The 72,089-nt window shown below is 32.1% G+C and overlaps 2 protein-coding genes, 1 long non-coding RNA gene and 1 other non-coding gene across 4 annotated transcripts; 3 read left to right on the top strand and 1 right to left on the bottom strand.

Annotated features, from left to right (window-relative positions):
- Positions 1-1,423: 1,423 nt before the first annotated feature.
- On the top strand, positions 1,424-1,530 carry LOC121210734 (small nucleolar RNA R71). The gene has a single exon (XR_005905847.1). It is a non-coding gene; the product is annotated as a small nucleolar RNA R71 (small nucleolar RNA).
- Positions 1,531-17,659: 16,129 nt separating this feature from the next.
- On the bottom strand, positions 17,660-22,811 carry LOC107935203 (glutathione synthetase, chloroplastic). The gene is made up of 12 exons (XM_016867770.2): positions 22,446-22,811; positions 21,769-21,938; positions 21,535-21,610; positions 20,933-21,063; positions 20,270-20,392; positions 20,093-20,173; positions 19,858-19,938; positions 19,684-19,753; positions 19,320-19,441; positions 18,809-18,948; positions 18,525-18,717; positions 17,660-18,113 (listed from the first exon to the last, which is right to left on the bottom strand). The coding sequence occupies exons 1-12, from the start codon at positions 22,782-22,784 to the stop codon at positions 17,990-17,992; spliced, it is 1,650 nt and encodes a 549-aa protein (XP_016723259.1). The 5' UTR covers positions 22,785-22,811; the 3' UTR covers positions 17,660-17,989.
- Positions 22,812-23,245: 434 nt separating this feature from the next.
- Positions 23,246-51,095, top strand: LOC107956632 (cold-responsive protein kinase 1-like). Its single transcript, XM_041082094.1, has 9 exons — positions 23,246-23,349; positions 37,998-38,393; positions 42,888-42,895; positions 46,628-46,753; positions 46,877-47,004; positions 47,267-47,480; positions 47,565-47,796; positions 47,888-48,017; positions 50,745-51,095. Exons 1-9 carry the CDS (start codon positions 23,246-23,248, stop codon positions 51,060-51,062), a joined length of 1,656 nt encoding a protein of 551 aa, XP_040938028.1. The 3' UTR covers positions 51,063-51,095.
- A 1,847-nt stretch (positions 51,096-52,942) lies between these two features.
- LOC107890728 (uncharacterized) lies at positions 52,943-55,499 on the top strand. Its single transcript, XR_001682026.2, has 3 exons — positions 52,943-53,443; positions 54,805-54,876; positions 55,193-55,499. It is a non-coding gene; the product is annotated as an uncharacterized lncRNA (long non-coding RNA).
- The last annotated feature ends 16,590 nt before the right edge of the window (positions 55,500-72,089 follow it).

Genomic DNA, 72,089 nt, shown 5'->3' on the forward strand with positions numbered 1-72,089 from the left:
GATCCGCTAGCTAAAGCGTCACAATTGTAGGTCTTACTTCTCCTATCCCTAGTACCTTGAAAATAAACTTAGGCATCAAGTTGATCCTTGCTCCTAAGTCACACAAAGCTTTACCACAGTAAGATTCACCAATGTTACAGGGTATCGTAAAGCTTCATCGATCCTTCAATTTCGGTGGCAGCTTGTTCTGCAGGAACTCACTGCACTCCTTTGTCAATGTGACAGTCTCATACTCACTCAGTCGTTTCGTCTTGGATAGTACATCCTTCATAAACTTCACATAATTTAGCATTTGTTTAAAAGCCTCCACCAATGGAATATTGATGTGTAATTGCTTCAAAAAATCCAAAAACTTCTTGAATTGCACCTTCTAATTATGCTTGTGTTGCTACAATCTTTGTGGAATGGAGGTGATGGAACTTTCGGTTGAACTGGACAACTCTTCTGAGTAGGTAAATCTGCATCCAAAGAAGATGTTAAAGTATCTGAATTCACTAAGTTAGGATTTACCTTGTCAGTCTTTGCAATTTCTGATTATTTTGGTGTAGGAATTTCAACAGCTGGTTGACTATCCTCCTTTTCAACAAGCTCGTCTTCGACCTCAATCAATCGGGGTTCTTGAATTTTACCACTTCGCAATGCCACTGCCTTGATATGTTCTTTACCCAAGTTTCTTGGATTCTCAGTATCACTCGGTAAGGTTCCTTGCGGTCTATTACGAAGCTTCGTAGCTAACTGACCCATTTGGTTTTCCAAATTTTTCAGTGTTGCTACTTGGCTCTGGATCAAAGCGTCATTCTTTGCCATGTACACTTTCAACAAGTTCTCCAAACTGTTTGATGCCTCAACTTAAGGTGGTTTTGGAGCTTGCTAATTAAACCCTTGAGATTGGTTGGGTCTATGCTGCATAAAGTTGTAGTTTGGTCCATTTTCTTAGTTTCTCCAAGAAAAGTTAGAATGATTAAGCCATGAAGGATTATAGTAGTTGGACTGGGGTCCTTGTCCACTCCAATTTTGATATTGGTTCCCCACATAGTACACTGACTTGGGATTCAGTGGGTAATTCTCGAAAGAATGACCTTCCCCACAGTACACACAGGAAACTACTTCAAACGGACTTGGTGGCTGAGCTGTAAAATTAGTAGCACTATTAGTGGTAAATTGCTTTAACATAGAGGAAATAGGTGATACTTGAGCTGACAATGAAGTGAGAGCATCAACTTCATGAACTCCAGCTACACATCTTCTTGAAGCTGTTCGATTTGTTAGCCATTGATAGTTATTGCTTGCTATTCTCTCGATGATCTCATAAGCCTCATTATAAGACTTAGACAAAATTGCACCATTCACAGAAGCATATACCATCAATCTTGTTTGTTCATTGAGACCATTATAGAATGTCTCCAACTGGATACAATGAGGAATCCCATGATGAGGACACTTACAAAGTAACTCCTTGAATCCCTCCCAAGCCTCATACAAAGACCCGTCGTCCAATTGTTGGAAAGTCTTGATCTCGTTCCTCAACTTAGCTTTCTTACTAAGTGGGAAATACTTAACCAAAAATCTCTCTAATAATTCTTGCCATGTAGATATGGAACTTGGTGGCAATCAATTGAGCCATGCTTGTGCTAGATCTCACAACGAGTACGGAAACAACTTCAACCTTAGTGCGTCTTCAGTCACAAGGGCTATCTTCAATGAATCATTCACCTCCATAAACAATCGAAGATGGAGATATGGATCTTCCATGGACATAACACTAAATTGCCCCACCATTTGTAGTATTTGAAACATCACTGGTTTCAATTCGAATTGGGTTGCCTCAATATCTGCCCTTCTAATTCCTGGATTTAACTCATTGAAAAGCAACACAGCATATTGTCTAATGCATCGATCCCTATCATCGGCAATAATTATGGGATTTCGTACATGATCGGCTTCATTACCTTGGTCTTGATTCTGATTTCCAAAGCCCATCTCGACTTATCTTTGAGTTGTTCGTCCACATCTTCTTTGTCTGAAAGTTCGCTTAATTTCAGGGTCTACTCGGAATAAATCAATAATCCAATCTATGCTCATAAACCCCTAAAAAAATCACAAAATTAAAAAGAACAAGTTAGTAATGTTAGAAGTAACCAAATTGAAAATAAATAATTTCACAAAAAATGACTATGGCAACAGTTGACAATCGCCGACAACGGCGCCAAAAACTTGTAACGCTCGGGTTTGTGCAAGTGTACACAATCGTTATCAAGTAATAAGTAAGTATCAAGTTATCATCTCCACAGAGATTGTATTTGTGCTAATCCAATTAATTTGTAAAATTATATTAACAATTTGATAAATAAAAAAGAATATAATTGAGACGTGATGAAAAATTAAGTATATGAAACTAAATGCAATGATCTCTAATGAAATTTATCCTAAGTAGGCAAACTATATGAATGAAATAGATTTTAGAAGAATTAACATAATAAGCAACAATTATAACATAAATAAGCTAGGACAATTACTTTAATTAAACTTAAATTATTATCAACATGCTTTTTAATATTCGGAAAAACATTTCATTGCAACTCGATCTTTCATGAGTTTGGAAACCACATTAGGTCCTTTCGGAATCCTTTACTTAGTAAATACGCATTTTACTGATCCTTATTTACTAAGGGTTTCTTAGTATTCGTGTGAGGTAATAGGGACGTGTTAGGTTTGAAACAGTTTAATCACACAAATCTAAAAACTATGCAGATAACATAGCCTGGTTAGGGTTGTTATGCAACTTGCAATTTAATCGGGTTAGGATCTAAATTGAGCATGCACATTTCAATTATGTGTCCATTAGCTGTCATCTGGTTAGGATCACTCAGCTAATTTAGGTGCATTTCAATCACGTACGAACGAAATACAGACTTGATTTTAATTGAAAACATGATCGACTGAGGCACAAATATTATAAGCATGAATCAAATAAATATTATTCAATCAAAATAATCATCCTAGACTTGCAATTTAATCGGGTTAAGATCTAAATTGAGCATGCACATTTCAATTATGTGTTCATTAGCCGTCGTTTGGTTAGGATCGCTCAGCTAATTCAGGTGCATTTCAATCACATACGAACGAAATACAGACTTGATTTTAATTGAAAACATGATCGACTAAGGCACAAATATTATAAGCATGAATCAAATAAATATTATTCAATCAAAATAATCATCCTAGCTTAAATAAAACTAAGCTATCATTGTTGTAAACAAGAACAGTAAATACATAGCAAACATTCTTGAATTAAGTTAAAGAAAAGAAAGATTAAACCCAAATCAAAGTGGTTGTCACCCAAAACTTTGACTGACGAAGGCTTTGCTTCGCTCCTTTGCTGATGGCTCTCCAAGGTGGCCGACCAAGGGCTCTTTAAGAGGCTAACTTGCTAAAAATATTTATGCAAAGATGATGATAGGTGTGAGGGATAAGAGAGTTGAGCGATGAGAGAACGATGAATGAGTGAGGGATGATTAGAAAAATGAGAAATGGGGTCTTATTTATAGGTGAGGCAAGAGAGCTAGTTTGCTAAAAATAGAAGTGTCCATCTTTTGAGAATTCCTCCAAGGGTGGTCGGCCATGATTTGTGGAAATGTGGCTGATTTTTGCTTGATTTAAGTGCCACACATCATCAGGATCAGGACTCGGTCAATTGCAAATCTCCGGGTAAATCTCCAATTTTTTCAACTCTTCAAGGGCCTTGTGCAATTAACCAAAATTTGATTTATGAACATCCACATGCAGCCGAATTTTGGGTTGACTTGGTCCTCCATTTGGATGGTTTTGCAATCAAAATAAAGCTCTCAGACCTATCCAAAAATAATAGATAATTTAGAAGACTAAAGAAAATAATTTAACCACTTTAATTTACTTAATTAATTAAAACCCAATTTATTAATAAAATATATTAAAATAAATTATTAAATATAACTTTATATTTTATTATTTAATTTAATCATGCATGGCCCACTTTATAGCTTGAAAATCTAATATACTCAAATTAATGTAAAAGAAGCCATTTTCTACATGAAAACTATATAATAAAGCATAAAATCACATTTTAATAATTTCTTTGTCCTAATGTCCTAATTTCATATTTTCATATATTTCATTAATTTATTAAGAAATTACTTGGTTTTAACAACAAATTTAAGTAAAAAGGTGATGAATTATATAGGAAAAATCCTATATATTTTTCTGTTTACAATTGGTTGATGACTTTTGGCTGCATATTTGTGTCTTAATATGGTACCAATTGATCTTGTATAGGTATGTGCAAAATGGGTGGAAAAATGGCTTGGTAAATGGCCTATTTTTGTCCACATGGGTAGAGACACGGGCGTGTGTCTCAGCCGTGTGTGACACACAGTCATGTTGCACGGCCGTGTGTCCACTGGTGTTGAAATTGAATTGAAATCAGTATGCTCCACACAATCTCACACACGGGCGTGTGACTAGCCATGTGGTACAAGTTAGTATACCCCCCTTAATTGGCACACGGTCTAGCACACGAGCGTGTGACTTGGCCGTGTTGCATAAGTCTGTATACCCTCCAGTTTTCTCACAGCCTAGCACACGGGCGTATCCTCGGCTGTGTGATACAAGTCAGTATGTATGCCCTATTTCCATACGGACTGAGACACGGGCGTGTCTGGAGCCGTGTGAGAGACACGACCTGTTCACAATGGCGTGTGACCCCTATATGACTGAAATTTTTCTAAGTTTCTAAAAATTTCGTATGTTACGGTTTAGTCCTGAACCACTTCTAAAGCATGTTTAAGGCCTTGTAGGCCCTTATAAGGGACAATGTGATTGTGTTGAATGATTTATAAGAATGAATGTTTTATGTTTGATGAATATATGCTATATGTTGTGAATTGATCGGTAATACCTCGTAACCCTTCTCCGGCGACGGATACAGGTTTGTGGTGTTACATTTCCATTGATTTCATGTGCAAACATTTAAGCAGAAATAAACATGAGATTCTTTGTTTTATATATACCCAACAATATCCAATCCTTACCTTATGTTGTGCCTTGTTCACATTGATCTCTTATGATCTCGTACATTATTACTAGGCTTGTAACACCTCCTTACCTGAGACCGTTGCCGGAGTCGAGCACGAGGCGTTAACAGACTTAAATTATCATTTAAATAATTTCAAACAATTTCTTTCACCTTTCGTAATAAACTGCCCATCTACATCACAGTCGCTAAAAAAAATCATAACTCGAGTTACGAAACATAAAATTAAAATCCATAAATTTTCCATGAAACTAGACTCATATATATATTTACTAATTTTTTTCCAGATTTTTTGGTCGGGCCAATTAGTACAGTTTATTAGTTAAAGTTTCCCATGTTTCAGTGTTCGACAGCTCTGACCTCTGTTCACTAAAAATAATTTTTATCTATATAAAGAATTCATATGACTATTATGTTTATTTATCTTAAAAATAGACTCAGTAAGGAATCTATACATATAAAGTATGACTCCTAATTATTTTTTTACAATTTTTAGTGAATTTCTAAAGTCAGAACAGGGGATTTAGAAATCGCTCTGACCCTATTCCACCAAAACTCACATTTCTCATAAAATAAAACTCATTTAACTATTTTGTTTCTTCCACATGAAAATAGACTCAATAAGATTAAATTTCATATTTTATTCATCATCTAATTCTATCTCTACTATTTTTAGTGATTTTTCAAACTCATGTCATTGTTGTTGTATGATACTGTTTTATAGCAAATTTCACCTTTTAATGAATTTCCATGGATTAGATAGCACATTAAGTATACATAACACCAAATATGATCTTGATTAGCCATTCCAATGGCTAATCATTACCAAACATTTCCTTACCACCCAATAGTCATATCATAAGATCATATACACAAAATGATTATAATCCTTACTCAAAATATACAAGCCACTATACCAAAATGGTCCACGGATAGTGTAAGCGAGCCTCCGACCATTCCCGATTTCCGAGCTGGCTTGTCAAAACTACAAAGAATGGAAAGGAGGGAGTAAGCATAAATGCTTAGCAAGTTCACATGTAAATAGCAAGTAACATAATCATGCAATCCAACATAAAACATCATTTGTATAAATATCACCAAGACATTCATGTTACATTTGCATTTACTATCTTACCATGATTTCATCATACCAAGTTCTCAACCCGAGGGTTTAAGCGCATATCTATCCAATTTTCTCATTCACCACACTTACCAATGTGTCGCCTTCATCTTAAGTATTCTCCTTATTCACTTAAGATTCACCCGTTGAACATATCGGAATATAATTTGGATACATGGATTGCATGCACATAAGTGCCATACCCGCAGCTAGACAAACTCAATAGCCTGCGAAAATTATGTAGCCAAGCTACCATGTAACCCACCCATAAGCGAACTCGGACTCAACTGAACGAGCTCAGGCGTTCGCATCCATAAGTGAACTCAGACTCAACTCAACGAGTTCGGATGCCTAGTTACATCTCACGAACTCAGACTCAACTCAACGAGCTTTGAACTCAAATATCCTAGTGACATGTCACTTTTATCCTAATCTATTCCCAAGGTTCAAATGGGATTTTCCTCAATCACACATCTTTGTTGTCTTCCACGGAATGTCGGAACCGATACTTGGTAGCATTTCATATTTATCAAGTAGCTCACATAATTTGCATATTAGTAAATAATAATCTACAAAGCATAATATTTCATGATAATAATCATCATATCATATAAATAACATTAAATTACTTAAAATGACAATTATGTTACTACATTTACACCTAAACTTACCTCGGTACAAAATGTTAGAAATCGAGCTTGTTCCTCGTAAACTTTATTTTTCCTTCGATCACGACTCGAATCTTGTTTCTCTTGATCTAAAATAAAAAATTTAGCTTATTTAATACTCACATTTATTAAAACAGTCCTTGACTCAAACTTTGGTAAAATTACATTTTTGCCCCTAAACTTTTACATATTTATACTTTTTCCCAAAGGCTCGGAAATTAAACTTCATCCTATTTTCTTATGTTTTATGACATTCTGATCATTTTTCCCTTCTATGACAACATCAAATTCTCACTCTAACATGTACTTATGAACATTAGGTATTTTTAACGATTATGTCGTTTTACTCATTTTCACGTAAAATCAATTAGTAAAAGTTGTTTAACACAATTTCAAGCTTCATATTCCACCATAAAACATCAAAATAAACACATTTCACCTATGGGTATTTTTCAAAATATAAACCCTAGGCTAAATTATTGCTACTCTAAAAACGTAAAGAACATTAAAAACAGGGCTAAAATGGACTTACAATCGAGCTTGAAAGCTTGAAAAACTCTGGCTATGTCTTCCTCATGTGAAATTCAGCCAAGGGGTTGAAGATGGACAAAAATTAGCTTTTAATTTTGTTTTTAATTCATTTTAATAACTAAATAACCAAAATGCCCTTAATTAAAAACTATGGTGTTTTATCTTCCTTTAGGTATTTTTGTCCAAACTAGTATAATGGTCTAATTACTATCCAAGGACCTCCAATTTAAAAACCTATTACTCACAAGTACTTAGTACCTTTGTGAACTAGAAAACACATTTTACAACTTTTACAATTTAGTCCTAAATATCAAATTGGACCCTCTATCGATAAAATTTCTAAACGAAATTTTCACACAATTATGAAATCATGCCATAGACCTTAAAATGATAATAAAATAATTATTTATATCTCATATTTGTGGACCCGAAACCACTATTTCGATTAGGCCATAATTCGGGATATTACAAGACTTCATCGGAATTTTTATACCATTTTGATGCAAATCCATTGCCAAGTCAACAAAAGCACTTAAGATGAATTTGTAACATTTCTTGCCATTCAAATTCAAGTAACAAAACACAAGCTCTCCCATGAAACCCCAATCGATATTTGAATTATGTTTCAGCATCATTTCTACCATATTTTGCATTGAATGTCGAAAATTATTATGCAGGTCTGGAGGATACGTTAACACCGTGATGCACTCATTCACAATATTGCTTAGTGACTTGACAGTGGCCCCATCACCCTCGATGATGCCATTGCCATCCCAATCAATATTTGAATTATGTTTCAGCATCATTTCTACCATATTTTGCATTGAACGTCAAAAATTATTATGCAGGTCTGGAGGATACGGTAACACCACGATGCACTCATTCACAATATTGCTCAGTGACTTGACAGTGGCCCCATCACCCTCGATGATGCCATTGCTGTTGGCAATGATAGTTTTATTGATCGGAGTTTACTGCTTTGAGGTTAAATCATGTCCTTCGACATCAACATGGTGGTGGTGGTGGTAGTCTGAATGTTGGACAAAACACGTTAGCGAAAAAAATATAAATATAAATAAACAAATAAAATATAAATTGAATAATACTAGATATTGATGCCTATTTTAGACAGTTTCCTTATGTAACACCCCGAACCCGAAACCGACACCGGAGTCGAACACGAGGTGTTAACTGACTTTAACCCCTTATAAAATTTATTTTCCAGACACTGCCCAATCTGTGTACTAGTCGTTTTAAAAATCATATCTTGAGTTTCGTAACTCGAAAATCAGTTTCGTAATTTTTCCCAGAAACTAGACTCATGTGCCCATCTATGTATTTTTTTCTAGAATTTTTGGTCGGGCCAATTAGTACAGTTTATTAGTCAAAGTCTCCCATGTTGCAGGGGTCGACTACACTGACCTTTGCCCATTACGACTTGGATATCTCCCTGCACGGGGCTTCAATACTGATGCCGTTTGTTTCTATGAAAACTAGACTCAGAGAGGAATCTATACATATATGGTACGACCCCTAATTATCTCTGGTTAATTTATAATGAATTTCCAAAGTCGGAGCAGGGAATCCAGAAACCGTTCTGGCCCTGTCCCACAAAAATCTGATTATCTCTTAATATACTGCCCATATGATCTTTTCGTTACTTCCTCATGAAAACAGACTCATCGAGCTTCGATTACATAATTTATTCATTAATTAATTCCACTCCTACTATTTTTAGTGATTTTTGAATCTCATAACACTGCTGCTGCCAGCATCTGTTACGAAAGTAACTAGGTCCATTTCATGCCTACCCTTGATCCAACTCAATCGAACATTCGTGCCATTTTCGCATGGCTTAAAGTTTACATGCCAAAGTTCAAACACAACGTAATAGCTTATACATGCCAAAATGTTCTTCTAAGCCAACTAAGAAGAAAGTACCAAAACTTGCTATCGGGTGTGATGACTTCGATGACGGCCCGATCACGCAAAAAGAGATGTGTCCAAGAAACCTAGAATAGGTGACAAGGAAACACCGAGTGAGTTTATAACTCAGTAAGTCATAAGCTATGCACTACCATCCATCAATAACATTATCACAAGAGAAAACAAAATGGAACGAGGCTAATTACTCCATCCATTCCGAACCATACCATAGTTCCTCCAACCTATCGATTCAATTTCATATCAATTCATGCATTCACATTCCATATACTCATCAATAGGACATTGAAGCATTTTCATAAATCAATTTATTTTCGTTACAATCAAACGACTAAACGGCCTTTCACCCATCCTACGATAAATTTTATGTACGTGACTTCAAGTATAGTTGTCACATAGGTTCAAACTTACCGAGCTCAACACCAAGTATAAGCATATCACCTATTAGCCATGTACTCAAGACACTTACCCGATCCGCTGTCCGCGATCGACTCAATAGTGTCGCACACATAGTGTCCATAATGATTCACAAATGTATATTGAGTCCGCACACTCAGTGCTATATAATCAACTCGCACACTTAGTGCTACGTAATCAAATCGCACACTTAGTGCTACATAGTCAAACTCGCACACTTAGTGCCGCATGGTCAATTCGCACACTTAGTGCATCATATTCATTTCGCACACTTAGTGCAACATAGTCAAATCGCACACTTAGTGCTGTACAATTTAATCCCGCGCACTTAGCGCCAATCTCATGGTCATAAATGGTTATACCCGCACGTTTAGTGCCGAGATCAACAACTCAGTACATCTTACCTCTTTTCTTTTCATTCAACAATTTCATCATCACATACGTACATGCATATATATATGTATATTTATTCATTCCATTCAGCATCAATACATAAACATTATGACCATTTGAAATAATACCAACTACATGCTTAATGACTTACCTTGTGTTGGGTAAGACGGTTCCAACTCGACTACTCAGTGATCTTTTCTTTGCCTTTATCGGATCTAGTTCCCTTTTGCTCTTGAGCTTAAGTTCAACAAAATTTAAAATAGTCATTAATTGACTATTCAAGTATTACTTTCAGAATAATATATATATTGATTTGACCTTCACACACATAGATTATAGTAAGCTTTATAATAGTCAATAAATAACTCATTGGCAAATTTTCATTAATGTTTACAACAAAATCACATATTCACTACGAGCTGTTTTCCTGAGCAGTAGTCGCTAAATTGTTTATAACTGGAGCTACAAAACTCCAAATCACTAGCCGTTAATTTTCCCTGAATATAGACTCGTATATCTTCCATCCATAAAATTTTCAGAATTTTTGGCTTGGCCAATCAATACCAGATTTTTCTTAAAGTTTCCCCTGTTTCACTGTTTGACTATTCTGACCACTCTTCACTACGAATCAAATTTCTCATTTTACAGAATTCAAAATGTGTTGTATTTGATCTCATTTGAAACTAGACTCGTTAAGGAGTCTAAGCATATAAATTTTATCTTATAATCATTTTTGTACAATTTATAATGATTTCCTAAAAACAGAACAGGGAATCTAGTAGTCATTTTGACTCAGCCCCACAATACTTCAAATATCTCAAGATCGGTAACTCTTTTGTTTTTATAGTTTCTTTTGTAAGAAAATAGACTCTTCAAGCTTTAATGGCATAATTCACTCAGCTTCTAATTCAACTCCTACAAATTATGGCGATTTTCCAAAATCACCTTACTGCTGCTGTCCCCAAACAGATTATTACCAAATCAAATACTAACATTAGCATTTCACCTTAATAGCTAGCTTACCAAGCCTTAATTTAACATATTAATCTTTAACATATCTTTCACTTTTCATCAACAACTATCAAAAAGCTCAAGCACTCATCAATGGCAAAACACAAAATCATCATCAATCCACAAAATTGAACCATGGGTTTTTAGAACTCAAGTCAACTACTAAAACATGCATGCATCTCAAGAACAACATCAAACATACCTTAGTCTAGCAAACCACCATAGCCGATTTTCTCAAGCTTTTTCCCCTTCCTTTCTTTCCTCTATTCGGCCAAGGATGTTCAAGAATGAACACTTTTTTTTTCTTTCTTCAATTCACGGCAACAAGGGGTGAGACCATGTTATTTTTTTTTTCCATCACCCTTCCTTTCATTATTTAATCACCATGCTCATTATTTTATTTTTCTTAACATACATCACTAGCATAACATGTTGGAGACATGTTTCCACCCATAGCATGGCCGGCCACTACATATTAGGGAGGGGGAATTTGACATGCAAGTCCCCTTTTTCTTCCACATGCACTAGTAGGTCCTCATGCATTGACCTATCACATTTTAAAATTTTCTCATATAAGTCCTATTGACTAAATTCACATGCAATCGACTAAATCGAAGCATGAAATTTTCACACATTCATGATTACATATTCTAGACAATAAACATCACATTCAAACCTTTCAGTGACTCGGTTTAGCGGTCCCGAAACCACTTCCCGACTAGGGTCGAATTAGGGTTGTCACACCTTAAGACAGATTCAGCCACTCCTACGGTACTTGCACACAAGGTGGAGTTTCAAGCTTGTCATCCAATCACCTTTCAAGTGGGTTCTCATATATATACTCATCTCACACTTGGTATTTAACCAATGTGGGATCTAAGCTTTTCTTTTCCTCAACAAATATGATATACCATTGTAAATGTCTCATGGACTGTAATATAAAACCATAATTTTATGATTCAACTCTCCACCTTTACCAATCGAGAATATGCCTCAAAGTTTCCAAAAATTACAATTTTTCCAACACCGAACACTACTGTATGCCTCCTCAACAAGTGAACTCGGCAACCTTGTCGTCACAAAGAATTTGTTAGAGCCACAAAGATCAAAGGAAAGATTAATAAACCTTGGGGAATCAAGTAAGATGCTACTGGTGCCTTTTACTTCATAATCTTTTGATCTAACATCACTTCTCTTTTCGTTAATCTCGCCATTTTCTTACATATACAGTGAGTTGAAATTCTCAAAGAGGAAACGATCAACATTAGCAAGTATCCCATATCATTTATGTTTCCTTGATGACCATGATTTTTGACAAAGTTTACTGCAAAAGATAGGGTTTTCAATTTTTGTTTTAATTCTATCTCCGTTTTGCTTTCGATTCTAAGTTTGAAAATCCTTACTGCTTTTTCTTTCCTTTCTCGTGTGTCGACTAAGTGCCATGTGAGATCTTGGGGGCTAGTATCGGAGAAGAAGATGATGATGGTGGCGATAGTGGTGGTTGAAGAGATGATAAAGGATGGTGATGATGAACAAATGATAATGAAACAAAGAAAACAAAATTATTAGAATAATTATAAAATAATTCGTTTTTAGTAATATCGAAAATTGTGGTTTGGAAATTTTGATTTTTGATAATCGATTTATTAAAATTTATTAATTAATATTTATGAGTCTATTTTAGTATTATATTAAATTTTGGTCTGACAAATTTATTAATTAAATAGTAGTTAATGTACAAGTGTTTTAACGTTAAAATTAGTGTTCTGAAAAATGAGGTGTCGAGACTTCATTTCTGTAAACCGAATTTATAAATTTTTTTATTAAATATTTATGAAATTATTATATAGATTAATTAAATTTTGGATAGCTAATTTTATCAAATTAGTGATTAATTGAAGTATAAGAATTAAATCGTAAAAGTGATAAAAGTTTGATTGCTATGAATTTTTAAATTGTTCAAGGATCAATTGAGTAATTGTATGAGTAGTTGACAATGATGTAGGATTCCACCTATAATTGCTTAATGAAGATTAAGTTAAACTAATTGGATTTAATTAAGTTAAATTATGATTAATTAATAGTTAATTAAAATATATAAGGAAAATTTAAAAGAAATGAAAGTGGTATTATAAAGGCGAGCAAAATTCGAATCAATTAGAAAAAATAAAAAAAATGAATTTCGAGATAATCAAATAGATTTATTCGAATTATTCAATTCAACTCGAATAAATAATTCGAGTTTCAAGTTTGAATCGAATTGAATTTTACAATTCGAACAACTTGAATAATTCGAATAACAAATTGGTATAAATACCATTTTGGCCCCTATTAAGCTTGAAAATAAATAATTTGGTCTCTCTCAACAAAAATTAAAAAAATCAAAATAATTTTCAAAAATTCAAAATATTTATAAAAATTCCAAAATTTATATTTTAAAAAAATTAAAAATTTTAAAAGAATATAAAGAAAGTTAAAATTTTCTAGAATAATAATTTTGGAGAATTAAATAAGTTAATTAATGATTCAAGTTTATCATACTAAATATATATATGGTTTCAAATTTATGTGCTTTAAAATAGAATTAGTTATATTATAACATGATTTTAATTTGACATGTTTAATTTTTTAATTTAACTCGAACAAATCCACTCGATTCGACTCAACTCGAATTTCATTTCACTTGAATCAATTCGAAAAAATTTCAAATTGAATTAGGATGATAAAATAGGACTTATTAACTCAATTAACTTGTAATTTTTCATTCGATTTGATCAAAGACTCACCTATGAATAAGGGAAAATAGGGTTTCAAAGTTTTAAGCTTTCATCCCTCGTTTTGGTAAGCTATTCAATTAATTTTCTTATAATTTTTTATGATTTTGACATCTTAGAAGCTTAATTTAGTTAGCCCAGAGACTATTTTGGAAAACTGTTAAAGTTTATAAAAGTTCCATTATTGAATCTTGAAGCTTTTGGTACTAAATTGATAGATTTTAAGTCTAGATATAAAAAATGATTAATTTGTAAAGTGAAATTTGATAGTTTTGACTGTAGGGATTGAAGTGTAAATATTTTGAAATTTAGATTAATTTTTTATAATTTTAAATATTAGAGGGATGTATAAGGATGAAATTGAGATCAGTTTCAAAATCAAAACTCAAATTTAAAAGTTATGGAAAATTCAATTTTAAAGACTAAATTGAATAAAATACAAAATTTTAGTGAATATCCGGTAAATAGAATTGAACTAATATATATTTATAGTATGCTATTAATTATTGTTTGGAATTGATAATTAAATTAAATTATCATTTAAATTGAGATTTAAACTAATAGGAAGATACTTGCAGAAATGGAAAAATTAGATTAGTCACTGACTGACATGTTGTTGATTAAAAGCTTGTACGGATTTTATTATATTAATTTTCAGTTATTAAAGTGTTTTAGTATCTTGTTTGTTACCGAATTGTTAAGCATAGTATCAATATTCTTCTTCCTCTCGATTTCGTCTCTTTTTTCTTCTTTCTATTCTGTCATTCCTCTCTCAAATCTTTTCTAGTTGCATGAGTAACTTCCACTGAAAACTGTTGGTGGTAGTGTGGAAGAAGACCAAGAAAAAGAGAGTGAAACAAAAAAGAAGAAAATTTAGAATCCATCTTTCTCATTTCACCACTTTTTTTAACAAGATTCTTGTACTTTATAACAGCTGAGTTGAATGGCAATTAAGCACTTACTTTTTTTTTATTTCATGCCATAACCCTTTAGGTACTATTAGTTTGTAGCTAACGACGATGGGGATACAATCTTCGGAAAGCAGAAGGATGAGGAGGCTGTTTTTCTTGTGGTTTTCTTTATAGAGATGGTATCCACTAGTACTAGTACCCAAATCAGCAAGTTCAAACCCAGTTGAAGCTCTTGAACAAGCCTGCTGTTAAATCCGTCAAATTCAGTTTCTTGTATTAGTATTTCATTTTCTCTCTCTCCCTTGCAAAACGCAAGCAGAGTATAAGTTTAAGGCAGACTTTAGCAATGTGGTTTTCTATGCACGATTTTTTATGTTTTCATGGTTTAGCTTGTTGAAGCATTTTGAGACTTTGTTGTGAACTTATTGGTTGGAACTCTCAATAAAGATCGGAGATAAAATCACAGTAAAAAACCAATAGTGGACGTGTTGAGGGCCGGACCCCTCAACAGTAGTGTTATTAATTGGACAAATGCGTAGGGATTTAATTTCAAAAGTTTTAAGAATATAAGGATTGGGAGTAGAATTAGACCTTACAGTTACAGATATGATATAAAATGAAAAGCAGGGGAGTATTATATGTAGAGGAAAGGGAAAAGAAAAAGGAAGAGTGTTATGGACAATGATGGTTTACTCAGGGGAAATGGAGGCTTCACTTCGTTTCGAAGGCAAAGCAGCGGTTTGTGAGTGCACCAGTATTGACCACAACACTTGAGAACTTCCTCGCATGGGCATGACTTCACATCCTTGTACAGGATGTATATACCTCTTCCTGCACCTCAAACGAGTTTCGATTGAAGGCGATTCCAGAGCCTCTTGAATGGGGAGAAGAGGGAACGAAACACTCCATTTGGAGAAGTGAGTCTGGCACTCTTTAACTCATTGGTAGGTGAGGAGTTGGAAGGAAATTAAATACAAAAGAGGGGACTTAAAAAAAGACAATGTAGGTTTGCTGAGAGAGGTTAGTTGTGCGCTTCAAATTCTCCATGTTTCCTAATTTCCACAGCAATTATGCAATTAAATTTCAACATGTTATAATATCTGGGTGGTGTGTCTTTGTCACGCAAGTTCTATTATTTGATTTAACCCCAAATTGTAGTAACCTCCTTGTAGGGTCATAGTTTCACACTTGGATATATATATATACATATATATTTATGAACAAAATATGAATGAGTCATAAAATAAATGTGAGAAAGTTGAAACCTAAACAATTTGAATAAGCCAATGCCTCCTCTACCGTGAAATGGGTATGGGCTAAAAAGCTAAATAACTACAACATTATATATATTGAAGGTAAAATGAAAATAGAAGATATGTCTGCCTAATTTGTCAAATAGCATTTGGTTAATTACCTCAAGAAAGGATTTCAATTGAAAAGTGAAGTTGAAGGTTTTGAGCAACCTTATATAATTTTTTCATCTTAATTATTTAGCACTGATGTTTATTTAATAGATTTGGGACAAAATGTCATTTATAGTTAACATCAACTAAATTGGAACCCAAACATACATACATACATACATATATATATATATAACTGCTGTTGAGCCATCATTGAGTGCCCGAATCCAGCCTTTCTTGTCCATCTTCCATGTAATAACAATCTTTGGTCCTCCCACACCCATCTTTATTTCGCATATTTTTTTAGCTAAGAATGAGGTAAATTATGAACATGAAGACAACTCTATTGCAAATTATGAACCCATGCGAAAATAAATGGTTTAAATCTTCATATTTTCTTTTAAAATTTTATTTAAATTTCTTCATTGTTGATTTAGCATTTTTTTTAAATGCAAAATAACTTTTTTAATTAATTTTATCAATTTAGTTCTACATGAAAATTTTAAATTTTAGTTTTCCAACTAAAAATCCTATTTCAAAAATTATGAAAATATAAAAATTTCTATAAAATTTAAATTTTTTTTGAAAATATGAAAATATTTTACTTTTTAATTTTAAAGAATTCCTATTTTTTTTAAAAGGTTAACCATGACAGTGGCAAAATTTCGAGATAAAAATATTTAAATAATAAATTTAACACTTAAAGTTTATATATTTTTATTAATATGGCCCTATTCTTTTCGTTAAATTTGATAATTAACTTATTAAAAAATGTTAAATCATTTTTCTTTAACAAAAATACTAACTAGAACATTATTTTTCCAATGAAGTTGATATAAGTAAATTTAACACCCCAGACTCAACCTGGTTGCCAAATCTAAATGCATGACTCCGTTACATTGCCGAAGCAACTCAAACTATCTAATGAAATCAATTACGAAGTTAAGATTTGGATCCGAACTCAATGTGTCAAATTCAACAATGTATATTAAGACATTGAAGTTCATGCCTCAAGACTTGATCCCGAGACATAGCTCTCCTATTTCATACCCCTAGCTTTGATGTTTAAGTCTTAAGGCAAGAAACAAGCCACCTAACAATTCACGTATACTTTATGCTAATATTACATCATTTGTCTTATGTGGACACTTATAAATATCTAAAAAATATAAAAATTAATCAAAATTAAAAAATATATATAAAAGGTTCATAAATATTCAAAAATATTAGCATAAAAATACACATAAATTGCGATGCAAACTATTATGTAAAAAAAACATTTTAGCCCGTATCTCCATTAAACAAAATTAATTTTACTCTTTTTAAAAAAAGTTAAGGGTCAAAATCAGCTTTTCTTTAAAAATTGAATGCCGAATTTAGCTCAAAAGAAACAATAAAGTTCAAATTGACAAAAATAAATAAATAAATAAATAAAATAAAATAAAAGATATATCCTTTAAAGCGAAATTTGTACAAGATCTAAACTTTTAATTTAAAAAAAAGTATAAAAACCTTTTACACATTAAACCAAAACCAAAATAACAATGACATTAAACCAAACCAAACCAAAATAACAATGATACAATTTTGATACTATTTCAATTTTTTCCAATATTAGTACGCAACAGTTAATATCAAGACAGTACCTGAAGAGCTCTTCTCGATGTTTCAAGATAACGAGGACCATTATTTGCCAGACTGTGTCCCCTGTAAATAACTCCATGAGTGGTAACCACAAAACTTGGTTCATCAAGTCAAATATATACTATCTAAGACTGCAAATCCAGCTGCAACCCCTCCTTCGTTCGATGATGATACCTTGGTCCTCATCAAGTAGCCACATTGGTCATTCATGATGACACTCTCCTTGTTCCTGCAAGTGCAAACTGGTGACTCTCCGGTGCATCCAAAATGAGATGTTGAGAGTAAAAGGGTAAAGCTTTAAAGATGTGAAATCCATTTCAAATGACGTTACCAGACTCTTCATTTTCCTGAAGTATCATTTTAGATATTTGTGTTCGACACATAACACATGGATATATAAATATGACCTTCCAAAGATCCTATAAATATAAGGAAAAACTTTGGGCATATTAAACCTACCCATGTTGGTTATATACTCACATCCAACACTTGCACCTGAATCCGAGTAACATAATTTTTGAATATTTTCTTTTCCTTTTATTCCCATTCGGGATTGATAAGTAAAGGGAGAATTTAATACAATTTGTATGTAAACGACACAAACTGCAGTGAAGGGGTGAAACTTACTACTAAGATATACCTTAAGTAAGCACTGTATACCCCAAGCTCTGATATGGCATGATCTTTATGACAAATGCCATCACGAATCAAAAATGTGGGAGAAACAGCTGGGAAAATCCTCTGCATAAGTATATAAGCAGCATCTTCTTCAGACCCTTCCTTTTGCAATCGTAGAAGGGTTTCTTTCACATCATCACCATAGATATTGTTCCCTGAAGTGGAACCGAAGACTCAATTCTCAACTAAAAGAATAACAACAATGAAGAACAATATTTATATTCTAAAGTTTTTAAGATATAGAACCTCCTCCTTCTCTTTGGGGCTTCATGACAAATAACTCAGGTTTTTCTATTGCTTTCTTGGTGATGTCTGAGTCAACCAAACTCCACAGTCCAGCAAAGCACTTCCGCAGTTTGGCGGTATCCTCTTTGCTCTCAAGGAACCTACATGCATGGAGAAGAGAAAAATAAAAGACATACAACTCGAGGTAATTGCTCACTAAAAATTTAGACTAATATTATTGCACTATGAAGAAAAAAGCACGCTATAATCTTCCAATAGCCTAGCTCCAAAAATTTTGGAGTTGCCACTTTTTCCGTTGAATAAACAGTAAATGCAATGAAGTTTTGAGATTTCGTGTGAAAGGGAAAAAAGTTTACTACATAATTATAAAGCTAAGCAACCTCTAGTCACTGGCAATAAATCTTTCAAGAGGATGTTTCTAAGTCTAACTCAGTTAAGTGATAAATCCATTGATAACTTGGGTATAATATTGCTAAAACATTATTTGTAGAGAAACTATAGAATTATTTACCTCTCAAGCACATTAGGTTTTGCAAGTTCTTGTTGAATCTTCTTAGTTCCTGCTAAATGATATGATATTGATGGGCACTTGATAGCTGAAGATTGCTCCATTAGCAGTCGAGCTCTCCACTCCTAAAAATTGTAAATGTAACAAACACATCAGAAGCACAAACAGGAAAAAAATAAGTCTAATGATGCTGTAATTGGCAAAGGTGAACACTTCACAGTGTATAAAGTCTGAAAATGACAAAAAAAAAAAACGAATCCATCAAAGTCATACTAGTGATAGTGGCTATTTTAGAATAACATGAAAAGCAAACCATCAAAATCGTGTGTGTGACAAGGAGCAAAAAGAAAAAGGTTGAATTGCTTACTGATTCTGAAGGATAGTCAGTAGGTGCATACCCTGCTCTAAAATAGACAACTGCAACTGCTTGGCCACCTCTACAGGTGCAAGAATTTCAGACATTAACACAGGAGGCTGGGCATGCTAATTCTAGAATCTAATAAGAAAAATCAACACTATGCAGTAGAATGAAGATACATACACAAGAAATGTGCCATCAGGCAGAAGTTGGCCTTCGCTATCAATTTCAGCCAGTGTTTTCCTGATAGTTCTCACATTATATGTGATACCAAGCTAAGGAATGCAATGCCAAGTGAGCTTGGGATCAAAGCTTTCTAACTTATAATAATAATAATAATAACGATCTAAACATGTTTACTACAAAAAGGTTTTACCATATTTGTTCAACCAATAGACATAAAGGTTAAAGAGGATATCTTTCCTTCAACACTGTACAAAGCCAATGCTGGTCATACATATTGCGTTCTTCAGTCTGAACAACAATCATAGCTACAGCCCTGTACACCTCAAAAAAAAGATATTATAAGCAGCAACATGACTTCAATGGTTGCAGGAAGACAAGAATCATCAGGGTATATTCTTTGAAAGTTAACCTGGGGTTATTATATTCAGTCCAAGCTTTAGCCAATGCCTCAGCAAACTGCCCAGTTGCAGTGTTTCCTGGGATCCTTTTAGAATCTAAACCAAGGTCTTCTCCATAGTAATTAAGTAGGGTCCTGCAAAATGACTAGCAATGGTTGAGAAAAAACTTGTTGATAATTTAGTTTGCTGAACAATGCATAAGCAATTCAGAATATCTTTCAAGCTTTTGCATCAGTACACCAACAAATATTTCTATTACTCCTTTATGCTGCTATAATTCAAATATTAGGGGCATAATGAAAGTGCAACATTGATATTAAGTTTCACACCTACAATGATTATGTTTTTTTCAATTAGGGTTAGCAGTAAACATAGGCTAATGAAACTTTCTCTAGTAATTGATCACTACCAGAGTAAAAACCCTAACAAAGAACCTTGACTATAATTATAAGACATCTATGCCTCAGATTTTTCTTTGCATGGTAAAAGAACACTGTACCTAATTCCCCAAAATTAAACTCATTTGAAGTGACAAGAACAAACACGCACCATTTGAATGCCTTTCTCAATAAGGTTCCTTCAATATGGAAATTACAGCACATAATATTCAAACTTAGGCAAACAAAAATGAAGTTATGATGGAGATACTTAGGTAAAATGTTTATTGGCTCAACCTGTGAAGGTCAGTCACAAGACAACCAAGACCAGCAAACGAAGATGAAATTGTGTTAAACTCTATTTGGAGGAGTAATTTAGTTTTCTCATCAAGCATGTAATCTGATCGATGCAAACCCAAGCGAATTTCCTGTTTCAAAAACTGAATATGATTAGAATCTTACGTGTAATAAAAACAAGGCATTGATTTCCACATTTAGAGCAAATCATTTGGAAAATATACGAAAACAATTTAATATGTACCGATGATTGACCCTATAGTACTTGTTTCATCTTACAAAAAACATAATATCACTAAATCTTTCAAAAAGAATTCCATTCTTATAAACAAGTTTTACCAATCTTTAACACACCAGGGAAAGATAAGAGCTTATTAAGTAGCTTCTTGTTCTTAATAGGACCTAGTTTACAGCTTATTGCAGAAAGGAAAATTGAAACACTAGTTGAAAAAGTGACAAAAGGTGAGATGAACGAAAGGGAGGTGCACAGAGATACTAGGAGTACATCTCAGTCTGGACATTAAAACACTCCACTGCCTAAATCAAAATGAATCCTTCCCACATTATTAAAAACCAAATATCCATAAATGTTACCCACTTACCTCTTTCTTGTTCATTTCTAGTATCTTGGAATGAATGTCTAAAAGTCTAGAGGTAAAAGCATCCACTTTTTTTGTCCTGCAATGTTAAGCATTGACAATATCAACTTCAAGCAAACAGTATTCCCACAGGACAAGTTGAATTATGATTCAGAAACTTGCACATCAATTAGTTGCAGTTATAAGAACAAAGCCTGTGCATAACAACAAAACCATTGAGGGAGAGTGAGAGCATACCTAGCTAGGGAGTCTTGCAGAAACTTTCCATCTAAACTTACACGATCGATTAGTTCATTGAAAATTGGAGCTAGTTCACATGCTTGTTTCCAGTAAGATTCTGGAAATGACGTGGGCAACAAAGCAATTGGAGCGTGCACCATGCCAACACCAGGTAGTTTCCCAGACCTCTGCAATTAGACCCAGCCCATCGAATTCAAGCACACAAAAACAAATATAACTCCCTAACTCCCTAAATTCAAATTATGATGTCAACCAGATGTAAAAAAAATAATAATAATAACATCAAAAGATGGTGACAGAATTGCAAACGAAATTCATTTCAATGAGAAGAATCCTAGCAGAGTAGTGGGGATGAAAATGAACCAACAATTACAAAATAATAGGGCACAATGATGATTTTAGGACGATCATATTTACTACAGTTAACAGTTGATGGACTAAAAAGTTCCCTAAAATCAAAACGCAAACAAATTGTGCAATTTAAGTTCAAATTTTGGCTTCTCGTTCACCGAAAAACGAACATCAAGAATGAAATTGCTTCAACCATATTCTTCCTGTAGTTTTTTTTTCTCAGTTTAACATACAATTATCAACATGAACGCTGAATATGAGGGTAAATACAGAAATTAAAAGAAAAAAAAAAAGAAGTAATAAAAAACTAATGTATGGTAAACCTGATCATTTCTGTCACCAACAAGAAGGCCATGAAGAGAACTCCAAACAAGAGCATCATATACAATCTTTTGAATCAAGCCGTCATCAATAACATGACGATCAACAATGGGTTTTCCTGCTGCAGCAATACCCTTTTTGATTTCCATCTCCCCAGCCACTCTTGCGCAGTTTAAAGTCCCAATTTTTAGAACAGCAAAAGGCGATTGTTTTTTTGTGGGAAAGAGAGGCTTTTGCCGGTTGGAATTGGAAAAAGAGGTTGTTTTTGGTTGTGCTATAAAAGCAGTAATACAAAGTGAGTCAACCGAACAAGAAGAAAGGGAGGAATGGCCAACACCCATTTGGACGCTTTTCCTGGTGTCATTCGGAAATACTAATAAGGAACCGTATCTGAAAAAGTACGCTAGTTATGGGAATAATGGTAAATGTGTAAATACTTTGATTATAGGTATATTAAATAATTAAACGTTATCTTTAAAATTAATAATTAACAACATAAACCTACAAGTTAAATTAAAATTCATTTTCAAAATAAAATATTTTTCTCACCAAATTTATATATATATACACTATTAGAAATCATACCACATGCGTATATATATAAAAACCACAAATTTAGAATACAAGTGCTTGTTTTAAAATAACATACAAAAAAGATTTTAATGTTTGTATTGAGAAAATATTTTTTCTTTTGTTTGTCGCTTGACACGGGTTTTCGTTTGTCGCTTCACACGAGTCTATTAAAGTTCTAGGATTTTATTTTCTTGTGAGTTTTTGTGAGGGTTTCTTGTATTCATGTGCTATGGAGAAGAAACTGGCTAATCTGAATTTGCTTGATGAGGAGGAAGATGTGTTTAGGGAGGAGGCCCCAGTGGTGGATAATGAGTACCAGTTCTGTTTGGTGAGGCAATGTTTAACAAATAGTGCGGTACATTTGTAACACCCCCTACCCGTATCTATTGCCGGAATAGGTACGAGGCATTACCGGAGTTTATTGAACATTTTCAGATAATTCTGAGTCATTTATTATTCATATTTTGAAAATAATCATAACGTCTCTTTATTGGGCCCTCGAAGCCCCAAACATACATTAAAAACCAACCGGAATTAAATCGGGATCATAAAAAAATTCGCAAAATCTTAAATTTTATTTTCATCTAAGTACTTACTATTTCAATGCTTCTTATAATTAAACATGTTACCATTCAATCAATAGCTTGACACTTGTCTAAGCGTCAAGCCACATCATTGTTAGTATACTTGCACATATTTCATATAAATTCAACATTGATATACTTATTTTCTCGACAAGTCACACTTGAGTTTAATAATTGTCTTTACTTACATAATTTCCTTGTATCAACATATCAAAGATAATCATATATGTACATGTCATGAAACATATCATTCTCTTACCGTTTCTTCATAAGTATATATCAATCATTTCATTATATCAATATTTCATGCTCCATTATTTCCATATATTTTATGTATATTTATTCCGGTAAAGTTTATATCAAACTTAACATAAATTATATTCCATGTACTTATTCTTATTTCGTTTATCTATCTTCATAATTATTTCATATAACTATTTTGTACATATATTTCCATATGACCAGTTCTTGTAAACATTTCACACAACCATTTTATATAACCATTCGTCATCTGATGCATATTACCTGAGTATCAATTGTTCAATAGATGTCATCGAGTCTCCCATCCACTGTCTTATTTATCTTTGACATGATGCCATAATGTCTTTCAACTATGGTCTTACTCATTTTCTGTCATGTTGCCATGGTATCTTTCAACCATGGTCTTATTCATTTCTTATCACGTTGCCATGGTATCTTTCAACCATGGTCTTATTCATTTCCCGTCATGTTGCCATGGTATCTTTCAACCATGGTCTTATTCATTTCATATCAGGTTGCCATGGTATCTTTCAACCATGGTCTTACACATTTCATATCAGATTGCCATGGTATCTTTCAACCATGGTTTTACACATTTCATATCAGAGAGCACACTCCCGCGAACCTCATCCTTGCAGCCGGATTACCAGACCAGGCTAAATCCCCTGCAATATAAACTCATAGAGTATTGTCGGTATTACCAGTCCAGGCTAAATCCCCTGCACCGACAATTACTCTAATGAGCTTGGATCTGAATTACCAGTCCAGGCTAAATTTAGACCCTAATTCGGATTACCCGTCTGGGCTAAATCCATTTTCCACATATTCTTCGGGAGGGCTATATCAGGGTAGGATCACTCGTCTGGGCTAGATCCTTTTTATCGTCAATTCCTTCTTAGAGATCCATCGAAATTTCCTTTCATTCAACCGGGATTTCTTCCCCTTTTCATCAAATATATCAATGTTTCATAAATTTTCATACAATGAACTTTCAAATCATATTCACATCAATAACATACATTTCAAGCATTTAAGAATATAATTCAAGTTATACGAACTTACCTAGCGAAATTGCAAAAATATCAAGATTCAGGGACATTTTGGTAATTTACCATTTTCCCAATTTTCACTCGATCTTAAATTGACAATTTCATTCAATTTATTAATTTGGATAATAAAACAATTCATTCCCTTCAATTTGGTCATTTTGACATTTTTATAAAATTGCCCCCTGAAGTTTTACTTTTATTCAATTTAGTCCTTAAGCCTAAAACATGCAAATTAGCCATGCTAGCTGAATATTCATATATATTTTCCTCCTCCTCCTCCTCCTCCTCCTCTCCATTCCACATCCTTAATGTATATAACACAATTGGAAGTAACATCATCTATAATTTTTATTATTTACTTTATGAATATTCAAACTGTCCATCTGTGTCATAGTCACTAAATTATTTATATCTAGAGATATAGAGCTCCAAATTAAGATCCACTAAATTTCCCTGAAACTAGACTCATATATCTTCTTTCCATAAAAGTTTCAGAATTTTTGGTTTATCCAATAAGTACAATTTATTCTTTAAATTTACCCCTATTCTGTTGTCTGATAGTTCTGACCCTTCTTCACTAAAAATTAATTATCTCCTCTTACAGAATTAAAATGATATTCCTGTTTATTTTTATTGAAAATAGACTCATTAAAGATTCTAAAAATATAAATTTAAGCCCCTAATTATTTCTATCCAATTTTTTATGATTTTCAAAAGTCAGAACAAGGGAACCCGAATTCATTCTGACCTTGTCTCAAAAAATTCATTATATCTCATGATTTACAAATCCATTACTTACACCGTTTCTTCTATAAGAAACTAGACTCAATAAGATTTAATCTCATATTTTATTCATCCTATAATTCGATTTCTAAAATTTTTGGTGATTTTTCAAAGTTAGACTACTACTACTATCTAGAACTGTTTTAGTGCAAGATATTAATTACCATGTTATAACACCCTTATTTTCTTTTTCTACACCATTTCTCATCACTTTCTCTTATTTTCTCTTCACTAACATATCAAGAACATAGGACCTTATGTAAGAAAACTCTACTATAACATTATTTCCATGATTTGTTAATAATAACAAACTTAAAAACATATTGAAATCTTGATGTACTTTCCTTTTCTTATTGACTTCAATCTTTAACTTGATTTTTCTCTCTCCTCCAGCTTCTATTTCTTGAATCCAACTTGATATTCTTGCTCCCCATCATCTCCTTGCTATCTTTATCTCTTGATGGCTATGGAATTTTTTTCAATTTTTAGGTGAAAATAATAAATTTTTGGAGGAATGACTAAATTGTAAGAAAAGGAAAACTTTCTTTCTTCTTCTTCTTCTCACGTTAGTTGCATGAGAAAGGTGATCATATCATCCTCCCCTTTCTTTCCTTTCATATATATATATTAAATAAAATAATAATAAAATAATAAAATATCATTTAAAAATTAATTTTTATTTAATTTATCTAAAATATCTCCAACATCATCATTGTCTCTAGATTTCTCTCTCTTCCAATTGACCATTTTGCCCTTTGTGATCTTTTAAAATTCCATTCTTGAGTCATCACTTAATTTGGTAAAATTGCAATTTAGTCCCTCATAATTCTTCACCTATTCAATTTGGTCCTAATTCATCAATTTTCCTTGGTTTCTAGATCATTCCACCCTTAAAATATTTGCACTATTAGTCCTTCAACTTTTCATATTTACACTTTAATCCTTCAAATTTTGAGTATTTACTTTTGGACCACAAAACTTTTCTCACTTTTACAATTTAATCCTTTTTTGAATCAATATGTCATAATATACTTCTCAATATTGACATAACTCAAAATTTCCTTTTTTGTCACTTTATTTCCTTATTTTACTATATCACGGATAATATTTTACTATAAAAATTTTCGGGATATTACAACATTTCCTTTCCTTGCATAATATTATGGCTAATTTGTGGTATCCCATTTGGGGATTTGTATTTCTAATCTAGGTGAAAGAAGGTATCTTTTTCAATTCTTTCATGTTGTAGATATGAATAGAATGCTTTCTGGAACCCCATGGTTTTTCAACAATCATTTTTTGATTTTGCACAAGATTTAGTCGGGGGAAAACCCACTGTTAGTTCTGTTATCTTCAATTGAGTTTTAGGTTAAGATACATGATTTGCCTCTAGCTTTAATGTTCGAATCAATGGCTAAACAGTTTAGGAATTTCTTAAGGTTGTTTCTTGAATATGATACATCAATACAAGTGTTGGGCATTCAAAAATTTATGCATATCAGAATTAAGTTGGATTTGAACCTGTCGTTGAAAAGAAAAAAAAGGTTCTGGCTGGTAAGGACTGTGTCTTTTATGCCCGATTTTAGTATGAGAAATTGAGTTTATTTTGTTTCAGTTGTGGCAAACTCGGTCATGGGGAAATTTTTTGCCCAATCAGAATCAGAGTTGAACCTTTTAAGGTAGTTTTTGGGTGGGGTATTTCTCTCTGTACAGCGACAAGAAGAAGAACCTCAACCGTGAGTCAATGGTTGTGAGAGGTGGATGGGTTGTTTTGCAAAATAATGGATAAGGAAAGTGGTATTGTTGGCCAAAATTTAATGGAGGATAAGGATTCTCAGCGTACTTGGAGGGGTGAGTTGGAGCAATGTTTTCCAAATCCTAATTTTATTCCTTTAGGGTTTGGAAAGGAAGCATCAATTATGGGAATTGATCATCGATAAAGTATGGATAGTAGTGATATTAGTTGGGCTGAGAATGAGAATGGGCCTATGGATTTGGTTTTGGATGGTGAGAATGATCTACTTTATATTTTGGAATGTAAGAAATGCCAACGTTTGTAGGAGATGTAGTAGTTTTATCAGAAAATGATATCGAGAGAGGTATCAATGAGAAATTGGCTAGCTTTGTAGGGCAGAGCAACTAAAAGCAATGAAACTTCTAAGTTGGAATGTTTGTAGTCTAGGGAAACTACAAAATGTTAATCGACTTAGGAACAAATTGAGAGCCATTAATCCTCAAATTTTGTTTCTTATGGAAACAAAGCCCAATTCAAAAAAGATAGGAGCGATCAGAAGGAAATGTGGATTTGGGAATGGCATTGATATAAGGGCTATAGGTTTAAGGATTGTATTTGGAATGGAGAGGTAACTCTTTAGTCACTATGAGGAGCTTTTCTCAATACCATATTGATGTTGATATCCAAGACAATGAAAATGAAGAAACTTAGAGATTAACGGGGTTTTATGGAAATCCCGATGAATGTAATAAATGGTTGTCGTAGGAGTTCTCAAACAATTAAGTCTCAAATAGTCTACCCCTCAGGTCAGAATGACAGATGTTTGAGTTTCGAACGACTTTGGAAGATTGTGGGTTGAGTGATTTAGGATTCAACGGTAGGTGGTACACATGGGAGAGAGGAAGGTTTTCTTCAACCAATATACGGGATAGGCTTGATTGAGAAGTTACGAATTTGGAATGGTAGAGTCTATTTCTAGGCTATTTGGTGGAGCATTTGAGCCACTAATTTCAAACCACTACTTGATTCTAGTGGACACAAGGGGAAGAATCCAGGACGTTCTTGATTGTGACTTTATTAAACTATCGATAATCAATACACAAATGCATCAATCCATCTTTTTTCTTAACAAATAACATAGGTGCGCCTAGAGAGAAACAGTAGGTCGAACGAAACCTCTATCTATCAATTTTTACAACTGTGCTTTTAATTCTTTTAACTCAGCCAGTGCCGTTCTGTATGGAGAAATCGATATTGGAGAAGTTCCCGAAACTAATTCAATAGTAAATTATACTTCTCTGACTGGCGGTAACCCTAGCAACTCCTCTAGAATTACATCCACTAAATCACAAATAGTCAAAACTAATTCCAACTTTGATTTTTAAGATTCGGTATATAATATATATGTTAAATACGTATCATACCCTTTTTGAACAAATTTCTGAGCTGCCAAAGTAGAGATAATATTGGTGAATCTGTCTAATCTATCTAATTTAACTCTGACTATTTCACCATTTTGACATTTCAAAATAATTTACTTTCATCTACAATTCACAATTGCATCATGCATAGTCAACCAATCCATGTCGAAAATCACATCAAACTTATCGAACAACAATAACATCAAATCAGCCAGAAAGTTGCAATCCCGAATTTTCAGTGGGTAATTTTTACAAACTTTATCAACTAACATAAATTGACCTATCGGATTAGATACTTTAACTACAAATTCAGTTGACTCTACTGGTATTTTTTTATATGTTACTAATGTAGCGCATATATACAAGTGTGTTGATCTTGGGACAATCAAAGCATAAATAGTAACATTGAAAAGAGAAAATTGTACCAATAATCATATCAGGTGTTGTGGCATCTTCTCGAGCTTGAATCGTATAAGCCCTAGCTGGTGCTCGTGCCTCCAATCGAACTATAATGTCCTTCGCACTGCTTCACTAACTCCTCATTTCCATTATTCTTCGATGGCCTACCTTTAAAAGGTGTACTCCCTGATCGAACCTTTTTGGGAAATCTTGGAGAAAATGGTTGAACGAACCATATTTAAAACATGACCCTTTCTTTACCAAGCACTCTCCAAAATGTTTCTTACCACAATATTGACAATCTGGCTTGTTTATGTTACTGACATTGCCAACACTAGCTGTTGGGGTAGCCTGAGGTCTCGAGCTACCTTGGTTCCCTCAATCTCTCCCAAAAAATCCGGATAAAGCTGACATACGACTACGAAATTCTTTTATCTTTTTTAAAAAAGAGGAGAACAATTTTCCAAGTTGTCTTTTACTCGATTCTCGAATTTTTTAATCTATCTTTTTCTTTGATTTGTTAAGATCATTCCCTTTTTGCACCCTATCTACTAACACAACAAACTCTTTCAACTCTAGTATCTCAACCAACAATTGAAGGTCTTCATTCAAGCCCTCTTCGAATCGGGTACACATAACAACTTTTGATAGGATACATTCCCAAGCATACTTATTGAGCCGAACAAACTCTTTCTCGTATTCAGTTACAGTTCTATAACCTTGTTTCAATTCAAGGAACTCTTTCTACTTTTTATCGAGATATGTTGACTAACATATTTCTTCCTGAACTTAGTTTGGGAAAAGTGACAACTTACACAAACTTTCGGTACCACCACTATCAAAGTATTCCACTATTGATATGCTTCATCTTTTAACAAAGAAATTGCACACTTCAGAAAATTGTTGGGAAAACACGACAACTCATCAAAAACTCTGGTAGTATTTTCTAACCATAAGTCAACCTTTTCTGGATCGTCCTTAACCTTACTGCGAAATTTTTCAACCTCGTATTTGCGAATTTTATCAACAGAAAGCTTGTTGACACGTATCTGTTTCAAACCCTAAGAATAGGGGCAGTTGGTTTGGTTATGGAGTATTACAGAACAATTTGAAACATTTAACAACAAAATGAACAATTAATCAATTTAAAATATTGACATTCAATTCCAGTATTCATTCATATCATAAATGCCTTTATGACCTTAAATTGAATTTACGGGGCCTTAAAAATAGTTTGAGAATAATTAGAGACTAGTTTGAAATAAAACACAAATTTTAAGAAAAATTTGAAAATTATGGAAACAGGGGTCACACAACCATGTGATTAACCGTGTACAATTCAAAGTATGGGTCAAAGTCGTGTCCAGCCTGTGTGCCCGCTTGTATGAGTATTCGAAATAGGATCACACGATTGTGTCACAGGTCGTGTGCTAGACCGTGTGTGTATTCGAAGTAAGGTCACACGGTCGTGTCACTAGGCCATGTAACTCTCTGAGACTATGTAGACCAACTTACACTTAAAATTTAAAATGACATACTGTCATATGGTGTGGCAATGTGTGGTGCACAGTCGTGTGACAACCCGTGTCCTAGGTCATATGCTAAATAACCCCTAATGCAAGCCAATTCAACAACCCTTTTTTACCTACCAAGACAAACCATCTCCAAACATATTCACACATTAAAACTCAATCAAACACATCTGAAACATGCCAAAATCAATCAATCTAGGTGCCTAACCAATGTGCCCTTATTGACACCACAATTCATTTGCCAAATTAAGCCAAATCAAACACCTATCACACACCAAGCTAACTTGCATTTAAATTTACATTCAACAAAGATAATCACATACCTAACTTATTATTCATTCATACCATTCATATCTCCTTCTAACAATCACACAATTTCATCTCAAATTATCACCTTAAATATATACTTAACACTACTTAAATATTCCATTTCATCCTATCTATTAAACAACATTTATATCTATCATTATAAAACATCAACTGAAAGACCAAAAGAATTTACAACCATACCATAAAACCAAAGTAACCAAACATATATACATGACCGCAAATTATTACCAAATCAAGTACTAAACATAAACAACATGAACAACATGAACAAGCTAACCAAAAGATCCTAATAGATGTCATTCATAACCAATATCATATGACCCAAAATATCTACCAAGATAAGAGATGGTAGTGTGTATGCTTCGACTTAACCTCTTGATCAACTAAGCTTTTTGTGATTTACAAATAAATGCACAAATAATAAACACATAAAGCTTAGTAAGTTCGAATAAATGAAAACATAACTCACCGAGTAAAATTACTTTACATAAAACATACATTATCTCAAATATCACTTACAGTCATTGATTTCTATTCACATGGAAAACTTTAGATCATTAATAAAATAACCATTCAATTTGTGGTCTTTTCCGGTTACTTTATTGTTCAGAAGATGCCATGGTATCTTTCAACCAGGGTCTTACACAATCTCAAGGTGGTGCCATAGTATCTTTCAACTATGGTCTTGATTCATTCACCTTTAATGCCATAGTATCTTTCAACTATGGTCTTATTCATCTTCAGGTATAGTGCCGTAGTATCTTTCAACTAGGGTCTTACCCGTTCTGGTTTAATGCCATAGTATCTTTCAACTATTGTCTTTCTCATTTCGGGTATAATGCCATAATATCTTTCAATCATGGTCTTTCTCGTTTCTCAAATCAATGAATCCAATCACCAATTTATGAATATATATATCAAGTTACATCTCATGACCAAATGAATTACTTTAGTTAAATTATGAATTTAGCTCAACAAAAACAATTGTGATGACAAATATGACGACTAGTCCGAGATTTTAGATTTTCCACGATTTAAGTCTGATTGGCCTATTTCATGAACTACATAACAATTTTTAGTCAATCAAATAATTAAAATATCTTACATAATTAATTCAAGCCATATAACTCTTATCAATGTATATTTATCCTTACATTTTTAACCTTTATGCAAATTAGTCCTTAAACTCGAAACTTACAAATTAATCACTTTTAAAGGAAAACCATGCTAGCCGATTTTTACCTAGATTCAATTCAGCCCACTTTTATCAAAATTTCACTAAATTTCCATGAAGTTTTTCTACTTTAACAATTTAATCTTTAAACATTAAAAACTACTTTACAAAATAGTTCTATGTAACAACCAAGCTTAATAATCTACCCTTAAACCTAAAAAAAACTTCAAACTCATCAATGACATAATTCAAAATATTTAATAGTTTTACAAATTAGTCCCCGAGTTAGCTAGATTATGCTAAAACGGACTCAAAAACAAAAATAAAAAATAAAAACAGGATTAAAATACATACCATGCAATAGTTTGAAGCTTGGTTGAATATCCCCTAACTAAAATGGTGGTTTCAGTTTAAAATAAAACAAAATAAGGAAGACGACGGCTTTCCATCATTTGTTTTGATTAATTTAATTATTTAATTATCAATTTACTATTTTACCCTTATGATTTTAACTTAGTAATTTATAAAACATGTCCACAATTGTCCACAATCTATCTATATGGTTTATTTACCATCTAAGTCCATTAATTTACATTTTCATAGCCATTTAACCTATTTAACTAATAGAAACTAATTTTTGCAACTTTTACTATTTATTCCTTTTTACTTAATTAACTAGCTAAACATTAAAATTTATTAACCAAATTAATACGACCCTGATATAACTTTATAAACATTAAATAAATAAGAAAATATTGACTTGCTTGTCAGAATTGTTGTCCCGAAACCACCATTTTTAACACCACTAAAATTGGATTGTTACAACGATTGAACATTTACAATTTAGTCTTTGGGCCTTAATTAATCACATTTTCGGCTAAGTTAACCAAATTTCAATATATTTTTATAACACCTCCATAAATATTCCTACTTAATATTTACGGACTCGATTTATAGAAATGGGGTTCCGAAATCACATTTTCCAACACCATTGGAAATTGGGTTAGTACATAAAGCTTATGACGAATACATACAGAATTTTTCATGGAGGTCAACTGATTAAATGAGGGCTTGTCTAACCCACTCGAACTGACCCGATTTGTGGAACATATGAAGAAGCCCATCTACTTAAAACGTTGGTGGCCTAGTGAAACAGTTTGGTAAAACTAGATTTACCATTATATAGCGCCACCATTTTATTGTGTTAGGGTTAATTTTTTTTACCTTTTATTTAAATTTAAAATATATTATTTTATTTGGTGGAGTCATATAAAATGGTGTCACTAGTGTTATTTGCTACCATTTTATTTTAAATGTTTTTTAACTAAAAATGATATTTTATTTGGTGGAGTCATATATAATGACGCCACCAATGTTAGAAATTTTTTAAAAATTTTAAAAAATATTATTTTATTTAATGGAGTCATATAAAATGGTGATACTAGTGTCAAGATTTTAACTATGATATTTGAAATATCAATAAAGAACTTAACCATTGCTTTCTTATATTATAGACAACAAAAATTTAGTTTTTTTTTAACAAAAAGGAGAATACTGAAAAAAAAAATTGTTAACAATGGGATATCATAATTTAATTTTGCAATAAATTTTAATTTTAGAATTTTTTATTTCGTATAAATAAATATCATATATAAGATGTCAAATAAAGAGTTTGTGATTTAACAATTTTACTATTTCGTTAACCCTCGATGAAGTGTGATCCATGTTTACTCGAGAAGACATTTTGATATCTGCATAAAGTATACAAAATAAATTTAATTAATTATTACACTACAATAATTCCTTTTAATATGATACATGCACATCAAAATATATTTACATACATTAATCGTATTTATTAGCTTCGAAACAAAAACAGCTTTTTTTTTTTTGTTTTTTCTCTACTCTTCTTTTCTTCTATTTCAAAAGTTTAAGGGGACCAAAAATAACCTCCCCTCCCTTTTAAAAGAAAATCAATTAATCTCTTCCTTCTAAGTTTTTTTTTCTTTTTCTTTTAAACATTGAACGGTAACTTAAAGAGTAACCTTTGACAAGTTATGCCGTTGACGTGATTAATGCAATGTGATCGATCAATATATTTATTTTTGAGCCTTTTGATTTTTTATTTTCTTTAAAATGCACTAGTTTATTTTTTTAAACAAATCAATCATTTCTCATTCTTTTTTTCAGTCAATTCCCTCTCCCACATTCATTTTTTTTCTTTCTTATTTTTTCCAAAACTTTATTTACTTTTTGGTCCTCTATTTCTTAATTTCTATTGAAAATGCTCATTATCAAACAATTAATTCACATTACATAAATAATTTACATAGAAATTATTTTACATTGCTAACATTTCAAATAACAATCAATTTACATAATTCAAAGAAATTATTCTATAAAATATAATTTTACATTTGCAACATTCCAAAATAATTTCACTTAACTTACAATATATAATTTTACAACAGGAGCAACTTTCTCAATACTAAAAAAAATTAAACGATTTTGTTCAATATCAACAATATTGTATCTTACAAATAAAACATAATTAAATGATTTTGTTCAAAACTAACAACATTATGTCTTACAAATTGAAAAATACAATGTTTAACCGCAGCACAAGCAAGTTTCTCAGTGCCTATTATCTTGCACCAAGGATGTTGTTGATATTGATGATCTCACCCGTGCAGTTCGATTTAGGATTCCTTAAAATCTTCAAACATCCCTTTGACCCAGAGAATACCAAATAATCTACTCATTGGCTGTATAACTAATTTGAACCCGTTGTCGTCCTACCACAACTAACGGAAAGACTTACAGAATCAATTTGAACCTGTTGCTAAATAAATAACTGGCAACCAAAAATAACCATTAAATATAAAAACATAAAAAAAACACTCATCATCTATCTCCCATTCATCATTTAACATGATATAATTAAAAAAAAATTCAACTTAGACTAATTTGTCATTGAGATTATATATAGCTATTTGATCATGTTAAATAGAATGACTTCACTGAATAAAATATTATTTTTAATTAAAAAAATTAAATTTTAGAAAAAAACTAATAGATTACATTGGTAGCGCCATTTTCTATGACACCACCCAATAAAATAACATTTTAAAATTTTTTTAACCTAAAACAGATTTATCCTTAACACAATAAAATGGTTGCATCATTCTCTATGACTCTATCACCCTTATTTATTTTTAGGCCTCCCAATTATTGAGAAATACCGATATTTTTTGGTATTTATTGAAGTGACATCATTCACTATAGCTCTACCAAAAATTAATTTTTTAATCCTATGTGTGAAGTGATATGTTAGTAGCATCAATTTCTTTAGCTCTACCAACTTTTACTATTTATTTTAGATCATTTACGTACATAATCAAGAAAGAAGGTGATTTTCATAATTATTCAAAATTTTAGAGTGATTTTAATAAAAAAAGCAAAATTCAACACTTGCATTTTGGTTTTGACAAGACTGTTGTTATACCGAGATTCATCACTTAATTAATGAAAGCTCCAGTTTTCAAATTCCAAAGAATTCATATCTTACACCAGTAAATAAGGGCCCACCAAGATCCATCTCAATAATTTATAGCACCACTACTGCAGGATCCTTCTTTCTAATACTAAATTCACGACATAAATTCCAAAAAAGCAGATATATAACCCTAGGCAATGCTGTTATTAATCTTAATATTCTATATTTACAAATTCAACTAAATGAATTAATCCTTCAAAAAATTTGAAAAAATATTAAAATATTTAAAAAATACATAAAAATTTCCAGACATGTTACAATCTTCACTTTTTTTTTAATATTACATTCTTTTATGTATTTTTGAATATTTTATATTTTATATTTTTTTATTATTAAAACTAAATTAATAAAAGGTGTAAATGTTAAAAGGAATTTTGGTTAACCAAATGTAACATTACAAATTATAATTAAATTACAATTTTATATTGTCCCCTAATCTCACACTAAAAAATAGTGTCAAGATATTGAATCTCCTTTCTTAGGTTATCTAAAATTATGGGTGAAATCTAAATTTTAAGAAAAAAATACTCCTTTATTTTATTATATTAATCAATATAATTTTGGTAGTTAAAATAAGATTGGCTTATGTATTTTGTTTTTTTGCTTGTTTCTAACATTACATTTTCCCACCCAACATTTTCAAAGAGTAAAAGTAAAAGAAAATTAAAAAAAAATACCATCCAAATGTTCAAATTTAGAAGTAAAAAGTTAATGAATAAGTTAGCATTTGGATTTCGGAATTAATTTAGAAAACGTTTACTTTATTTTTTAAAACGTACGTGTCAAATATTTCTTCTATTAACAGGGATAGGACAATTTGCAGCAATTTTGTTTATTCTACCAAATGTTAGAATTTTATCCAAATTTTGATGTTGAAAAAATTAATAGTTGAATTGAATTCATGTGATAAATTCGATGGGTAATAAAAATGATTTTTTTTAATTATTATAATTTTACCGAGACTAAGAAAATGTTAAATTAAGTGAATTTAAAAAGAAAAAAAATTTCTATAATAAGGATAATATAATATAATTTGCTTGGAGGTAATCTTACATCCCGTCAACTAAATACTTGAATCTTACATTCTAGTTAAATGAATCAAGTAAGGTAATCTCACATTCCATCCATAATCTACAATTTAGCGAACCAAAACTACCTTGTGGGTTAAATTTTTTAGAATCTAGATTAAATTAATAAAATATGTAAATTTTGATGACTAAATTTAATATTATATCAATTAAAAATTCATTATCAATAACATTAGTGACAATTTTGAAAACTTTTGGAGTTGGGTGACCAAATTAAAAATACACAAATACTTGAATGACTAATGGTGTAGTTTACCTAAAATATAAGGTTAAAATGTATTGTTAATCCTTGTATAGAATTTGATATTTGGTCCTTACACTTTAAAAGTTAAAAATTCAGTCCTACCTTTTCGATTTAAAAATCCTAGTACAATCATTATTGTTGCTGTTAGTTTTTGTCAAAATTGATCAATTTAACAAATTTATTTCCTATCGATTAGCCTAATCAAAATTCTAAGTTAACAAATTTTGATAGGAAATATTTACGATTTTAATGACAATATTTTTAAATAAAAAATACTTAATTTTAAATATTTTAAATCTCAAATTTTATCAAATTTAATAATTAGTGACAAATATAATGATTATTATGATATCAACAACAAATTTGAAGTGATGGTGATTGATTAATATTGTTTGTACAGCTTTGAATGGTTGTAGATTAAGGATATAAAGAGCCCTTTCCTTTTTCAACTCTTTATTGCGAAGACTGCATTTCGGACTTATGCCATACTAGCTACCATGCATTGCAGTTAAACAAAAAGAAACCAAAATCTAACCTCTATCTAATATCACTTGTACAGGATGTGCTAAATCCTCTCCACCTTTAAGAGAATGCAATAAAACCTGTGCCATCTGAGATAGTAACATAGTTGCCTACTCATTTTTTTACTTAAAAAAATACTAATTTTTTAATACATTATCCAATTTTTCTTAAATTTACTACTGTCGTGCGAAATCCTAATAATAAAGAAAATAGGATACAATGTTTGGGATGCCTACATGTGCTGCTGACTAAATGTATTTCATTTTGTTTGGATTGATGTAATGACTATAATGTGGAGTTAAGGTATGAGAGCAACAACTTCTACGACCAAAGCACTCAAGAAGGACACTCCATGATATGTGGGAATGAGTCAGCATCGGAGCCTAATTCTTTTGAAGCGACGGTGCAGGATGTACTAGCAAATCTTCAAGTTGCCACACCAAAGATTAATGGTTACTTCGCTGCAATAAACAAGAAAGTGGGCGACAGTGGTGGAAATGCAACCGTGTATGGCGTGGCACAATGTATCGAAGCCATTACTGAAATTGGCTGCCACGATTGCATGCAAGTGGTGTCTACTGACATCCAACGATGCCCTCCTAATACCAATGGTCGAGCTGTGGATGTTGGGTGTTTTTTGAGGTACTCTAACTCTCCTTTCTTTGCTGATAACCAAACCACCGACATTACGCCCTTCCTGTCAACTCCTAGTAAGCCTCACTTCATCTTTATATCTTTATCTATTTTCTTCTTTATATATAAGCTGCTATTACATCTTTCAAACTTTACAAACAAATTCATAAGTTATATTTAAAATTTTACAAACAAATTCACAAGTAATTGTTAGGGAAATATATACGGAGGTAGGTGTTGTTTGATTTGCTAAAAAAATTATTATTAAAAATTTAAGTATTGAATTTAAGTCATAAAATCTGTTTGACGTATTACTTAAAGTTAAGTACAAATCGTAATTAGATTGTTTGATCAACATAAAATTTTAATTATGAAATATTTACTCTACATTTGATCTCTATTTTTTAAATATTCCTTTTTATTTTAAACAAAAATAAAATTTTAAACATAAAATCTGCAACACCCCTCACCGAAATTGATGATTAACACCGACAAATAATATCACATCAATACAATGTTTGCACTTACAAAAACTTTTATGGTAAACATTCTTCATAAAACAAATTTAAAAGATTTCATACATCTATGATTACATATTTCTATAAACTTGTCATACATTTCAAAATTTAATCAAATTGATTTCCAAGTATTAGAAAGAGGTAAAAACATGAAACTAGTTTTCGGTTGCTCAATTAACTTAAAATACATACTTTCAAAAATGGAACAATAATGAATTCTTTTGAAAATCAAGTCATTTTGGTCCATTAAAGTATCACTCTCAAGGTCTGAAAACACATTTCCAATTATTTATAAGTTTTCTTTACAAAAATATAACATTGGACCTTGTTTGGGGTTGATTTGAGCTTGAAATAGGTGCAAGGGTAGAGGTTTTAGTACCTCTACCTTGTACTGTAGCATTTTAGTTGCTAACTTGGTTATACCGATACAACCAAGCCATGTCCCGATACTTGGATCATTGGAGCATTAAAATTGGTTCAAAAACACTTTAAACATCCCCAAACATCATCAAATCATACCAATAAGTTTCAATTCATTTCAAGAGCTTATAAACACTCATTTGAACACACATTCGTCCTTAAAACATAATCAAATCAAAACAACTCCAAAAAGACTTAACTTGAAAGTGTTAAAACATTATACATTTCATAAAAAAATCCTAACTGTTACAAGCTTAATAAGGAATACACTTAGTCTATGTACATGCCACTCAAAATATACCAAAATAATCCTTTAGATAGTGTGTTTCTTTGAGCTTGATCCACTCTTTCAACTGCAAAACGAAATCTACAAAACAAAAACAAACAGAGGTAAGCTTGCTTGAAGCTTAGTAAGTTCGTAAAATAACGATAGAGCTTATCGCAATTTAACTTAACAACACAATTGGATAACAAATAAGCTAATTCCTTGTAGTTCACAATCTACCATAGGTAAGAGCTACATGTTTCATTAAATCAATTTTCTCAGATATCATTAGCTCATCATTTCAGAAATGTAGAGTATCGCTCGTTTGAGCTAGTTCTAGAACATTGATTGTTTCACAATGCTCTTCACACAAACTGACGAGGATTTGCAACGTATGTAGGACCTCATCCATCGTTAGGGTTCATTCATCAGAATAGAGCATTCAGTTGTTTCACTAGTTCTCGATGTTGTTCACACAAGCTATTGAAAATCCGTAACTTATATAGGATTTTCAGCCATCGGAATAATCCATATCATCAGAACAAAATATTTAATCATTTAATCACTTCATGTCCCAACCCAAGGTTGAATCACCTTAATCGTTTGTACCACCAACTCTCAATTGATCAAGCATGCTTAGAAATTCCACATCTTAAATATAGAAAATGTATGGAAAGAAAAGAAAAACTAATTATAAAAATTAGAAATACGAACTTACCGGCTGATTTGTAAAAATAGTCAAAGTACAAGGACTACTCCGCTACCTTATCTTTTCCTTAGTTATCAATATGTTCGTGATCTAAAACAATAGATTCATTCAATTAACTAAATAGCAACCAAATTTAATCATTCTATACAATTTAGTCCTTCTTGACATTTACAAAATTACCATCAACTTTTCACCTTTATTCAATTTAGTCCCTAAGCCCTAAACATGCAAATAACCCATTTTCTCATAAACCCATTTCAGCCAAAACCTTCTATGGTTTTCCAACAACTCCTATTTGCAAATATTTCATAACAAGTACAAGCAATTTCATCATTTTAGCAATTTAGTCCTTAATAATTAAAATCATCAAAACTACTTTACAAAACAGTCCAATCTAACATCTAAGCTTAAAAATCTTTCAAATGCTTTAAGAAAACAATTCAACTCATCAATGGCACAATCCAAAATGTTTCACAATTGATTCGAACTCATTCTCGTGATTTGATTCGAGTCATTTTTTTTTCCCGATCGTAAAATTAAGAAGTATGAATTGACGTTCTCAAAGTAAGTTGTAAAAGAGCAAGTTGGCTAGAAAACAAGAAAACTATTTTAAGTGTTTAAAGATATAAGAAAGGTTTCAATTTCAAGGCTAAAGATAGAACCAATATTATAGACAATATTGACCCAAATCTTATAGTAGCTCGAAATGGAATTGATAGCTAATCGTGACCCACTATCTATGGAAGATAGGAACCAACGATATAAGGTTGAACACCACACTTTGGAAAAGTGATAAGTTCAGAAAATGATAGGACGCCACAAGAAAATCTTGATAAGTCAATAGAGTCAAGAGAGAACAAAGGAAGTTGAACACTCACCAATATGATAAAGTTCATAAAATAATCAGAAGTCCTTACAAAATGAAATAAGCTAAGTATTTATAGGATGCAAAAGCTCCAGCCGAATGGAAAGAATGTGATCAGCTTAATTAAGTTTTAAATGAGCTGAAATGGCTATTGAAATGATCAACATGTCTTTTGGAAATTCCTAGACCTAGGTGATGCCAATGGACAAGTTGTTAACATTCCCAATCAGTTAACCATGTAGACTTAATTAGCTGAGCTGAATCTTGCAAGTAGTTGTTTAACCAAGGAGATGTAAACACCATTTAATCCTTCATTGGGAAGCCGAATATGCAGTAGCCCTCTTAATGCAATTGTGGTGCACAAACAGCCTCCATGGTGTGAACATGCTAATTTGATTAGCCTCCATGGTGTGAACTTAGTTGCAAGCTAAATGGTCTAATGTGAAAATGCTTAAGGCCTTTGCCCTCCACGAAAAGGCACTTAGAGGAGAGTAATCAGCAACCTTTGTCTTGAATGCAAGTCCACATGCATGCTTCTCCATTAATTACCGTCCATTGAACTTGTTTGTTGATCAGCTAGTGTGAAAAACTTACAAACACATTAAAATTCAGCTTAAATTCAATAATAAGACACAATTTAGACATCATTATTGTGTCTAATAGACACAATAATGAAGGTTGAACAAAGACACATTAAAATGCTGCACTAAATAAGACATATTTAATAAACTTAAGACATATTTAAAATGTCTAAATTAATGCATATTAAAACTCAAATTAATTAGGTCTAACTTATGACACATTTAAAGACTCAAGCTATAAAAACTAACATAACTAAATCAACTAAATAATTTATTCTAGCAACTAAAAAATAGCTAAATGGCAAACTGAAAATTAAAGTTTAGTTTTGAGCAAGCTGCAAGGAACACATGAAGAGCTGGTCCATGAATGATCAATAAGCCTTACAATTGCTTCTCCCCATATTTAGTCAATGTAGTACGAAATAGCTTCTTTGAACATCTTGGCTCGTGCACGAGTGATCGGCCCTAAGGGAAGCTCAATGGGTTCGGCAGCAACAGGCTTAGGCATAATCGCATCAACAGTTTTATAAATTAATCCTCAGGTTAGCTAGATTAAGCTAATATGAGCTCAAAAATATAAAAAATACTAAAAACGAGCTAAGATTTACTTACAAATCAAAGCTTTAAGTTGGAAGCTAATAAACCTTAATATTTCCCCTTTGAGTCGTGGAGGAGATGGAGGTTTTAAGCCAAAGGATCATCCTTTTCTTTATTTTTATTTATTTATATACCTAGGTTTTATTGTAAATAAATAAACTTTCTTAATTAATTCTAAATTAATCACCATTAAGCTTAATTAACTTATCCACATGTGCATAACCTCATGTGAACCCATTACCTTAACTCCTTTAGGTTAAATTACCCATTTAGTCCTCCTTCATAACAAGCTTAACTTTTATAGTCTTTACAATTCAGTCATTTTTACTTAATTAACTTCCTAAATAATATAATCTCATAACCAAAATTTAATACTACACTAATGACCTCGTAAATATTAAAATAATAAAAATTTACGAACCGACACATCAGATTTGTGGTCCGAAAACCACTATTTCTAACACTACTAAAAAATGGGTTGTTATACTTATGTTGCTCCTTGGCCTTCTAGCTATAGTAACTAGGGTTCATCATGTCGATCAACTAAATCTTTACCGGTGGGTAAACTTGTTTATCATGACATTTCTTGTAATAATGGGTACAAGAAAGAGAGGCATCATATATGAAGTTTGTTTTTTCAAAGAAGTTTTTAAATTTGCCTTCTTTTTTAGTAAATTGACAAAAACCAAACCTCTTTTTTTCAAAGAAAGCACTTAGAGATTCAATCATGTCATTACATTTTTGTTGCCTTATGTAAGACACCAAAAAATAATCATACAAGTTCTTTTTTTCTAGTTTAAATAATCTATTTGAACTTGCATACCATTCAACTTATTTTTTGTTTCATCCTTGGCTATGGTTAATGATTCATTCTTTTGTACTTGGAGTCGTGACCTCAAACTTCGTAGCCAATTCATCAAAAACATCTTGTAACTCTTCAAATGAATATTCATTTATTAGTTAGAATGTACCTTGGACTTATCAAAAGCTATGAGGCAAAGGTTGGAAATGTCATTGTTTTCCTAATTATTGGATGAATCACTACCGCTCTATGTTTCCATCATTTCCTTCTTCTTTTTCTCGAATGCCCCTCTTTTTCCTTCCATTAAGGATATTCAAACTTGATGTAACTCGGTTTCTTGCACTCATAGCAAATGATTAGTTTGTTCTCTTTCTTGCTTGACTCCCCCTCAGTGAATTCCTTTCTTGGAGGTCTTTTAGCCTTATTAAACTTCATAAACTACTTAAAATTCTTACAAGCATGGTCATTTTTTCATCATCATCCTCTTCATTACTTGAGTCACATTCCTTCTCATGTGTGGTAGATTAAAAAGCTACACCAAATCTATTTAGACTCTCTTTGACCTCTTAATTATTTCTACAATTGATCTTCATCTCTTAAGTGAGTAGAGATATAAGAAGCTTATTGAGTGATATCTTATCAAAGTCTTTAGCTTTTTAAATGATTGTCACCTTAGCTTCCTAAAACTTTGGAAGACTACTAAACTTCTTTTTCACCATCTCCTTGTTTGGATAGCTCTTCCCAAGTGCTTTAGCCCATTGAGATATTAGTGAATTGATTGGACATCTCCTTTATGCCTTCATCTAGCTTGACTTTGAATAACTCATAATCTAAAATAAGAAGACTATAATATTTGATCTTTGATTCTATTTGTTCTTTCATGTGTGACCTCAAGCTTGTCCCACATTTCTTTTATATTTTCACTCATGTATACTCTATTGTACTCTTTTGGACCAAGAACACAATATAGAGTATGCCTGGTATTGTAATTCAATTGAATTTTTTTATGTCTTCTTCATCCTACTCATCTTCTTTATCAACAATTTCTCCATCTATTCTCTTCTTAGGGATGAATAAACCGTTGGTGATAACTCTCCAAACTTCATTGGCTTGGATAAACAACTTCATTCTTGTTCTTAAATGTAAGTAGTTTGCTCTATTGAATAGTGGAGATCTCATGGTAGATTGTCTTTCTCCCAACATTACGGAGTTTTGCTCAAATGCCATCAAACACACGTCCTCCAAGGTAAATACTTCTTGGTAATGGTTTTCCATGGTTGTTATAGTTGAGCTCTTCAAGGATCTTGTCTTTTGATGGTTTGATAATATTTAGAGCTCTAGCTTTAGTACTAACTGTAAAGCTTAATTTGTACCAAGATAGGGGGTTAATTGGTGATTGAAAATTTTGGAAGAAAGATGACAAATAAAAATGACACAATGATTTATAGTGTTTTAGCACCAATTGCCAACATCCACTACCTTAACTCTTCACAACTAAGGATTTCCCAATTCCAACAATATGATATCTTTTAAGGACAAGGTTTAACCTTTACAACAATATCTTTTAAATAGGGAAGATAAAACCACTTCTCCTTAAGGTTTTCTACCCAAAACCTTATGTAACCTCTCACAAATTTGATATATAGATAGAGAAAAAAGAGATACCACTCTAAGACTGATTCACAATAATCAAGCTCACTCAAATGAATTACAACACTTAAAATATTGAAAGAAAATAAAGCCCTAATTGTGTACAATAGAAATATGATAATTACAAGTGAAAGATTAATTTTTTACACAATAAACATTGTACACTTGTTTTATTTTTCTTGATGTTCTTGCTTCTTATTTATACCCTTTCATTGATTTCTAACTATTTGGAGTAGTTAGAGGGAAAATTGAATCGTTTGAGACATTAACTCTACCATTAAATGCAATTGTAGGGGCGTATGTTCTAATACCCTACTTGAATAAATTCATTGTTAGGCCCATAAGTACCAAACCCAAAAGATGTGTTTCAATACCTCTTTCTTTGCAATCTGATACCCCTAAAGGTTAAAAAATTGATTTTAGCTCCCAAGTTTCGGACCACATGGAGCTTGGGTCTAGTACACAAGCATGTGTATTAATAGTTAAGCTTAAGGAGTCCAATACCCCTAAAGTTAGTAGTTTATTGACTTATTGCCGTCCAATACTGTAGAAGAGTATTGGACCACAAGTAGAGGTGAGCGTTCGATTGAATCGAGTTAAATCAAATGAAAAAATTTCAAGTTAATTGAGTTCATGAGTCCTATTTTATCATCCTAACTCAGTTTGAAATTTTTTCAAATCGAGTCTAGTGAAATGAAATTCAAGTTGAATTGAGTGAAATTGTTCAAGTTAAATTAAAAAAATTAAACATGTCAAATAAAAATATTGTTATAATATAACTAATTCCATGTTAGAGCACATAAATTAGAACTTTTTTTTTCAAAGCAAAATAAATAAATAAAAAGATACTTGAGCATGATAAATTTGAATCATTAATTAGGTCCCCAAAATTATTATTTTAAAAAAATTAACTTTTTTATATATTTTTAGAATTTTTATATATTTTTAAATTTAAAATTATTTTAAAATTTGAAAAAAAATTATTTTTTTTTGTAATTTTTGTTAAGAGAGACCAATTTGCTTGTTTTCAAAGTTGATAGGGACCAAAAGATTATTTACAACAATCTATTATTCGAATTATTTGAGTTATTCAAATTGTGAAATTCATCTTGACTTGAAACTCGAATTTTTTTTCGATTTTTTCGAATCGAATTGAATTTTGCTCAACTCTAACCACAACCCTTGTTATGTAAAAAAAACACGATTAAAAAAGGATTTTTAAGAGCTTTTAAAACTTGTTAAGATTTTATTTAAAATAACTTTTAAATTTACTTGAAAATAATTTCTTAAAAAATCCTATTAATCTAAGATTTGAAAATTAAAACTAGGAGAATAAATAAAAATTTATAAGATAAATCCCAGATACTCTACCTTTTCATATTTTCAATCCGTAATTTTGCTTCTAAATTTTGTTTAATCCACTTTGAAAATTCATATTTTTGAAATGATTACAAACTTGCCGGACTCTTTCAGTTCTTTTTTTGTTATCATCATTCATGAGAAATTAAAGGATTTAAAAAACAAAGCACTAATTTTGACCATTTTCCTATCACTTTCCCTTTATTCAACAAACTTCTAAATTAATGCTTTCTGGAATTTGTTCTTAAAAACTTGAATTAAAAAGATGCATGATAAAATATTTTTATATTTTAATTTTTTTATGTGCCATACTAATTATAATTCAATAATCAGACGAGCATTTGACTTTCTAATTTATTTAAAATATAACCAAAAAAAATCTTATTTGTATGTAAAATTAAAAGAATATTCAAAATTTTGGTTGTTTTTGGAAAATTTGGCAATAATAGGTAGTTATTTTTACTAAATATGTGAAGGATACATATTTTGTATATAATAAATAAACTGTAAGATTAAATATGGAACAAATTGCAGGTAGTTCAAGCAAAAGGAATGGCATTATAGGAGGAGTGGTGGGAGGTGCTGCATTTCTTTTGCTTATTATAGCAATGCTGGTTTGGTTTAAGCAAGCATCAAGGCCAAAAGGGTCACCAATTAGAGGTATGTGATAATAGTGCACAAGTAACTTGAGTTTGCATAAATTTTGTACGACTGTTAGATCTATTTTAAAGAAAATTTTATTGTTGAAATATGAAAGGATATAAGTGCACTCATTTGTAACAGGTGACATATTAGGTGCAACGGAGTTGCAAGGCCCCATCAACTACAAATACAAAGATTTGAGTACTGCTACAAAAAATTTTAGCAATCAAAATAAATTAGGAGAAGGTGGTTTCGGTGATGTATACAAGGTAAACAAGTTAAATTATATTAGGATGATTAAAAAAAAAGTCAATTTTTAAGTATTTGATGCCATATACTTAAAAAAAATTTCTTAAATACTATCATACACTCTTTGTTGCTAGGTCATATTTTAACCCTAATTATATTAAGATTTTGTATTAATTGATTAAATTAAAAACTATCTTAAATTCCTATATTAAATAAAAATTAACTAAACAAAGATTTAAGATTTTGAGTTGGGGTGAATACCATAAGTTTAATTATGGGCAGGGTGTTTTAAAGAACGGGAAAATAGTTGCAATTAAGAAGCTGGCGATAATGCAATCACGAAGAGCAAAATTAGACTTCGAAAGTGAGTTGAAGTTAATAAGTAACGTTCATCACAGAAATCTCATCCGTCTTCTTGGATGTTGTAGCAAAGGCCCTGAACTTCTCCTTGTCTACGAATACATGGCTAATAGTAGCCTTGACAAGTTTTTATTTGGTAAATTTTCTTCTTCCCTTTCATCTACTCTTCTACACCATATCATTGCTTTTGATGGTTATGCCATGGATGGTAATTTTACAGGTGATAGACGAGGCTCTCTAATTTGGAAACAGAGATGTGATATAATAGTAGGCATTGCGAGAGGCCTTACGTATCTGCATGAGGAATTTCATGTATGCATCATTCATCGTGATATAAAGTCAAGCAATATCCTTTTGGATAATGATTTCCATCCTAAGATAGCTGATTTTGGGTTAGCAAGACTTTTGCCTCAAGATAAGAGTCATTTGAGCACCAAATTTGCAGGAACGTTGTAAGTGCTTTCGTGATTTTTTTCCTTATATTAATTAAATAATATTGTTTGCATCAATTAATGAATGGATGATATATTTGTAATGTAAAAGGGGATTCCATGGACAACTATCAGAAAAGACTGATGTGTATAGCTATGGGATTGTTGTCCTAGAAATTGTAAGTGGTCAAAAAAGTCATGACACCACAGCCGATCCCGATACCGAGTTTCTCCTGAAAAAGGTAAATCAAGTAACTTACACTTCCATCATTTATTTTTCCATGTATATATTTTCTTATTTTCTCCTTGAAATCTTTGACTTTTTCGACATATATCAAATGGAATATCTTCCATTTCGGTAAATCAAGTATCTTTCATTCACCAAATATTTAGACAAGTGTTTGAGCAACATTGCTTGAAATAGAAGAATAAAACCTTAACTAAGCAAAGATGAAAAACTAAATCAAAGTCAAAAGACAATTAATCAAAGATATTATTAGTGAAAATGAGAGAAGATCATGAATAGGAAATGAAGGATTGTTTTTCTTTAATCACCCTTCTAGTTCTAAGATAGGTGTAGACTCCACAACACCTATCTTGTCACGATTATATTTGTAGGTAGCAGTAGATACTATGTAACAATAATGAGTGAGTTTGCAATTTGATCAACAACATTGATGTGGTGACAGTTTTTATCACCAACTTAATTTGCTAAAATACAAAGTGCTAGTTAACAAATTTAATATCGGAAAAATAGGTTAATAGAGATGTAAGAATAATTTGCTATTAATACATCCAGATAAATGACTCAGATCAACTTCTTCGAGATCAAGATAGAACCTTAAAGGAAGACATATTAAGCAGCTTTACAACTAGAATAAAGGTTTCTTTTAAAGTCATTACTTGACCATTGGTGAAATCTCTTAGCTACTAAGCGATCTTTATATATCACAAGTGTGACATATATAGTTTTCTACTTAATTTTGAATACCTATTTACAACCAATAATGTTGTGAGAAGAAGGTAGCACTAAGGACCATGTATTATTCTTCACCATTGCATGGATCTCTTCAATCAAGGAATTTCTCTTGCTTGTTTTTGGTCTGGCTAACAATCTGGTTCACTCTATATACAACTAGATCAAAATAGTCAGTTCGCATCTTATGCATAAAAATCTTAGTTTGGGACCTTATAGTGATACGAGTAAATGGAGGTGGTTGAAAGGCGTGGTGAAGGAGAAGATGAGAGAGAAGGTACATTTACCTATTGTGATGGAGCGAAAGGAGCTTCATTACTTACGGTGGCATATAAAAGGAATTCTAAATGGAGTGATATCAATTAGAATAATCAAATATTCTAGGGTGGAGATTTTGATAGGATGGTGACATCCAATGGCTATAGTCAGTAGGAGACAACAAGCTATTTCTAGGCATAGGCTAGAAGTTTGCATTGTCATCATTAGTGATTGGAGAAATGAAGGTGGTTGCTAGCTTGAGCTTGAGTAGTGGCAATCTAATGGAATAGGATTTATATAAGAGAATACATCAACATCTAATGAAGTTGTATTGTATGAAGGATGCTTAAATAATAAGTTTGGTATGGAAAAACAAGAAATATTCTCATATCCAACATTTGCAATAATAATTTAGTTAATCAGATCACAAATTTCAATATTATTCATATTAAGAGGAACTTAATTGAATGGAACAAAGCACTAAAACAGTTCAGGAACTATTTAAGGACTAAATTGATCAATTCAAAAAATTCTGGGCAAAATTGTAAAACAGGGGACACACGACCGTGTAGGAAGTTATAGGCCATGTGGAGGGGTTACACGATCGTGTAACAGGCTGTGGCCGTGTGTCAAATGCAAAATTAGGCTACAAGGGAGGCACGACCGTGTGACAGACCATGTGGAGGGTTCTAGGCCGTGTGAGAATCGAAAATCCTAAGGTTTTAGGGGACATGGTCGTGTGGTCCACATGCCTGTGTAGCCCTAATCCTAGGCACGGTTTGCTCAAATTCAGTTGTAAAAGAATGCATTTCACCAAAAGCTTGAACGTTGTACCTTGCGCTCAAATCTGATTCGACATACCTAAAATAGGTCCTTCAAACGACATATTTGCACTAATTAACAATTGTTTTCATGATTTAATGAGATTAATGGAAAGAGTCGACAAGAATCATAGAAGATCGTAAAAAATTATTAGCTTGAATGAAGAATTAGCCTTGGATAGAAGTACTATGAAATTTAGGGATTTAATCATAGAGGTCGAGATGAACTTATCGATTTTTGAAAAAAATTAAGGATGCTACTTGACAATAATTCTAACACCGTTAAAAATTCAAGAAACGAGGTTGATCCGATACGAGAAAGAAAATAATCAATAGTTCAAGGATGGAAATATGTTGCAATTACAAGAGAAAAGAGGAGAAAAAGAAAAGAGGAAGAAAATAAAAAGCGAATGAAGACGAATTTTACTAGAATTGTGAAAAAGGATTATTATTCTAAACCGAATAGGAATAGGAAGGACTAAATAGCTAGGGTTTGTAAACCTTTGGGGCGACAAGGGTAATTTCTCCAAATTTTGGGTAGAATTAAAAGAAAAAATGAAAAGGAAAGGATGTGGTTTGACCTTAGGTGTACAAGGAGGGAGAAATATGTTAAACATTGGGCTACTACTCATTTCTTATTTAATTTTTACTTCAAATAATATTTGTTTTAGTGTACTTTTATCCTAGGTTGTTGAAAATTAAAAGAAAAAAATAGGAGAATAGTAATTAACCATAAAGCCTAAGGTTCATTTCTTATCTATTCGTTACGATTAACCCCTATATTTTGGGGTGTGACAAAATTATTATAGTGTAATATACAATATGAAATGGACTGAAGTTGAATAGTTGAAAATTCAATCAATATTAGTGTAACAAATTAAGAAACAATAATATAGTTAAAATGAATGATACAGGCATGGAGGTTGTATGAGGATAACATGCACCAACAATTAGTGGACGAAAGCTTGGATCCAAATGAATATGAAGCAGAAGAAGTGAGAAGAATGGTAGAAATAGGATTAATGTGCACTCAGTCAACAACGGCGTTGAGGCCAAGCATGTCACAAGTTGTTGTATTGCTGAGAAGCCAAGGGTCGATTGAAAGCAAACCAATTACAAGGCCCACCTTCATTGAATCAAATCATCCAAGAATTGGAGAAGCATCCACCTCAACTGCCTCCTCCTCAGCATCCATTGCCACGCTCTCCATCACTCAACTCTCATCTCGTTAACTTTGTACACATTGGAAATTCTGATAAATTTGATTGATTAAACCTTATGTCTACTTAATCAGTATGTGTATATGCACATCTGATCTTATTACTTTAAATATACATAGAGTTGGAAAAAAATACATATGTATCTTGCAAAAATAAACAAGGGAATTTACATTGTAAAAACAAGTAAATTCATTACTTTCGCTTTAGAGACAAACTTGTAAGCTTCTTGACTACTTAGAATTGCAATTAATTTCCTCAGCACACACACACGAGGGGGCAAAGCCAATAATTTTATATTAAGGGTTGGGATTAAAATATCAAATTATAATTTAGTAAGTTTTGTTTTATGCAATTTTCTTGTACGTAATTCAAATGGGGAATTTATGGGTTTTAGATTCTATATTTCGTTAACAGATTTTAATTGCTAATTATCAAAGCAATTATAATCTAAGCTTTAGTTTTTAAGGTATTGGCTCACTACTAGAGTAGAGGAGAGATGTTGGATATATGTCAATAGGGATGAATTGGTGTTTTAGAATTTTAAGAGAAATGACTCAAACAAATTTTGATATAATGATTTATAGTTGTTCGACCTTAAATATTTATATCTACTACTTTAATTTACCATAATTAGGGTTTTTTAATTCACTAAATGTTATATTTTTAGAAAAATATAACCTTTACACAATTTCTATATATTTTTTAAATTTGATTGATAACATCACTCCCTAAAAAATGAGAAGGAATAAGAACATCTCAAAGGTTGATATATAATGATTTTTTCTCACTAAAACAAACACTTGAAAGAATGGATTTTTGCTCAATTGATTTTGTAACCTTTTTTTTTTCATTTAAGTGTCCTTAAATCATTTTTATACCGTCTCATTGATTTGGAGGTGTTGGAGGGATTTTCCAGTTATTGGAGGTATTAGTTCCGTGCATTTAATGTAGGTTATAAGGTCATATTTTGAGATATAGAAGGCTTGTCTTGATACATTGCTTCAAAATAGCCATTAATAACACAATGCCTCAAGACATAGAAGGGATGTCTCGAAACATCAAGAACATGTCTCAAGTCCTCACTTCCTTGGAGCAGAACTTTGGTTATTAATTTATTTGTCTCGAGAATTAAAGTCTTATGTCTCAAAACTTATAACCATGTATTGAGAATTTCATAGAAAGTCTCGAGACATTTCTCCATTAAAGCAAAGTTTTGCTTACTGACTTGCGTGTCTGAAGACATATAGTCTTGTGTCTTGAGACATAGCTAGGAAATTGCTTTATTTTAGCTTAGAAACAGTTTTAAATGATTTAGGAGTACTTAAAAACTTTTGTAAATTATCTAAGGCATTTAGAAACTTATTTTTGAGTTTATACATCTTGAAAATAATTTAAGAGTAGATAAATTAATTTCTGCAAATTTGATCGAAAAAATTAAGAGTTATTTTATTATATCAAAATATTTACAAATAAAAGCTAAAAATTATTGGTTTTTTGATATAACAAAACCTTAGAAAAAATATATTCCTAAATAAAAAATTATTTTCAAGTTGAACTTCCCAATTTAAATGATTTTATGTAGACTTTGTTCTGAAAATCAATTGAAAATGATTTTTTTATTTATTTCAATCAAAGATGGAAAATAAGTTTTGATTGAAATACTATCTTCATAAACTCATAAACAATGCTTTAAAATGAAATAATTTATGTTGCCACTGTCATGGTTTAATGCTTTTAGAAAATTTTTTAATATACTTTCCCCTTTTTGGTATATAAAAAATAATTGAGTTTTTAATGCCCAAAGGATCAATTTTAAAAATTAAAGTATTGGGACATAGTAAGGAAATTGATCAATAAAAATGCAAAGATAGGATGAAGCCTTCACCAAATAAAATGCATAAAAAAAGTAAGATATAAGTATTAAAAAAATATTGCTCATAACATCCGTAACTTGCAAACAACATATTAAAATATAAACATTCAAATGTTGTCTCGTGATGTAATCACAACCCATAAATCTACGGGGATCCGACTATTTTTTTTGGACGAAAAATTCCATGCTCCTCCTTCTTGACTCCAAATCTTAACCCTCCCTTGATACTGTGTATCAACAATGGTGCGCTGAGCTTGTAACAAAGGTTGTTTTACCAGGATCATCGACTGTGTCTGATGGGTAATCTAATTTCAAGAAGACTGGTGATATTTGTGAAGGCGTTTGTGGAAAGAGTCGATCAAAAGCTTGCATGTATGCCGATTGGAGAATGGAGGAGAAAATGAGGTTGAGAGGGAGTTTGTGTTGGGCAAAGATGGCCCCTACGTGGAAGCGGCAACAGGCCCTCTTATTCTATTGCAGGGGGTACCAACCCGTGAGCTTTCCGAAGGCAGAGTCATAGGTACACCGCTTCCACATTTTCTCTTTTCAGCTACTCATTTTCTAGATTGATTGGTTCTATGAATTGGGACCCATTTTATTTCTATACCTGGATGATTGATTCGTCTATTACACGTGCACGCAAAGTCCGACTTTTTATTAGAGCATTTCAGTACAAGCCAAAGTTGTTTAATTATTTCGAATTTTAGAAGGGAAATGTTGATTGAACATTAGAATAAAAAATCAAAAGAACCAGCTTTCGTGCTCAGATGCACATTTTATGCATCCTCACTACATTTATTGTCACATCACTGTTGAGCCATCTCATCAACTATCATGTTTCACTTTAATTGAGAAAATGTCTCTTGAAACCATTGTTCCGCAATTCGTGAGGCATCTTAGCAAAGGATTTGCCAATTAGAAGGGTCGTTAATGGATTGCAATGTTGTACTTGGTTATTTTCATTTTCCTTGCTCTACTAAGGGCATTATTTTCCTCCTCTTTCTGTAAGCATACTGCTCTTGTCTTTTTTTATGATCTGAACTGTGTGTTGTATAAGATGAGAGTTAGTTCTATTTTGACTCGTGCAAGTGAGTACCCAAATTAGTAAAGCAAAAGGAGTCATTGCATAACACTTCTTTCCTCCAAGGTATCTGCCACACTTTAATTATTTGTCATATATTTGGTATAAAGTAATTAGAAAGGTTTCAAATGTTGGTTTAGCTAATGTTTATCATATTGGTTCCTGAGAACTCTTATCTCTTATTTATACATCGTGTTCGTTTAGTGATATAATCATTTGGTTTCATGTTTAAGCTTTCATAGTGACAGTTTTGCAAAGATTTTTCAACATTGAATTCACCAGTTGCTACCTAATTTTTCTTCTATGATGGAAATTTCATTTATCCAACAACAAGTAGGATAACCTGCTTCTGCAAAACTGGTGCAGAATAAGGCAACATATTGCCATCGGTTGTAAAACATCGTATAGGATGAACAATAATGTAAATAAGAACAGAAGGTTAAATAGTAAGAGAAAGTATTAATGGAGCATGGATTCTCTGTTGTTGTTTTATACTTTTGCATCTAGTTTTTCTCTTGATTAGTATGAACTCTTGAGTTAGCCTTCAAGCGCACATAACTAAATTGGGATTGCTGCTTTGTGGTAATGGCATGTCATTTGTGATTTTGAGATAGTGGCTAACTAAACACAGATTAACCTTAACATGACCAACTGAATTAACAATGTCATCTCTCTGGCTCCATTTATTATGGATAAAAAATGGATGAGAAGGTTGTTGCTTGAACTTGACCACAAATTTTGTTAAAGAGTTACTCGTTTCAGATTTGTAATATTGTTCACTTCTTCACTTCATTTCCCAGTTTGAGTTTGAAGGTATAGTTTTGGCAGAGTACTTCAACATGATATTTTGGCAACAGGTATCTGATTCAATGGTATGTTATCTTCGATTTTCCTTACCCAATTACTTTTGACAGTTTGTATCATTGGTGGATCCATCAATTAGTGTTGATTTTTCGATACGACGAGATTGCTAAGTTTTTATTTTACACTTGATAAAACTTTTAGTTTTATAAGTTCTTAGTATAGTACTAACATATATGTTTTTATATTGATAAAACATAATAAACCATTTTAATTAAAATATATAGATTTACGGCTTATAATTGGCCCTTTAAAATTTTACACCAAGATCCATGAATAATTTAACTTTATTGATTTAAACTAGTATTATTCCTTCTTTTGTTTCAGAATTTTGATGCACGTAGGGCTTGATGGTGTTGAGATGGGTCTCATTGTACACCATAAACCTCTTGGGAACAATCAAAGTTAGTTCAAGCTAATTTTTCAGGAAGTACAGCAGAGGCAAGTCAGTTCATAGCTTCCTTGCTGAAAATTTAATTTAAATGGGGTTAACTTACTCATTTTCCTGAAAAATACTGTCTTGAAATTGTTTTCGTTGTTTTTAGTTCTTTCTTATCACATTGTACTGACTCATATTCACCTCTGGCATTATGTTAATAGTTGTTCTATTGGAAATGTAATAATTTCTATTGAAGATTTTGGTTGAGTGCTGCAGGGTTTTTGAAGTTGTTTCCCTCTTATTAAAAGGAAAAGAAAGGTTAGAAATATGCTTTGAAAGGTATGCAATTTGTTATCCTTGCAATTGAGATTTTAAACTTTTCTGTGATTTTTTGTTTTCTTTTGTTAATGGTCCTACTGATGATATTTTGTTCTTTTAGTTGGGGATATATTGGATCTGATTATTGCATTAAACTGCTTGAAAATTAAATCTGTAATTATCTCTATGTTTTGCCAATGACTTGAGCTAGTATTAGCTCATATGCATCTATGATTTTGTTGACTTACCAAACAAGGGAGTTCAAAAGAAGCACCCTAAGTTACTAACTTTATGTTTCATAAGGTGGTCTATCGTAGATACTAACTTTACGTTTCATACCATGGCCATCTTTTGTTTCATGGAATTTATTTCTTTTCTCTAAAAAAAGCTTCCCATGCTTTTCTTTTGTTCTATGCCTTGATTGATATATGAAGAATTCATACTCGTGTCCTATTTGTCTAAGAATTATTTATTTATTTGTAATCTTGCTGTCTTGTTATGTTTGGTAAGGAAGATCTGCGAGTTGTTAACCGTGTAATGTAGTTTGTTTTTTTTTTTTTATAGTTTATTATTATGCCTTACATACTGCTATATCCAACAAAAGAAAAAAGATTGTGCTTTTGATTTTGAAAGAGGGTTAGGCATGTAGAAAGGTAACATGTGTTTCTTTCAAAATAATTTGACTACTAAGCTACTAAGTAAATAGCTCATGACCATTTCTATGTTTTAATACAGTTCTTTGCTGCTAATATAACTTCCCTATTTCTTGATGTGTAGAAATTGGTGCCTGTCACCTAGCACTTTAGTCATAGCTGGACTCTTCCACCACCTGCTTAGGCTGATATTATTAAGGCTAACTGATTTAAGATTGCAGCCTCCAATTATTTGAGTTAGTTGATTTAAGACAACTCTTACATAGCTTGATGATCTGCGTTCACAGTTGATATTATTAAGGTTAGCTGATTTAAGATCGCAACTCTTAAACAGCTCGATGACCTATGTTAACAACTGGTATTATTAAGGCTAGTTGATTTAAGATCGCTACCTCTGATTATTTGAGTTTGCTTATTTAAGATCGTAACTCCTAACAGCTCATTGACCTACGTTCATAATTAATATTATTAAGGCTAGCTGATTTAAGATCATAGCCTTCAATTATTCGAGTTCGTTGATTTAAGATCGCAACTCCTAAATAGCTCAATAACCTATGTTCACAACTGATATTATTAAGGCTAGTTGATTTAAGATCGCAGCCTCCGATTATTTGAGTTAGCTGATTTAAGATAACAACTCCTAAACAGCTCGATGACCTATGTTCACAGTTGATATTATTAAGGCTAGGTGATTTAAGATCGCAACTTTCGATTATTTGAGTTAGCTGATTTAAAATCACAACTCCTGAGCAGCTTGATGACCTATGTTCACAGCTGATATTATTATCACAGCTGATATTATTAAGGGTAGTTGATTTAAAATCACAACATCCTATTATTTGAGTTTGTTGATTTAAGATCGCAACTCCTAACAGCTCACTGTCCTATGTTCACAGCTGATATTATTAAGGCTAGTTAATTTAATATCACAGCCTCCAATTATTTGAGTTTGCTAATTTAATATCACAACTCCTAACAACTCACTGACCTACATTCATAGTTGGTATTATTAAGGCTAGTTGATTTAAGATCGCAACTTCCAATTATTTGAGTTCGTTGATATTAGATCTCAACTCTTAACAGCTCACTGACCTATGTTCACAGCTGATATTATTAAGGCTAGTTGATTTAATATCGTAGCGTCCAATTATTTGAGTTAGCTAATTTAATATCACAACTCCTAACAACTTGCTGACCTACGTTCATAGTTGGTATTATTAAGGCTAGTTGATTTAAGATCGCAACTTCCAATTATTTGAGTTCTTTGATTTAAGATCGTAACTTCTAACAGCTCGCTGAATTACATTAACAACTAATATTATTAAGGTTTGCGATTTTCGGTATTCTAATAATTCATTTGATTTAATCTCGCAACTATCATTTTTAAAGCTTGCTAATTTCTTTGATAAGGTGAAAGACAAATTTTTACTTATGAGAAATACAGTTCTTAGTGTTCTACAACACAATTTGTTTCCTTAAAACCATTTCTCAAATAATCATTTAGCTTCAGTACTACACTATTAGACAATGGAACCTACTCATTAAAGTTGTTTAAAATTTATGTAATATGCCCCTAATTATATGTTCCACACATCTAAGTTTGTCTTAGAAGAGTCATTTTGTAACTTTTCTTCAGCAAGGTGTGGGACAAATTGTTATACAATTATAATAAAATATATAATAACCAATCTGAGATCCAACCCAATGATCTGACTCGAAATACCCATGATTCAAATAACCTTAAACACTCTATTTAGGGGGGAATTTGCCTTTTTTTTTGGACGAAGACACCATGCTCCTCCATCTTAACTCTCAATCTTGATCTTCGTTGATATTGTGTGGATTAACAATTAGTATGTTCTCTCACAACCTTTTGTAAAGTATTTCAAAATTCTATACGATGTTAGTCTTAGAATTTTGAGCAAGCACTAAAAGAAGGGATGATATTCTATTTTCTTTTTCTTTTTTTCAAAACTTCTTTTGAATAGTATAAAATATATGAAAGGAAATTTGGGATTCCAGATATATCAATTTATTTTAAAACCTAAATAATCCACATTAGCAAAATAAATTCAGTAAGATTTTATTATATTAAAATATGTAAAACACATTTCACACTATTTTAATTACACCCTTTATATATGTGCATCATGTACATGTATTGTATTTAATTTTAACATTGTCAAACTAAATTAATTATAAGAATGTTTCTATATCAATTTAACTCTTGTGACATGTAACTACAATCTCAACTTTCATTGAATTCCAATCGTTCTAATCAAAGAGTGTGACATTGTAGGATCCTTTAACATCGATGTAATATTAAAACAATTCTAATATTATGAACAGTGAGTGGCATATAGCAACCCATCTTACTAATTAGTTATGAGAAGTCGTGGTCCGACATAACCTTTCTATGATAATATCATTATGTGGTATATCCTTTTTAATTGTGATATCTAGATTAAACACAAGTTATGAAATAGTTACTCTTGTATAACCTAATATTTTATTTCTTGAATCCGAAGTAGATTAAGATAAACAAATGAGTTTGATATCTCATATCACATCATTTGAGTATTACCATGTATTTCTAATCTCGCTTGATCAAGGTACCCCAGATATCACTCTTATTTTATAGAAGGGACAAGTCTTATCTTGATCATTTATACTCCACTACATAGATTGTGATATACCCAACAAAAGTCGTTACAATACAACCATTTACAAAAAATTTTGACTGTGTTAAAGTATACAACTTTGGGCGTTGGAACTATAATGACCTCAAGTCAAATGATCATATATATTATAATCACCATTTTGGCATGACTATTATTTAATAATCTAAGAAACTTTCTAATGGTGGGTCAATCCAGTACATTGTTCTCTATCATGTACTCATGTATTGACTTGATATCCCACAGCTATAACATCTTGTCATTAATCAATCGCATATTAATATACATTTTTATTGTTTAAGCCTACAATAAAATTTGACCAAGGAAATTTATGAATAATTATATTATTCTTAGGACTTTATTATTAAACATTTTTTTAAAGCACGAGATTGATAATTTTCTTTTATTTTCTTGAAAATTCGAGTTAATTTGATTTCAATTATATTGAACTTCATTATAACCTTTTCTAGTTTAATTTTTTTTGGCATGAATGAAGTGGACATTTGGATATCTTGTGGTTGTTTTTAAAAAATAAATCAATTTTTATTTTGTTTTGTATTTTGAGAAAATTGAAATAAAATATTATTCATTCTTAAAATCTTAGTGGGCTTGATTCGGAAAAATGTTAAAAGCCCAGCTTGTTTTCTTTAAATTATGGTTTTTCAAAGCCCAAATTTTAACCCAATTTGTAAATATTTTTTGCCGTAAAAAATTGAATCAAATTTTAAGTATGTATTTGCTTTCTTTTTAACGATCCGATTTAAGAACCAAGTAAGCTTGTAACCCAACTTCTCCCCTTTTTTTTTTAAATTTTATTTTTGGTCTGTTCAAATTGCAACCCATTTTTACTTTTCAAGACCATTTTCTTTTTAACCCAAATGCAAGCCCAAGTTAAAGGCTTGGTTCTTTTAATTGGAGATTTGAGCCTAGCCTAACTCAATTAATTTTAACTTGATCTAGGCTTGCTAACCAAGTTCAAACCCATACCATTTCCATGTAACAATTAGGGTTGGAAACCCTAGCCAACCTCAACGTTGTATGGTGTGAACACAAGGGAAAGGGGAAGCACAAATTAATTGAACGACAAAAATAATATTTTGAAGAGCATTACAACCCAAAATGGAACAAATAAGAAAAAAAAAGATTAATCCTAATACTAGATTAAATAACACCATAAAAATAACTTGTAAGAACATGTTATGGAAGGGATCCAATTCTCTTAAGGTCATTAATGATACTTGTGCTTGACAAATAATAAAACGATGCATTTTAGGTTAGTCTTTTTTGTTTAAGTTCAACAATGTGTTTTTGGTAGGCGGTTACAATTGTCAAATAATAACTTCCATAACCAACTTGTAATTGTTGTTTTCTTTCTATTTTAAGTAAAGAAGAAAGAATGGGAATGATTATGCATTCGCTGAATGAAATCTTCTTCTCTTTCATTTTCTCTCTACTTCCTTTTTGTTCTTGTTCTTGTTCTTCTTTTCTAAATCTATCGTAATAACAGTATCAGAGCCTATCAATCCTCCATAGCCAGTGATAGAGTTACAACGTGTCTTTAAAAAGAGGTTGGTCATCTTCTGTAACATCTCAAAATAGTGCTTAAGAGTTCTAAGGGTATTTTAGGAATTTTAGCCTTAGAGCTTTCAGAAACTCGTGGCATGATATATCGATAATTTTCTCGATTATAGTTTTTAGAAAATCAAATCAATTTCTGAATATGTGCTTTAAAAACCTTTAATTTTAAAAAATGACTAATTTACAATAGAGTCAAAACTGTGAGTGTTTATATTGCAGTTTCGCCAATTTTTAAAATTTCAGTCTATTTCTTCCTCTAATGGCATATTTATGCTAATTTCTTCCTCTCCCCTCCCTTATTGTCGTCCCTTGTTCTCCCGAAATTAAGCCACCCAATTTTGATTTCCAAACTATAAGCTTTAGATTCTTTCAACGCCCAAGCCTTAAACATCTATAGAATCTCTTTAAAACACCCAAAAACTCCATTGATTTCACCATTGTCAAGCTTTGGAATTTTCTAGGTTTGTATCAAAAGTTCGATTTTCTTCAATTAAAGGTAATGTTTTGATTCCTTATGAGTTTTTCATGATATCTAGTCCTTAAAACTAAATTATTAGCCATTGAATCGCACGTTTTAAACAAAAGTAAAAAATTGAGACATTAATCGGGAATTTTGGGATTTTGAGTAATAACATCGTTTCTAGGTATTTTTCAACTCGTTTTATCATGATTAGAAGGTTTTTAAACTTGAAGTTTCATTAATGATTTCTTATGTTTTAATGAATTTTGTGAAAATTTTCAAAAAGATGTTGAAAAATTTTGAGTACCATGAATTATGTAGTTTTTAGTGGTTTAAGGGTTGAAGATTAAGCGTAGATGACTAATTAGATGAACGGAATTCGTTTTAGGTGAAAATGTTAAGCGTAGACTGAGTTATAAGCATTCTAAGTTTGTTTTGTTAAATGTTTTGGTTACATGAGAACTTAGAATAGGATGATGCTTTAGTTGGTTTAAGTGAGTCCTTGACTACTACCTAATTGTGAATATTGTATGGTTGTTATGTGTAAAGCCTCAGATTCATTAGAGCCTTCTACAAGTTAAATGAAGAGCTGGTTTGAGCTTTTGACTTCTTAGCGAAAGAATAGTGGTGAGTGTTTGGGATCACTAATCGTAGACACGAGTCATGTGATATTTGGGAATTTAGTAGTAGCCTAAACCTTTACTCTAAATTTCAAGTGTAAGTTTTCTTGTATCTATGTTCGTTTTATAGTTTTGTGCTTATATGATTATGAAATTGGGCACGGTGATGAGAAGCTCAAATATGTGATATGTGGATATGGTAACTATTGTGAAAAGTGCAAATGTATACATGATATATATATATATGTTATATGACAGTGATAGGGTTTTATAAAAGATGCTAACATGCAATGATAGTGCACGGATAATCGGTAAGTGATATGTGATTGTTTTTCCGGATATTTTTGGCCTTGTGATCTTGATACCATTGGATATAATTGACATGCCATAAGATTGCGAGTACTCATCTATATGTACAGTGATTTTGGGAATTGAAACCTTAGGACATATTAGAAGGGGAAGGGAATCTGAGTTAAGCTCCATTCAATAAGACATGTGAGGGGAAATAAGGAGTGTTGGCTATATGCTACATTTCTGGGACATGTTTGACATTATGAGTCTATGTGGTGTGTTAGAGATTCGTGTACTCGATGAATGATGATAGAGCTCACTTCATGTTTGATACCTCAAGTGTCAATTTATCGTTATATATGACTTGTGTGAAATGTGATATATGCTTGATTAAATGTGTTACATGATTTATGTTTGAATGAGTATGTAACTGATGTATAGATGAACCAATAGATAATGCATGGATAAACACTCTATGACATTAGACATAAGACTATTGTAATTTTATTTGTAACATCCCTTATCTGTACCCGAGACCGAGACAAGGTAGGAGACATTACCGTACATAATCAGTGCATTTTCGCAAAATACGAATCATAAAATTTCATTCCAAATTGAAATCGATCAAACAAGATCATATTATCCTTATTATTGACCTGTGAGGTCCAAAACATACATTAAAAACAATCTGAAACTAAACTGAGAACTAAAAAAAACCTAAGAAAAATTTCTAGGTTTAAGCTTCACAAGCCCGTGTGGAGGTAATACACACGCCCGTGTGCTTTGGGACACGCCCGTGTCCCATACCCGTGTGGAATTTTCAGAATTTATTTTTTATTTCAAACTTACAAGGGTTTTCGCACGGCTAAGTACACGCTCGTGTCTCTGGCCCGTGTCCCTCACACGGCCTAGGCACGCTTGTGTCATCGCTTGTGTCCAAAAACTTGGACATTCTGTTTATGATGTCATTGCTCATTTAGAGGCACACGGCCAAGGCACACGGCCAAGGCACACGCCTATGTGCTAGGCCGTGTCCTCCACACGGTTGAGACACACGGTTGTCTCTCTACCCGTGTGTTTACTATCATGCATACTGACTTAAAAATTTTAGGTGCAGGGGACACACGGCCATTCAGCGTGCCCATGAGGTAGGTCGTGTGTCACACACAGTCTAGACACATGCCCGTGTGTCTACCTATGTGGATCATTTAAAGGTTATTTTCCAAGCCAATAGTCACCCACAATCACCCATACATTTAAACATACTTTATAACATGCAACATGACATAGCATTCATACATCTTCATAATGTCATTCTATTTCACATTCATTTGTTGCACCATTTAAAAGCATTCCACACCAATTTCATGCATTATTAAACTTGTTACCGTAACTTTAAATTTAGCATTCAAGCATATAGTCATTTTAAGTTATTAGGTCACCCCTTATCTTTTAGTATCAGACTCGTACTTTACCATACATTTATCGATCAAGAACATATCACATCATTATCATGCACTCACTAAGCAATAACATATCCTACCATCAAAACACTAGCGCATGCATGCATGGGTAATTAGATTACAACCCAAACGATCAAATATAAGCCATATCACATGGTCAATACATAATGAATCATCATTGTTATAGGCCTTCACAATTTGGCCAAATAGCATGGCACATATCACAAAATGACCAAGTTTCCTATACATGCCATACTTAAAATAATAATTTTACTATACCTAATAGTCTTTTGATAGTGTGATCGAATACTCCGACAACTCCCGATTCCTGAGCTAGCTTGGCAGAACTACAAAGGGTGGAAAAAGAGGGGAGTAAGCATTAAAACTTAGTAAGTCCACATACAAATAATATGAAATGGTAGCAAGGAATCAACATGCAGAAACATAGCAACATATACATAAAGGCTTCATCATTCAAACTTTTTTGCTTACTCATCATACGTACATATATACTTACTCATCATAAATCGATCTTTATTAAGGCATTACTCATAGGTTTAGTATACATACCTGAACTCATCGTAAAGTATCCATAACCATACCTCTTGCATATGTCCTCCTCGGGACTCTCATTACATTCATTACATTACCCGTTGGACACTCGGAATACTATTGGATACGCGAAAACCTTGCATATAAGTGGCACATTTACAAATGTAGCCGAGGCTACCACATAACATGTAATCCATCCATAATGAACTCGGATCTCTCAATGAGCTCGGATGTTACATGAATCGCATCCATTATGATGAATCGCATCCATTATGAACTCGGACCTCTTAACGAGCTTGGATGCTTACATCTATAATGAATTCGAACCTCTTAACGAGCTCAGATGTCATATATCGCACGAACCCGGACCACTCAACGAGTTCGAACTTCTTAGTTCCTAGTGACATGTCACTTGTATCCTAAACTATGCTTAAGGTTCAAACGGGATTTTTCCTCACTTGCATATAGTATCTCCATCGTACTTGCTCGTAACGTCGTGGATAACGGCCATAATAACATTCATGCTTTCATAACAATCGACAACCATATAACTCATAATTATAATAAAACATTTGTTACAATATATTAAAGCATTAAAACATACAACAACACCACATTATTTACATAAGTACTTACCTCGGTACAAAATGATGATAATTGAGCCTAACCGTCGTATACTTTATTCTTTCCTCGATCAAGTCTCGGTTCACGTTTTTCTTAATCTATAATGTCAAATTTAACTTATTTATTATTCACATCATTCGAATGGGTCCATAAATCATACTTTTAAAATTTTATATTTTGACCCCAAAACTTTCACATATTTGTACTTTGGTCTATAGACTCGTAAAATGAAATGCATGCATTTTCTTGGTTATCCAAGCCTAGCCGAACCTTCACTAAGCTTATATCAGCTCATATTTTCACTTATTTCCCGTTATTACTATTTTCTTTTACACTTTTATAAACAAATCCCTTGTTTAGGTGTTTTTACTAAAAATCTAGTAAAATATGTTTATCATGCATCAAACATTCATATTCCTTCGTTAATCATCAAAATACATGCATGTTACACATGAGTCAAACTTTATACATAAACCCTAGTTCAAAATATAGCTAGAAATGGGTAGATCATGTTTTCAAGGACTTAAAAAACACAAAGAACATTAAAAACGAGGATAGGATGCACTTACAATCAAGCTTGAAAATGTTAAAAAAACCCTAGCTATGGTATTTTGCAAATTTCGTCAATGAAGGAAGAAGATGGACACCAATTTTGACCTATTTTTCCCTTTTTATTCTTTTAATTACCAAATGACCAAAATGCCTTTAGGGTTTTTCTTTCACATTTTTTTCCTATGCATGTCCACTTTTGTCCAAAACTATAAAAATTGGTCAAATTGCTAATTAGGACCCTCTAATTCAATATCTAATGCAATTTCATGCTTAAAGCTTTTAGAATGCAAGTTTTACACTTTATTCAATTTGGTCCCTAAAATGCAATTAGACATTTTATGCATAGAATTTCTTCACGAAACTTTCACACAAGCATACATTCATAACATAAACCTCGTAAGAATCATAAAATAATTATTTCTATCTCGAATTTATGGTCTCGAAACTATTGTTCTGACTTGTCCTTAATTCGGGATGTTACAGTACTTATAAATGGTTGTCTTGAAGATGCATGATGATATGTTTGTGATGTGGTTATTCTAATAATTCATCGAGCTTGTTAAGCTCACTTGCTCCCTTCTTAACCCATTGCAAATTAGTTGCGTACTGGTGTGAGCAGTGTGATTTTTCTTGAGTTGATCTAAGTTTATCTTGTATTATTTTGTAGGTGTTCTATATTTATTTATGTTTTGGAGAAAAGACAACCTGATCGACTTGTTTAATATCGTGATGTGTTTGGACTATTTGCCGATTTTAATTTTGTTTTTTAGAGGTTTATGAGTTTATATATTTGCTTAAGTTTATGAATATTGATGATGGTATGATGATACTTGCTTGGACACATTTTTGGTATTTTGAACTATTGATTATGCCGTTTGGATGGTTATTTGTCTTAGTAGTTGATGCATGATTATTAGAAACATATTTGGAATGAATTAACTGCATATGTATGATGCATTTTTTAGGTCTGGAGTAGAGGTATCAATAATTAGGTTTTAAAAATTGGTAACTTTGAACTTGTAACTTGTAAGAAGTCAGAATAGAGTTTTGGTATCGATACCTTTGCTCGAGTATCGATACTTGGAGTTAAAGTATTGGTATTCATAATAGGTACCGATAATTTTTGATACTTCGGGTTTTTAATCGAGAAATATAATTCAATTTGGTATCATTTTTCCTGGTCGTATCGATACCACTTAAAGAAAATATCGATACCCTAGTTTCAGTATCGATACTTATGGACATGTTTTGAAAATTTTACTAAATGGACCTTAGCGACTAGACCAGGTATAGGGTGTTACATCTTCAGCAGGAAGTTACCCAGCTTGAAATCGAATTATCTCAGTAGGACACTAAGCTTGACAATCATTTGAAGGAACTTCAGGATGGCTTTCGTGGTGAGATTAAATCTGAGTTATAAAATTTGTTTGAGTAATATTTGGGTAATCCACCCTCTATTCCTACAATTGAGGCTCTGTAGGATAAAAGAAAGGGCCTTTTAGGGGGCCCTTCACCTAATTTCCCTCTATAAAACATTGATTGTTTCCCTTTGATGGATCTAAGATATATGGGGACACCTTCATGTTCCAGCAGTATGAAACGACCTTTGTGTTCTTATAAGCGAGAGTATCCTAAATTTGATGATATTGATTTCCGCAGATAGTGGTCCATGCTAGAGTACTACTTTGAAGCTGAGGGTATTATTGATAATGCCAAGGTAAGGACCATGATGCTTTATTTGAAAGGGAAGGCACTCAATTAACATTATTTTTATATTAAAAACAAAGAGGGTTTCATTTTTTGACATGAGATTTTTATGATTGTAGTTTGAAAATGAGAGTTGGTTCAGCTCCTTTCGAGACCTTATGGCTGAATTGGTTTACCTGAAGCAACATGGCTTAGTTGATTAATTCCACGATGACTTTGTAAGTCTCATTAACCAACTTCAATTATTTGAAAATTATACCTTATGCATTTTTACGAGTAACATAAAATTGGAAATTAGGCAATACTTACAATTTTTCAAACCTAATACATTTGTAGAAAGATTCTTAGTTTCTAGGCAAGTTGAGAACATCTCGCTTAACTCTCAAAAGAAATATCCTTCAACAAGAGTTGGTGGGCACACTCATTCCTTGAACTTGTTCCACACCATAAAAGTTAATCTTACTTCAACTACCACTTTTGCTTCTAGTGGATCTCATCCTGGCGCAAGTAGTTATAAGACTACTAATAAGTGTTGCAAAAAATTCGATTTGAAAACGATTTTCTTGCATAGCAAAAAATTAAAATTTTAAAAATCGACTCGGTTTGTGATATTTATAGCGATAAACCTTAACAAAAGTTATACCTATGTTTCTGGCTTAACGGACGTTCATTGTTCTTAACTTTCAACCAAACGATCTTTTTCGCTATTCTTGTACCAGGAACTGCTTCGAGTGCGGGTTTGAACCAATTGAATCGAAACATAGAACTAGAAAAACTTTTTTTGGTGAAAATGGAAATTTTCTCTTCTTAATAGAAACCAATATAATTGTTCTTCTGGAAAAATATATTTAATAGTTGAGAATAAATTCGCTCTATTTTTTGGTGGAGTAACAATCTCTAAAGGTTGTGTAAATAGCTCAATTGGTGCCATCTATTTATAGGGAGAGAATGTAAAATCCTTAATGAATTCTAGAGGTTTATTTCAAATAGAAAAACAACTTCCTAGTCTAACTAGGAGAGAGAGAGGGGCTAATAGGGTGTGTTTCCCTTCATATGTAGACAAGGATTCAGGCCTCTCTTGCATCAGGTCTAATTACAAGAACTTATTGAGCCATTTGACCCAATAATCTGTAATGTGATCCAACCCAATTCAACTTTTCTATTTCCCAAAATAAAATTTAATATTCTATAGTAAATAATTTTCTTATCCCTATTTTACCTAGTTAAAATTTTGAGAAAATATATTCAATATTTCATAACTCAACATGTTCATTATGACTGAATGATTTATTTTCATTTTTGGGCTTCAAAACAGCTCAAAAACATAGACTCATCCTTTCATTCATTTTTAAGTAATCCATATAGAATTGGAAATGAATCATTTCCATTTTTGGAAATCTACATTCATGTTTAAATTATTCCATTTTTCCATTTCAGAAAAAAGTCATAATCACTCCTAAAGTTTTTCATTTCTCTTTTCATATTCATTCTATTCATTTCTATTCAAACTCACAATTCATTTCTAGTTTTAACGAGTTAGCGAGGAAACCAATTGGACATATGTAATTAGGGGTTAAATGATCTATAATTAACTTTCAGCTTTTCTCCTATTAATTATAAAGTCATTTACTCACGAAGTCATTCCATTATAGGATCGTGACTAAACTCTTTCTAACGACATACCATTACAAAAACAACTACTTAGTGTTTGTCCAATGACATTGTCATAAGTGTGTTACCTTATGGTCCTATTTTATTTCATATAACCATTTCGTATTCCATCATAAAAAGCCAATTACTATTAAAGAATAATAAAATCATTCATCACAAAAACGAAAAACCATTGGCCACATTTACTTTTCATCAACTATAAAATGCCAATGAGAGGATATCATTTACCCATGTCTCGAGCTATGAATTCGAATGTTATGAATGACGCTACGTACTATAGAAGTCTTACACTCAATGCACCAATTTTCGGTTTCTTATTTATTTTAACTCAGGCTTTTATTTACATCAAAGTGTATGAGTAATGTATTCATAGTCCACCATCCACTCAAGATTTAGGCATATCACACTATGAGCGTCACAAGTGAGTAAAACCATAAACGGATTCAAGATCTATTCTTCTTAGGTCTAGTTTGATGTACTGTCAGTCCAGTCGGTCACATCTACGTCTCTATTTTTTAGGAGTCATTTGCTCGAATATTAAGACAAAATATCTCCTTAGTTGGACTTGATAGACGACATATTAGTCTTTCAATCAGTTTTCTTGTAACATCTCGCCTAGAAAAGTTTCACTGACAGAACGATGTTCATAAAAGCAAGGCACAAGGAGAAAGTTTTGAGTACATGTATAAGGTTTAAGGAATTAGTTTTGGTGCCTAACGTGAAATTTGATTAAGTATAAGTTATTTTCTATGAGCGTCATTCTGGTGGACTCTGAACTAAAGGAAATGAACAATGGTACAAATAGTGTATAAAACATTCTGAATGAGGAAAAACCAACTTTTAGGAAATGTAAGTGTCATGGATTAAGAAAGAGCAACATGTAAGTAAATATATGTGATAAGGCACATGACTATAAGTAAGTATGATTAGCAAAATAGTGTCCGCCCAAGAGTTCGCCTTGGAATTTAAAATAGACAAACGAAGAGTGTTTTGTTTGTAAGGCCCTCTGTAATAGGCAAATCTAAGAAATCAGAATAAGGATGAGGTGAAATATGACTAGTAAGATGGTAGTCACCCAGGTGTACTCTTTTGGACATATAAGATGTAACAGCCTGACTTTGGGCTTAATTGAAACAGTGGTTTTAGGACCACGAATCCGACGTAGTGAAATTTTTTTTATTATATTTTTATGGTCTGCAATTTTATAGAATGATTTCGTGAAAATTTCTTTCGAAAATTGTGACATTTAAGCACTCAATTTTGCAAAAAGCACTAAAATGTAAAAACTGTAAAAGTTGAGTTCTACATGCTAGAGGTGTCTAATTGTTATGAAATTTTAAATTGAAGGTCCTTAGATGGTAATTAGACCATTTTACTTTAAGTTTGACAAAAATAGACACGAGGTAAGAGAATTTTAGTGTTTTGAGAAAAGCATATTTTGGTCATTTAGTAATTAAATGAATTAAAAAGCAAAAATCAAGCTAAAATCCTTGTCCATCTTCTCCCCATTGTGCCGAAATTTATAAGGGAAGCAATAAATAGTGTTTGGCCAATTTCAAGCTCGTTTGTAAGTCTGTTCTTGCCCCGTTTTTAATGCTCTTTACATTTTTAAAGTCGTTATTACTCGATCTATCTATTCTGCCATTAATTTGAGAAATGATTAAGGTCTAAGGTTTGACCCATGTTAGGTATGTGTGTATCTTGATGTCTAATGGTAGAAAATGTGTGTTTGGTGTATGATAAACAACTTTTGCTATGTGATTTTTGATGAAAATGTAAAAAGGACCAATTTGTAAAAATGTTATAAAATGTGCGTAAAAGTATGATTAAATGAAAATGTGGGCTGTTATAAGCATGAAAGAGATTCAGCTATGCTTGGGTCTTGAATAAATTGAATAGATTTCGATTTACGAGCCTAAGAACCAAAATGTAAAAATGTTAAAGTTTAGGGGCAAAAATATAATTTTTTCCATAATATAATTTTTTGACTGAATTGAATAATGTGAATAATAAATGAGTTAAATTTTCTATTTTAGATTAAAAAAAGAGGTTCAGACCTAGATTGAGGGAAAAGAAAAGTGTTTGACGATTAGGTCTCATTGCTACTATTTGTACCAAGGTAAGTTCGTATGTAAGTAATGCATCATTTTAAATATGTTTTTAAATGCTTTATTATTGTATGAATCGTGATTGACCCTTAGACGTATGCGGAAAAGTTACGAAAAGCATGAAATTTTAGTTGAACCATAGGAATAGATAGGATAGAAATGTCATGACATTAGGGTTACTAAGATTACATGTAAGATCATATCTAAGATATGACATCAATATGAGACTTCATGTAAGACCATATCTGAGATATGGCACCGATATGAGGCTCGAATAAGGCCATAGCTGGGCTATTGGCATCGATACTAGATCTCGTGTAAGACCATATCTGGGATATGACATTGTTATGATACTATGTGTACAAGATTCTCGAGTATCCTTTAGTATTCCAAGTGGCTCAATGGGTAATTTAATGATGTATGTCAAATGTGAGTTGCATGCAAATCCAATTCGAGATTATTTAGGTATGTAAGTAAAACTCATACGTAATAAGCTCGTTATATGATGAACCCTCGGTATGGTTATGATTGAGTAAGTTATTATTATAAGATCTTAATAATATTTATGCCAATTATCATCATGTTAATTGTATGTTAAATGTTGGGTTATGATGTCTATTATTTGCATGGGAACTTACTAGGCTATATAGCTTACTCCCCTTTTCTTTCCCTTGTCTTTTAGTGTCACCAAGCTAGCTCGGGGTTCGAAGATTGTCAGAGATCCACTCACACTATCTACTGATTATTTTGGGTACCAATGAATTTGACATTTTGAGTTATGGCATGTATAGGGATTTGGTCATTTTGTTATGTGTCATAATTAATTTTGCCAAATGTATTGGCTTTTGTGGGTTTATAATTCATTTTGTAAATGGCCATTGAAATTGGCTAATATTGGTTTAAGTATATATGCATATGATGATGTTTTCATGGATGTGGAAATTTGCATGATTTAAGTTGATAAGTATGTGATATTTGTATGTGGTAAATGGTAGCTTGTGAATGAGGTGTAGATGTCTTGATTGTGGCTGAATTGGTTGAATGTTATTGCTTGAAATGGTGTTATGTTTGTAGGTGTGTGCATAAAAGGGTGACAAAAGGGCTTGGTAAATAGCCTTATTTTTGTCCACACGAGCATGTGTCTAGGCCGTGTATGACACACGGCTTGCCTGACGGGCGTGTGTTCCAGTCGTGTGTCCCTGCACCTTAATTGTTGCAAAAAAAAAGCTTAAAAATAAGCATACGGGCAGAGACACGGGCGTGTGTCTTAATCGTGTGGATGACACGGTCTCAGGTATGGGTATGTGCCCTGGACGTGTGAAGTATGCACCTATTTTATGAAAAATAATAAAAATTAAATCGACCACACAGCTTAGCACACAGGTGTGTGACTTGGCCGTGTGTCTTCAATTTGTTCTTGGGTGATAAATAGAGAGTTACATGGGGTAGGGACACGGGAGTGTGTGACCACACGGCTTGCTCGCACGGATGTGTCCCAAGCCACATGGGTGTGTGGCCCTTAAAACATGAAAAATTTTCTAAGTGTTGTGAAATTTTCTAAAATTCACGG

This window comes from Gossypium hirsutum, chromosome A11 (assembly GCF_007990345.1).
Source record: "Gossypium hirsutum isolate 1008001.06 chromosome A11, Gossypium_hirsutum_v2.1, whole genome shotgun sequence".
Classification (NCBI taxonomy): domain Eukaryota; kingdom Viridiplantae; phylum Streptophyta; class Magnoliopsida; order Malvales; family Malvaceae; genus Gossypium; species Gossypium hirsutum.

Coding starts and splice junctions, on each gene's coding strand:
- LOC107935203 (XM_016867770.2), bottom strand. CDS start 22,784: ATGGGTGTTGGCCATTCCTCCCTTTCTTCTTGTTCGGTTGACTCACTT. Junction 21,939..22,445: donor TTGGTGACAGAAATGATCAG/GTTTACCATACA, acceptor GTCTAATTGCAG/AGGTCTGGGAAACTACCTGG. Junction 18,949..19,319: donor AAACCTAATGTGCTTGAGAG/GTAAATAATTCT, acceptor CCATGCATGTAG/GTTCCTTGAGAGCAAAGAGG.
- LOC107956632 (XM_041082094.1), top strand. CDS start 23,246: ATGGAGAAGAAACTGGCTAATCTGAATTTGCTTGATGAGGAGGAAGAT. Junction 46,754..46,876: donor AAAAGGGTCACCAATTAGAG/GTATGTGATAAT, acceptor CATTTGTAACAG/GTGACATATTAGGTGCAACG. Junction 47,481..47,564: donor CCTTGACAAGTTTTTATTTG/GTAAATTTTCTT, acceptor GTAATTTTACAG/GTGATAGACGAGGCTCTCTA.